Source organism: Erythranthe guttata, chromosome 4 (assembly GCF_056151865.1).
Source record: "Erythranthe guttata isolate IM_541 chromosome 4, IM_541, whole genome shotgun sequence".
NCBI classification, from domain to species: domain Eukaryota; kingdom Viridiplantae; phylum Streptophyta; class Magnoliopsida; order Lamiales; family Phrymaceae; genus Erythranthe; species Erythranthe guttata.
The window spans coordinates 6,669,506-6,725,501 of record NC_142536.1 but is presented as its reverse complement, the minus strand read 5'-3'; the positions used below and the strand labels follow the sequence as shown (position 1 = coordinate 6,725,501).

The window sequence follows — 55,996 nt, the reverse complement described above, 5'->3', positions numbered from 1 at the left end:
ATAAAATGTATTTCCATCCCAACTTTTGCTTAATAATAATAACAATAATTAAATTTGATAGAAATTGTCAACCAAATTTAAATATGCATATTTTTTTATATATATGTGCGTATGATCGTTATGACATCATTTTATTCGCAACATATGATTAAAGAATTCTTCCATGAAGATGGAGATCGACATCACTCACATTATATCACATTTTATATATGTATAACTTCTACATATATATTCGTCCTTGCATTTCGATATATCCATGAAATGATTTCTAGGGTTTTCTTGTTTTTCGAATTTTCCGTAATTCACGACAAAATTGGCACGAGCTTGAGTTCGCCAAGCCCAAACCAGGCATGAAAAACCCAATTCACTCCAAAGAAAAAAGTCATACGCCCAAAAAAAAGTATTACCCTAAAATATTCTTTGGTACGTAGGCGAGGAGACTGCTACTCATCCGTTATTTGTTTGCCGTTTTTGACTTTAATTGATTAAATAGTAGAGGTTAGTTAAATAATATATTCAGTTTGATTAAGCCTATATATTTTTTAAAACCAAATTTCGAACACTTTGAATAAAATTCTAGATTTGCCACAGGACCTCCGATATGCGTGCACAATTGCTGCCAACTCCAAGCTAACAAACACAAACCGCTAGTGTAAACCTATAGCAAAAACAAACGAACTCCTCTAAAAGTAAAATGATTAAAAAAAAAAAAAACAAAAAAGAAGAGATAACTCAAATTCAATAACCATAAAAACTAAGATTTCTTAGAACATACATTCATCACATGATGCACGATTGATATATATATATATATATGGCCTTAAAAGTGATTGATCTTGAGCAAGCGCGGCGGAGTGAGAAGGCCGTAACCAGTGCCGCCTTTACCGGATCGTCGGGCCGGGCTGAACGGGCTGCACCCGAAACCCAAAGTATCCGATTCTTGATCACCATAAATATTACTATCCATTTCAGCCAATATCCTGCAGAAAAGATCCACTTCGCAAGGAATACGCAAAGGCCCTTCGACTTTGAAACCGTACTCCGACTCGGCATCCTCGAGCAGCATCTTGAATAGAGGGTGGTTCGCGCATTCAGCCTTGATCACAAACCGCTGGTTCTCGGGGCCCACGTACACCGAGAAGCACCCGATCGGAGCCTTTTCTTTCGCCTTGTTCTTAGTGCTGCTGCTGCTGTGCCATGATCTGCTCTTGGTGAACATGCTATTGTTGGATGAATACGAAGGCGGCTTCTTTTGCCTATCGAACGACATAAATCTCTCGAGTTTTTTCAGCACGGAATTTTTTGCCTTCTTTTTCCGATCACCGTTGTCGACTTCCATGTGTATGTATATATGAATATATATATATATATATATATATGTGTATATGTATGTATAAACACGACTTTTTTTTTTTCTCAAGATTTTCAACCTCTGTCATAAGCCAAATCAGACATGGATCTCATTCTTGGCTTTGTTGAATTGCTCATTAATAATCAGCCAAAACAGAAAATTAAGACAGCTTAAAAGTTAATCGGTTCAGAAGAATTAGAACACAGTTATGTATAAGAAACAAAAAACATTAAACTTTACAAAACTGTTGAAGTTTTAAGGCAATATCTGGGCTAGGCAGCTGGTAATATTGTTATATATATATATAGTCACACACTAGGCTATATATATATATATATTATTGTTTTTGTCAACAGGCGGTTCAAACAAATGTATAATTAGAGGGCCTAACAGAGGTGGGTTTTTACCAGGGAATTCAACGCCTCAAAATAACGTGCACAAGCAGCTATTTAATTAATTAATTAATTTATATAATGTTTGTGGGGGGAAATTGACATTTTCTTCAACTCGAATTTCTGTTAATGGAAATAGAAATGTGGTGAAATAGTTTATAATTGGGTGATGTTTTTGGAAAGCTTTGACATTATTTTAATAATGGTGGACTTTATTTTATTTATTTATTTGTTTTTTGTTAGGTGGAGAGTTGGTGGAATATTGAAGCTCATGTATGAATGTGTTGCTCTCAAACATAATAGAGGCTCTTATTAGTTTATATGGTAACGTTGGGATGCAAAGATACCTAGAGCATAATTTCAATAATTTAATACTCGAGAAATTAATAATTTTGCTTAAATAATATTTTTTTTTGTTATAATTCGGGGGCAGCGTGCTATAAATTAATAAATTCATAAATTTATAAGATAACACACATTCGAAAATTTTAAGAAACCCCGTATAATATATAATAATAAATGAATAAAAATAATTTTTACATTATATAGAACTATGAAGGCTTGATAAAATATAATTTAATTGTCGTTTGTTTCTTATTGAAGTTCACATCACCGTCAATCCCGTCCTCACTTTTCTTAACATGGTTAAAATTTCTGATATAGTTTTCTCATAACTCAACACAAAATTGGTCAATACCATTGTTGCTTTAAAAGTTTCCGATCGAGAAACGGGCTCTATAGTACATTGGATTAATGGTACAATCAATAATATGTACGTAGTAAAATCTAAAAAATGCATTTATTGAAACTAATTTCATAAATTAATAAGTTTATTAATTAAGTATAAATTAACAATTATTAACTTATCAATAAGTTAATATTTTGCTAAATTAATAAAATTTTGATGGTCCTAACTGTATTAATTTATAGAGGTTTATATGCAAACTAAATATACTATTTGTTTGATGGTCGCTTAGAAGCGGGAATTAGTGAAGTTTGTTTTATGCTATACGCGATAAACTTTATCTGGTTTATATATATATATCCTACCATACGTGTTTCTATGTATAGATTCATACAAATTTTATACACATCGATATCAATACGTATAAGTGCATGAATGTGTGTAAATAATTTGGTAGCATAAAGTCCATTGAATTAGTGGTTATGATCAAGACCTAAACTTTGTTAATCGTAATTTCCAATTTTATATGTTTGAAATTTTATTATGTGTTCTAATATGTAATCTCGGTGGGAAGTGTGCAGAGCTTTGGGAAGCAAGTACTTCCTAGGCATACAACGAATAAGCAATTTTTAATCCTTCATGCCCATATTTTAACTTTCTTATTTGTATAATTCAATAAATTGCCTTGATGATATTTGGTAATATACTAGATGGGAAAATTAGTTGGAAGCTCGTGAAAAGTATTCTTTATAGCTTCAAGGACGGGGCAATTTTTTTTTTTTTTTGTGTTGTTTTAGAAAACAGTTTTCAAAATGGTGTTGTTTTGGGAGGAGTAAACGAATTGGGGTTGAGCGCCACCTCACGGCGGCACCGGCAGGAGGCGCCACCACCGACATCGGCACCGACAGGAGACGCCAGCTCCAACGGCGGCACGGTAGGAGACGCCACCACCAGTGGCGTCTTCTCTCTATTTTTTAAATATTAATAATTTAATATTTTAATATTTTAATATTTTAATAGTTTAATATTTTAAATATTTATATTTTAATATTTTAATATTTTCTGATTTTTAATTTTTTTTTACAAAATAAAACAATTCTAACTAAATTCATTAGTTTGATGTTAGTATTAAATTTATTACATTTTATATATTTTATCCATTAGTGTTAAATTAATCATTGCATATTTTTATCTAATTAACACAATAAAATAGTGTACAATCTTAAAAACATGTAGACAAAAACAAAAGGAGTTCTAGAAAATAAAAGAGTTATATAAAATAAATAGGTCCAAAATGAGTACAAGAAAATAAAATTGGCACTATGAACTCAGTGCCTATGTGAACAAGTGCCACATGCAGGTGCCCGTGTCCTACGCGGCCTACCATCTCGACGAATGTCAGGATCTGACGGTATATCATCAACAAACGGGGTGTCATTCGGTGGATATGGAACATGGGAAACATTATACTATGGTCGGATCCGCTCTTGGGGACTTGAGTATCCCAAATTGATCTCCAAATGTGGACCTCATGAAGAGAACTGAGTATCAATAGCAGGAGGATATGGGGTAGCTAGATAATCGGACCATGACATATCTGGAACGTAATCATTCGTAGATGGACCAACTAAATCTGTAAATGTGGGTACCTGAGACGGACCGAACATATCCATAAATCCCTGTGTACTAGGTAAATCGTCCATACCTCCATGCACAGAAACATCTGCATAAAATGGTGTATGAGAAGCAAATGGACCGGCAACATCTCCAGATGGAGGTACCCGAGATGTAGATGCATAATAGTTCCCCTCTCTCGTCTGTCTCACGTCATGCTCCAATTCAGTAGCTCTTTCGGCAACGCTGGACCTTCTTCTGGTACGTCTATCTCGATGCGGAGATGGTATATGAGGTATGGCAGGTATCGGATGTAAGTTGGACGGAGCACCATCTCTACGTAGAAGTTGAGTCCCAGCTGCATACATCTGTGTAGCGTTGTCCTGATACAGATCATATATCCGATCGTCATCTCGAGAAACTGCCATAGCAGCAAGACTCATGGATATAAGCTGATTACCCTGAAATAAAAGGCATTACAAGTTTAAGAACTTAAAAAACTGAAAAAACAAATTGAAAAACATCGAAAGTAATGGTTGTTTTGAGAAAAATACTAACCACAAGATACGGTAAAATCGGGTCTCCGACCTGAAAACCAATATCATCAAGATTATCAATCAGTGATATCAAACGACATGTTTGCCTCTCATACCACTCGTAGTATCTTGGATCTGTCTGAGACCCAATAAACTCAATAAATGGATAGTCAACGGAAGAATCAAGTCGGCCATGCCATCTATCAACATAGATACGGTGAAAACGAGCCCAATCTCTACCCCCTGCACCTCGGCGATCATAAGAATGCAACTTAATCTCAATATCGTGATCAGTAGGATGTGGTGGTATATGTTGTACCCTCCCAAACTGACGTAGCACCCTATACGGACGATGTATCTCAACTCTTTTGTAAAATATAAGGGGACAACTCGACAACCAAAGATGTGGATGCACTATCTCAGGATACTCAAGTAAAACACCAAACTCATGATCTAGTTCACTATAAGGCATCCATGTAAACTAGAAAAAAATATATTTTTTAATATATTGTTAAATAGACCACAAACATTAACGAAATTGCACTTGAAGATGTGTCCGGACACATAACCCCTCCACCCCAAGTAGCAATAACAGTAAACACGCTGCTCCGTGCTGTCATCAGTAATCGTGCAATGTCGTTAATGTAGGGCCAAATTAGTTGCAAAGAGCTGTCTCCCTTTGAAAGCTCCATCTGAAGGAGCATATCCCAACCACGTCTGACAATAATCCTGCCACTGCTCCTTCGACCATGAAATATCCTGTCCAGTAACAGGTAGTCCATCAACAGGCAAACCCCATAATCGTGTGACATCCTCAAGTGTCACTGTCGCCTCCCCTGTAAAATGAAACGTGTATGTCTCCGGGCGCCATCTCTCCACTAAAGCTGCAATAAGATGCAAATCGACTACGAGACAACCACATCGATATACTCCATAGAACCTAGTATCAATTAAGTACTGGATCACTCTAGGGTGTGGAACATCATCACCATCATCTCCATATAAACCCCAAATCCAACCATCACAGCGTCTCCCGCGCACAATATCATCCATGTGTACAGATGTAATCGATCTGGATACGTGCTCTGACTGGCGGTATAGCAATGAAGTGTCCCGCGGACCATAAACATACGTGACATCAATCCTGTATAATAATATACATAGAACACTCAGATATTAATAAGCACAAGTGTAATAATAAATACACACTAATAAATAGAACACTCTGATAATAAGCAGAAGTGTAATAACAAATACACAATAATACATACATAGACTCAGATAATAAGTACAAAGTGCAACAACAAATACAAAGTCAAGCACGATAATTAGAAAATGCAAAGTCCATAACAATAACTAGAAAAAACGAAGTCACCATGACAAATAGACATTACTTAGTCCGACGTGAAAACTAGAAAATAACAATATAAATAATACAGAGTGCAATGAACTACATAAATTATACTATCGGAGTCTTCTTGCTTGTTCCTCTCTTCTAGATTGTTGTCTCGCCCGTGTTTGTGGCACATCCATCTCATTAGGAATTGGACTGCGTCTTCGATCTTCTAGTAGTGTTGGATCATGAATTAGTTCAAAAGCAACATCCTCCCAATAGTGTTCACTCAACAGGGGTTGGAATATCCCAGAATAGGTGTTCACTAATCGATCAACAGTGTAGCAATCGTTCACATATACGGAGGCAGACAACATCCATTCACGGCACACGTGGAGGACATGACTGCAGGGGATTCCTGTTAGCTTCCATTTTCCACAAGTACAAGTTCGGTCCCTTAAACTCACGGTGTGTTTGTTATTTCCACCTCCACTTGGACGAGCTCTAGTCATCACCTTGGCAGAGAGCTGTTGTTGATTAAAACGAGTCGTGCAACATCTAACAGAGTTGGCTTCATGTGTCCGGTAAATGCCATAAGCATATATGGACCACAACTGTCCATTCTGAACCATCACATTGGCCTCGTGGAGACGAGTAAAAAAATACCTAACAATGCGGTTGAATGTGAGGTCAACAATTGTTGAGATGGGAAGTTTTCGAGTTCTCTTGAGAACACCATTATGAGCTTCTGACATGTTTGTAGTAAGTTGACCACAACGCTTGCCCCCATCATGTGCAAATGCCCCTTTTTCTTGATCAATATCCTTCAAATAGTTGTAAGCTTCAACATTCCGAGTTTTGATCACATTAAGAATGTGGTTAAACTTCCAAATTTGAGACTCCGCTCCCGCTGTGTAGCATAGATCCTTCAAATCAATACTCTTAAAGTGTTTGTTGAAATTGGAGCACACGTGTCTCAAGCAAAACCTGTGAAAAACATTAGGGGGAGCAAATTCGGGCAACTCCGCTAAAGCTCGTAAAATTCCCGGAGCTCGATCTGAAATTACACAAACGCTTTCTCCATCTGGAATTTGAGAAATTAGATGTCTGTGTAGCATTTGAAAAAACCACCTCCAAGCCCCCGTGGTTTCATTGTCAACAAGAGCAAATGCTAGTGGTAGCACTTGATTATTGGCGTCCAAACAAACGGCAATTAGTAACTTGTGCTTGTACTTAGTGTAGAGATGAGTTCCATCCACACTAATAACTTTTCGACAGAACTTGAATCCATCCAAGCATGGCTTGAAGGCCCAAACGAAGTACTTGATCATCTTCCGTGTTGGAATGTCCGTTGGTTCGAAAACCCACTCAATTGCCGTACCCGGGTTCGTTCTATGGAGTGCCTTCATAAACTTGGGCAATTTGTTCACTGAGGACTCCCAACTCCCGAACAAGTTATCTCTGCAACGCTTCAAACCATACCAAACTTGCATCTTCGAAAGTTGAAATCCTAATTGAGATCTCACAATATTCTGTGCTTGTGTTATTTTGCAAGCTGGGTCATCTCGAACGGACTGAACCAATAAGGAATCAATGTAGTTCATGTCCAAATTCTTGTGTTCATTCGACTGTTCATTCACTATGCAATTGCCGGGCCCACCATATCTCGTAATAAGGAAGAATCCTTTGCCTGATTTTTCAATTCCCCGCAACGACCATCTACAAGGCCTTTCAGGTGTGCTATGCTTGCACTTGACACTCCATAGCTTCGGCTTACTTTCGACAATTGTGAATTCCCGTTTGGCAAATCGAATAGAATGGTCTCTCACCGCGGCGCAAAGGCTTTTTTGTCCTCAAACACCATCCCGACCTCAAGAATACCTCGATCGCTATCGTAAAACTTATCATATCGGCCCCTTCCAACATCAACTGAATCTGCCGCCACTTCTGGAAACGACATCGAGAAAAATGGAATTGACTCATACAACGTCGGTTGTTCATCTGCTTCCGCCTCGTTGTGCTGCAACCACGTCTCCTGAACATCATCTTGTACGTCTTCATCTTCATTGTCGTCGTCTCCGTCATCGGATGGTTTGGAATTCACAGGACTGTTCGGCCCAAAGGAGTCACCTATAGGGTCATCATATTCGAAAATGCTCCGTCTCGGGGAACTCGACTCACCAACAAATCCCCCTAAATTACCATAGTTAATTGTATAGGGATCTCTGTGCACCTCTCTCGCTCCACTAGTCTCACAATAGTTAGGGATGCCTTGTGTCGCCGCCAGAAAATCCGGAGTTACCTGTGGTTGTGAGAAATATGGTTCATTCAAATCAAATGCCTCTACGCTCACTTGTGGTGGGGCACTATCAATGTACTTCGGTTCAATCTTAACAAATACTTCGATTGCCTCATTCCCTTCGCCCGGATCGATATACATTTGTAAATCTTCATCTGTTGTCATCTCGGTAATCATCTCTTTCATTCTTTCTCCATTATAAATGTAAGATTTGCAACACACTCTTAGCCCAAACTAATTAACATCGACATCTAGACGTTGATACAACTTTGACAGAAAATGTGCAAAGGAAGTCACGTTTAATTCGGAATGCTGTTTTGTGGGCAATACTATATTGCACTAGCCAATCATCAGGAATTATGTGAGCTCCAAAGTACATATACACTTTGACATTATTTTTAGCCGCCATCAATCTTCAAAAGATTAAGGAGATAATTAACTCATCAATCAAGATTAATTAATAATGAGGCACATTAGTTAAAAAATAATAATTTAATTAAGCACACCAAAAAATTAATTAGTTAATTTAATTTAATTGCCCTATGTTTTACAACACCATTTTAGTTACTGTTTTACAAAACAACACCAAATTTTTTTTTTGCCCATGCTTATAAAATATAAATAGTACTAATACCTAGTAGGGTTGTGCATGGATCGGTTTTAACCACCAACCAACCCATTTTCGACCCATAATTTGTGATGGATAATCAACCATCAACCGACCCATTTAAGTTGGGTCGATAATATCAACCAACCCATGTATAGTTGGGTCGATAATGGTTTCTAATATGCTAAAAAGTTGGTTAGTCGGGTAATATCGGCCAACCAACTTTATTTATTAATTTATTATTTATTAAATTTAATTAAAATATTTAATATTTTTAATTTCAAATTTTTATTTATATCACATTTATTAAATTGTCTAATATTGACCAAAATTCCAAAAGCAATAAATTTAACATAATTATCTAATGTGAACTATTTTAATTTTAAAACATAGCCTATAAATATTTGGACGATTATTATTTGTTGAAATATTTATGTTTAATTGCAATATATATGCCCGTAATGTTTTGAATCTTTTATTTGAATATTGTTGAACTAGTCACATTTAATTTATAAAAGATATAGCGTTGTAACAACTAATAAAATATTTAAAAAAACTAAAAAAATATTTAGATGGATGACCCATCAACCAAACCACCAACCGACCCACCAAATTGGTTTTCAACCATCACCCAACCCATGTAAAATGGGTCGATAACGGTTTTCAATATTTACCAAAGTTGGTTGGATGGGTTGGGTTGGTTTTCTGCCTGGTTTTTAACCAAACCAACCAACGCACAGCCCTAATACCTAGTATAAAATAAATAAACTACTAACTAACTAACTAACTACCCACATGCTTCCTAAAAAGTACTAATCACATCTATTTACCATAATTAATTAAAAATTTGGACCTAATAAAAAATTATAATAATTTTTTTTTCTAATTATTTACAATAATAATAAAAAATTACCTTGGTTGGGTGAAGAGCACCGGCGGCAGGACCATGGAGCACCGGCAGCGGGGGAGGCAGCGGCGGCGAGAATAGAGAGACCAGTCGGCGGCGGCACCAACGGAGGAGGTCGCCGGAGGTAATTATATATTTTATTTTGAATTTTAAAACTAAATTTTCTTTTTTGTGTTTTAAATTTAACAGAGAGAGAAGGAGTTGAGGTTCAGCTAGGGGAAGAAGAGGTGTGGGGAGGATAGAGAGTGAAGACGCCGGTGTTGGTGGCGTCTTCACGAGACGCCGTTGTCAGCGGCGTCTCCTGGTCAAAGCTCGGTCCCCGAGGCTTGGCTGTCTTGATCTGGACCGTCGGATCAAAGTTTCGATTGGGCAATCTAGACCGTTCAAAAATTAATATATTAAAATATAAATATTTATAAAATCCAGAGAAGACGCCGTTGGAGTTGGCGTCTCCTGTCGGTGCCGCCGTCGGTGGTGGCGCCTCCTGCCGGTGCCGCCGTGGGGGGTGGCGCTCAACCCCAATTCGTTTACTCCTCCCAAAACAACACCATTTTGAAAACTGTTTTCTAAAACAACACCAAAAAAAAATTGCCCCCTTCAAGGACTGACATATTTTACATCTTTACTAAAAGTTTTTGTGCGCTTTCTCACTTTGGATCTAACGCTAGATTTGAAGTCGTTCTAACGGAATTGCTTAGGAAAACTAACTGTAACTGTGAGGCGAGAATATGAACAGCTTAGTTATATTAATAATCAACAAATCAGTTATATTAATAAGCAACAGCGTAGTAAAAATAAATTGAAACAAAAATAAAAATAGAGGCATACCACAACACATGCACAACTTACACAAACATCTTAGAAAACCTACTTACAACGCTTAGTTACATTAGCGAGGAAAAGTTTAGCAAAAAAAATATGTATTTCATGTGATTTTACTATGAAGTTAGACAACTTAGAAAGCTTATTTGCATAGCCTAGTTAAAATAAGCTGAAGAAGAAAAAAAAAACTTACATCTCTGGTGCTTGTATCATCACCACATTACCATCACCATCACCATCACCGAACCATTCTTCATATTTTTCCTTTTGATTTCCATGATTATTAGGTTATAGCGGAGATAAATGAATGTAACCAAAATTGTATGTGTATGTGTGTGTGGTTGCGTACGTGTGTGGTTATGTATTTGTGCATGTGTGTGGTTAATTGGTAGTAAAACTTCGATGATTGCAACGACGAAGAGTGATGGTGGAACAAATTTGATGGGATATAACAGAGTTGGACGAAATTTGACGAAGAACAGTTACAATAGACGCAAGGCAAGGCGTGAAAAAAAGTTTTAGCAAATTACAAAAGTACACTATCATGATTTTGAAAAGAGAGGTGCTATTTCCACCCTTAAAATCTCCAATTTCACCACCTTATTTCTGAAACATCAAATAATTTTATATACAATTACCGAAATACCCTTAATATTTTTTATTCTTTTACACCACCATTTTTCGTTCACCACCACCATTCTAATTCTAATTCTACACTAGTTATATATTTTCCATCATCTACGTCTTCACAGAAACTCACAGGAAAAGAAAAAGAGAAAAAATAACAAAATCAAATCAATTAACAATTATAGCAATGCAAATCCTGTAAATGTTGCCTATTTTTTTATGAATTGCCGAGAAAGAAGTCAAGGGTTTCTGATTCACGCTCTTCCAAGTTTTCAAATTGGGGATTAATATATCGCAGTTTAGAGGTGAATAGCATTATCGGTATGAACAATTATTCGATTTCTAGATAAAATTAAAGATCCGAGTTTTTCCCAAACAAAAAAAAAACTGAGTTTTAGTGTAAGAATGGGGTACTGCTATCACTCTTGTGGCCGCCATATCTGTATGCGGATGAGAGAAAGCTTTGCAGACTGTGTTTGTCTGTTATATTGATTATTGACCGCATAATACAAATGGTGGTAGTGGGACCGCGGACAATTTTTTATTTCATCGTCAACGATAGATTGAAAAATGGAAACAAATAGGTATAGAGGTCATATAAATGCCATGGGATTTGGTGAAAATTGGAAGAAGATTAAACGAAGAAGACGGTGGTGAAGATGGACTGATTATAAAAATGATGGTGGTGGATTAGAAATTGTGTCCCAAAAATAATAGAAATTATTAAGGGTATTTTAGATATTTTATATAAATTTGTGGTGAAATGAGAAAATTTGAGTGTGGAAATAGCACCACTTCTTTTGAAAAACTATTAGCACTTAAGGGTGTTTAGCAAATTGCCCCATTTTATATATTATTATTTCCTCGTATTATCTTGGGGTTTACAATTCATAGTGCGGTTTTTTCCAGCTACAGTGCGAAATAATTCATTTGTCAAAAAACACTTTAACCTTTTACAAAATCCTCTCAACCTCCACATATTTCGACTTTCGTAGATAGTGATTTGTTTTCGTAGAAATCAGTTAAAACCCAACGATTATCAAGATGGCCAACATCGATCCGGTAAATGAGGTAAAAAATTACGTTTTAGTGTGATTTTTTTCGATTTTCAGTCGTTTCGTGTAGAATATCACGAAATTATTCAAGTCGTTTCGTGGTGTTTTGCACTAAATGAACACTTTATTCGTGTTTTCCAGTCATTTTGTGTACAATACTACGAAATGATACCTCTTATTTCGTGTACAGTTACACGAAATAGTAGTAAAACTGGTTTGTTATTCATTTCGTGCAGTACTACACGAAATGTATACATAAATTTCGTGTAATTTTACACGAAATACATAGTATTATTATTATTTTTTTTTTTCTGCAAGTATCTAACTTTTTTTTTTTATTTACGCAGCCATATGATGACAATTTGTATTTTGATCCCTCGGTTTTGGATCAAAATGAATATGAAGATTTCTCTCACTTCTTCCAAGTTGATATTGTGTTCGATAGTAGGGAAGAATTACTCAACTGGGCCAAAGCAACTGTAGTTAGTCATTGTCGCCGTTTGATTTGTCAGTCTAGAAGGGAGAATGCACAGTACTTGACGTGTGACAAATACGGACATGGCCGACAAACGAATATCGATATGGAAGATCCTAGAAACACTGGAACAAAAAAATGTGGTTGTCCGTTCAAATTGATTGGCAAAAAGTCAAGGTTTGATGAATTATGGCGGTTGACTGTCAGCGATGGCAGGCACACTCATCGCCCGGCTTTGTTTCCTCACGGACAAGGTACGACTAGTCGTATAACTCCACAACAGAAAGCAAGAATTAAAGAATTGCGAAATTCTCACGTGAAGCCAATGCTAATCATGGATAGATTGAGGAAAGATGATCCGACGATACAAACCTCTATGAAGCATGTTTACAATGAGTTGGCCAAGATTAAATCTGAGGAAATGGAGGGCATGACTGTTATTCAGTTTATGATGCATAACTTTCAACAAGGCGAGTATCGACATTGGCATCGCGTCGATAGTGAAACGAGCAACACGATTACAAATATTATGTTTGCATGTCCCGAATCTATTAAGTTACTACGGCTGTTCCCGTATGTTATATTGATGGACTGCACATACAAAACCAATAAGTAAGTAAAAATTACGATTGTTTAAATTATGATTATTGTGTTTTAATGTATTGTATTGTTTAAATATGTAAAAATAACATTGTTGTAGGTATGCTATGCCTCTTTTGGAAATAAATGAGATAACTCCAGTTGGGAGGAATTTTACAATTGCTGTTGCATTTATGTCGCATGAAGATGCAGACACTTACGAGTGGACTTTGAATTGTTTGAAAGAGTTGCTAGATGGTGTCGAACCTGATGCGATCTTGACAGACAGAGAGTTGGGTCTTTTGAAAGCACTACCAAATGTCTTCCCATTTTCGTATCATATGTTCTGTATATTCCATATAAACAGAAATGTTGAGGCAAATGCGACGAAATTTATGGGAGGTAACAAAGACCAAGGTCTAATATTTCGACGTGTGTTGTGGGCTAAGCTGGTGAAATCAGAAACCGAAGAAGAGTATCATTACAATTACAATGAAATTGTTGGACGGTACGCAGGGTATCCTAGATTGATACAGTATTTGAATGATACGTGGTTGATATACAAGGAGAAGTTTGTTCGAGCCTATACTCGCAATGTGTATCATTTTGGCAACACGAGCACCAACAGGTATTACATGTTTTAGTTATTTAAATGATCAAATATATTATATTAAAATAATATTTATTTTGTAATTTGACTGTCGTTGTATGCTTTGATTGTTGTTGTAATTGGATAGGGTGGAGAGTGCTCATTCTTCAGCGAAGGGTTGGTTAAATGCTTCGACCGGAGGTCTGGATAACGTGCAAGGCAAACTTCGAGACCAAGTTTATATCCAAATTAGTCAGCTGAAGTGCGATTTTTCATTATCATCCAAGATAAGGAAACATACTGCAGCATGGCCGTGTTTTCAGGGTTTGATTTGTTATGTTACGCATCTGGCATTAGAGAAATTGGATCAAGAGATGGAGTCCCCGGCGATGCAAGATCCGAGTATTTGCACACACTATCTTTGGAATACTCACGGGCTCCCATGTGCGTGCAAAATTGTGCAGAAAATGGAAGATAATGACACGTTCGTCATTTCAGACTTGCATCCATTCTGGAGTACCATGGCAGTTGAGCCTTCGGAGCTACCTGAGTATCAAGTAAACCGCGAGGAGATTGTGGATAGACAGATTGATGACCTGAATTGCTATTTGAAGAAGATGAATTATACAAGTAAGATAAATGCCGTGGCCTCATTGCGTGGCATCGTTTATCCGTCTACGTCGCATCTGTCCGAGCCATCATTTGTTAAGACCAAATGACGACCAAAGAATAACTCGACAAAGAGAGACCCTTCCGGATGGCAATATCATATTGATGAGGAGACAATTAAGTCGTCTTGTGGTTCCAAGGGTCGCCAAACCTCATCTGGTGCAAAGATTCCTAAAGCAAAGGTTGAGAGAAGCACCGATGGAACGCCTCAATCGAAGATGAAAGGTCGTGGTTCTCGTATTCCCACACAAGAATCTGCTGCCCCTACAATACCTGCACATGAAGGAATCGACTTTTATTCTTTCGTGCCCAGATTTATGGTCCGTCTTATTCAAGATTATGTTAACGTGATGGCGGATGGCAACTGTGGGTACCGGTGCGTTGCTCAAGCCGTGTACGGGGATCAAGAAAGATGGCCGCAAGTGAGAGGGGAGTTGCTTATTGAGTTATACGAGCATGCTAATGTGTATACGGCGATGTTTGGCAGTACCGGATACGTTGAGGTCAAACGCAAGTGTGACTGGACCTCAGGGCCTTGTCCACAAGCTTATTGGATGGACATGAATGAAATGGGATTGGCCATTGCTACCAGATACAGTGCATTAGTGGTACTTTTGACTCAAGTAGGGAGTATGACTTACCTTCCTATGTTTGGCAGTGGTCACTTATCATGTATGATTGTTGTGACATTGCACAACAATCATTTCATGTTTGTTAATTTGGTCGCGAATAGTCCTCTACCACCAATCCATCCGGCATGGGTACACCATAGAGCTAAAAACCTGAGGCACTTACTCAAAATGTACAAACCCCGACTACTCTTGTATGAACAATTAAAGTCTGGTCGGTAGTTCAATTTGTAGTTGTATTTGAATTCTAGTTCAATTTGTATTTATATTTGAATTTTAGATCAATTTGTAGTTGTATCTGAAATCTAGTTGAATTTGTATTTGTATTTGAAATTTAGATCAATTTGTAGTTGTATTTGAATTCTAGTTCAATTTGTATTTGTATTTGAATTTTTAGGTCAATTTGAGTGTCTGAAATAAATTGGTTAATTAAAAAACAAATCAATTAGTGATTTCGTACTGAATTTCACGAAATAGTACATTATATTTCGTGGAACAATCTACGAATTGTAAGGTACAATTTCGTGGAAAACTCCACGAAATATGTCGTACAATTTTGTGGGTTTTGTCACGAAATACACGATTTTTTTCAATCCAACAGTTTCGTCCCTCGTGTTTTATATCGATAAATACTTATATTTCGTGTAAAAATACACGAATTTATTGAGTGTATTTCGTGTAATAATATACGAAATAGCGGGCGAATTTGTTTTTTTTAGGAAAGTTACAAATGAAATAAATTGCACTGCAAAGCGTTAAAAGTTGCACTATAAATAGCATTTCAGATTATCTTTAGAGGAACCATCAATATCAAGATTAAATCATTGAAATTAAAAAGGTGGAGGAGTCGGAGTTAATTAAATATTCAAATATATGGAGTTTTAGGACCAACTAACTTCACAAAACTATATTTTTTTAGCATTATCCATATGCAATTTAGATATATTTCTTTATTATTAACTTTAGGAACCAACTTGTAATTTCCTAATCGACTACCAAGAAATCGATGATTGAATAGATAACCATTCAATCATAATAGCCAATTATAATATAATCACACTATATATACACAAAGGTCCCACATAAATTGACCTAGTTGATAAAATAATATAGTGCAATATCAACTATTAACAACAATTTTAGATTGAAGTGGTCGTATATAATTATTTTAATGTGATTTACATCTCCTTATAGTTAGTTAACGAATTATTGCATAAGGGTGGAACTGGCAATACATTTTGAGTGGTTGTGAATTTTCTTGTCACTATAAGTTTATATATATTTATCATGCATTATAAAATTAATTTGACTTATAGGTATAATAAGAGGGGTTTTTTTATATAATTTTCTTTTATGTTCATTTTGTAATCCACAAGACTTGCATTTTATTTAATTCAAATAATGTGAAATGTTAATAAATAAAATGTCTGATATGTTGAGTCTTTGACTCGTATTATTTGGCACATATAGGTATGGCAGCGGAGCGGGTACCCTCGAAAAAGTGCAACACCAGAACCATTACCATTTAATATAGATCAAACCATGACCATACCAAACTCTTTTAAAAAATTAATGGAAATACCAGAACCATTACCACGAATATCAGAGTATCTACGAGTACCCATTTACCATTTAAATTATGGTAATAAAAAATAACTTTAGGTCCGATAACCTTAAGTAACTCTCAGAAAATAGGAAGAAAAATAGATAAGAAAAAAAAGGGTAAATTATACAAATATATCCTCCCTAAACAATTTAATATTTTATTTAAAATTTTGTCAAATATTTTTTTTTATTCATATTGTAGAATTATATATATATATATATATATATATATATATATATATATATATATATATATTAAATGGTCGGATACTCATGACCGTGAAGGTAAAACCAGAACCATACCAAAACCATGACGATTTTTTTTTCTTTTACCAAACCCATTACGAAATCCTAATGGTTTCGATAACGGATTTTAAACGGAGCGGATACCCGCGGATAGCTAGCGGTTCGGGTTTTTTTGCCATCCCTAGGCACATATATGATTAATGACATAACTAATAATTATCATAATTAAACGCTTTGACAACGTCGCGTTAACTAAATGGGGTTTTTGTGCATAAGTCCCCAACCAAGCATCTTTATTATTCTAGGTTTAGGGGTTATATCTCTTTCATCAATAAGCTCATTCCTTTAATATTAATTATAAATAAATGAAACATTCATGTATATGGCAATATTACCATCAACCCTTTATACCCAATTCTTAATTGTAACCCCAATTTAATCAATTTTGTCTACAAAAATCCAATTTTGACCACAAAAATTCAATTTTGACTACTTTTTTCAAAAACTTTTTTTTTTTCAATTTTTTTTTTATGTTGCCGGATTCCGGCGTTGACCGGCGGTCAATGCCGGTCTCCGGCATTGACTTTTCAAAATTGGAGCATACTTTAATATGCTTCAATTTCATCATTAACTTAATTTAACCTCAATTTGACCCCAAATTTCACAAATTATTCAATTTTGACCCAATTTTTTTTTTCAAATTTTTTTTTTTTGCCGTCGGATTCCGGCGTTGACTTTTCAAATTTTTTTTTTCTTTCGGATTTTTGCGCCGGTCTCCGGCGTTGACTTTTTTTAGTTTTTTTTTTTTTTTTTTTACGTCCGCGCGCTAAACGTTGACCGTAATTGTGCTGTCACTGACAGTAAATTAACGTAATTATACTGTCAATGACAGTTAATTAACGTAATTATACTGCCGTTGACAATACATTTATGTAGTTGTTCTGCTGTTGACAGTAAATTAACGTAATATTATTGTTTTTTATTTTTTGTTATTTTTTTTATTTTGTTTGATTTGTTGACAAGTCAACATAATTATATTACTGTCGTTGACTGTAAAATAACTGTAAACACAATAATATTACTGTCAACAACATCAATAATATTATTTTTTTGGGTTTTTTGTTTTGTTTGAGTTATTCACGGAGTAACGTAATAATATTACTGTCTATTATTGTAATATTACTGTAAACACAATAATAGTAATATTACTGTGGTTGACGGTAATATTACTGTTGTTATAGTAATATTGCTGTCAACCACATCAATATTATTATTTTGTTTGGATTTTTTTGTTTGTTTGAGTTATTCACGGAGTAACGTAATAATATTACTGTCTATTATTGTAATATTACTGTGGTTGACGGTAATATTCTGTTGTTATAGTAATATTACTGTCACTCACAGTAACATTAATTCTTTTGGCTTTTTATTATGTTTACATTTGTTGAACGGTCAACATAGTAATATTACTCTATTACACAATAATAATGAGTTTTGTTGTGTTAATATTACTGTGCTAGAGATTAATATAGCAATATTACTGTGTTAAACTGTAGTTTAGTTAATTTTATTGTGTTTAACAGTAATATAGTTAATATTACTGTCAATCACAGCAATATTATTGTTTAAAAGAAAAATAAAAGTTACAGAAAGAAAGAAAAAAAATCCGAAAAAGTTAACGTCGGAAACCGGCAAAAAAATCCGGAAGAAAAAAAAATGAAAAGTCAACGCCGGAATCCGGCGGGGAAAAGAAAATTTTGAAAAAAAAATTATTTTTTGAAAAAAAAAAGTTTTGGGTCAAAATTGAATAATTTGTGAAATTTGAGGTCAAATTGAGGTTAAATTAAGTTAATGATGAAATTGGAGCATATTAAAGTATGAGGGGTTATTTTAGTCATTTACAAAAATCTGGACCATGTATGGACTTATTGGTAAATGAGTGTTCTGTCGGGATCTCTTTATGAATAAGTACCCATTGATGGACTTATTTGTTATGACCCCATTATTTAATAGTTATTAGGGCGAATTTGATATACCCCTCGGTGACAAATAAAATAAGGATAAACTAAAGTTAGGAAAATCCTTTGACATATCCCTGGTGAGGTAAAAGTATTATTGTGCCCTTGCATACAATTTTCGCCCAACTGCATTTAGCATTTTTGGACCTGCATTTATCATTTTCGCTGATTTTTTTTTTTATTTCTTTTTAAAACCGATATGTTTATTGTACTGAAAATGACTACATATAACAGTAGTAAACTATAGTCATTCGTACTAATATTCTTTCTTTTTACCCCAAATTTTTAGCCGACCAATTATGTACACACACAAATACCACTGCTTATTAAAAAAAAATTCATAACACCAACAACTAAAAAACACAATTTAAATACTTATATTATAAATCAACTCATAACCAACAAATACAAATCGAGGTACACAATTACATGCATATGTTACTACATGTTACTAGTAATGCGTATTAATGCATACAGTTTGTAGCAATGTTTTGAAAACCGGATCGAACATCGAACCGGTTAGCCAACTGGGTCACGATTAGACCGGTTGAATCGAGGTCCAGCCAAGTTTTTTAGTATTTATTTTAAATTATTTACATATAATTTAATATAACGTACTGTAAAAAAAAAAAAAAAAAAAAAAAAAAAGTAAAAAAAACCCCTACTAATAATTATAAATCAACCTAAAATGGCTTAATCTAACTTTGCATCCTTAAAATGGAGCCTTTTGGTACTTTGCACCCGTGAAAAATAATAATAGCACTTTGCACCCTCAAAACACAATAAATCATTAACAATGCTCTCTTTAATTGAATAATAAAGGATAATTCATTTTTTATTGATTTTTCTTTTGGTGCAAAATAACAAATTAAATTGTTATTTTCTTCAACTTGCAACCTAATTTCGAGTGCACAAACTGCGAAAAAAAAATAAAAATCCCCCTGGATAACTGATTTTTAGTTTTTTTTATTTTTATTTTATTTTCTTACAAAATAAAATCAAATAAACTTTTATCACTAAATTATTCGATTAATAAATCTTTTATTGTAATTGGTGGAAATATTAGGTATAAATATTTGGAAGAAAATATGATTTTGAGATAACTTGATAACGAAATAGCTGAAAGATTATTTTTTTCGTAAAATGTTTTTTTTTATGATAAAATATATATAGTTTTTAAATACCACTAAAAATATTAAATTTTATTAGCTTTGAAAACTCATGTGAGGTTGCTTTATGCATGATGTATTGTATTTCGAGGGTACAAACTGCTATTAATCTGTTTTGATGATGTAAAATGCCAAAAATTGTCTATTTCAAGGGTTGCAACTTGCAAGTGGAATTAAGCCACCTAAAATCTTCAATTCAACTACTTATCCATCAATAAAATTTAAAAACAAAAGATTAAGAGAACCGGTTCGACCAACCGGTCCGGTCTGATTTTAAAAAACATTAGTTAGTACCCAAGCAAATAAACACTTGAAAAATAGAGAAGAGGGATGAAGCGGAAGAGAAACGAAGCAGGCGAAACCATGGAGATTGTGTGGCAAACTCCGGCCAATCCTCCACAGCGCCAAGATTACATTTTTCGAGACGGTAATCAATTAATATATTGAATTCTCAATTTCGTTTTTTTTTATTCTGTTAATTAAATGTGAAAAATAATTTCCGCAGGCATAAGATACGTTAAACCTTACTATTTCGAGTTCATCTCACATGTAAGTCTGCCCCATTTACTGTGTGCCTGCTTCTTTACCTTTCACCAATTATTGTTTAATTTAATTTTTATTTATTTATTTATTTAATAATTCTGTGTGCAGGCTAAGAATCGCTGGGCAGGGAAGACGATTGTCGATTTATTTGCCGATGAATTTAAGGGCCGGCCTCGCGATTATTATGTATGAATTTTTTATTTTATTTTTCGATATGTTTCGCCCGATTTTCCCTATTTCCATTGTAGAAGCAATGTGTGAGTTAAGTTGGGGAGATTAACCATTATTAACTGAAATGGAAATAATTTCGACGCCTAAGGCCGCGTTTGGTTGGGGAGATTAACCGTTATTAACTAAATAATTGGACTTCGTTTGATGTTTTGTATCCCCAATGAGTTATCAGGTCGACCCGCAAATATTACGTTATCATGGTTTATCCCGGGGTCCAGTAAAATTAATTGAGTTTTCATTAGATTATTTATTCTTATATTGGGTAATCTTATCTTGGCAACCAAACGAGGGCTAATAGTTTGGTCGAATTTTGATGCCTTGACAAGTTGATACATTACAAAGGGAAAGAACTAACTCGTAGTGAAACAACATCGATTTCTACTCTTAAACTATGTTAATCCTGAGGTTATTATTTTTTTTTTTTTTGATAAACGAAGGGAAATGAACGGTTTTACAAGAAGTATTATGTGAGCTATTAACGATGAATGGTTCCACATTATAATCGAGAACTTCTGCTTTATAAGTCGTGCCTCCGTTCCTCTTGAGTGAAAATAGCAATCATTTGATGCTTTACAAGTCGTGTCTTTTCTTTATTTCATATCAAAAGTGTGAAATTGGTCTTCGTTGATCGAAGTAATTAATTTATTATAAATATGCGAATATTTGTAAGCGGGACTCAATTTACAGGTGTCGGCAGTGAAATCTGGACGCATACAAGTTGACGGGCAGATGGTACCTGTATCGTACATAGTTCGTTCGTCACAAAAAATCAGCCATTTCTTGCACAGGTTTGTGTTCTTCATGCAATATTTTTTCGTTCTTATTTATTCTGGGGTATATTCTGTTATATTTTTAATCGTCGATCCTTTTTTTTTTCCTTCACTTAAAAAAAACGAAAGAAAGAAAGAAATTGGTTACGATGTTGTTGTAATTAGAGTAATTGACATGCTGAAGGGTGTAGGCACGAACCACCAGTTATGGCTATGGATGTACAGATTCTCCATACCGAACCCGATGTCTTGACTGTTTATAAGCCTGCTTCCGTCCCCGTAAGTTTTAATTATTTTTTGCTTTTTCAAAAAATCGATATAATTATTAATTTGCTATCTCGAACGAAGACTTTAAGACCACTAATTTCCCTTAGCAGTTTATTCTCTGGTTGTTTAGCTGGGAAAGAACCAAATATGTTTTATTTGTTCGTTTCAATAGCAAAATACATAATACGCAAAACTTCGTTTTTGAAAGTTGTGCAGCAATTCACTTGAGGTCCTGTCCAAACACCCGAAATAAATGGACGAGGGATATTTTATCGTTTAGACATCGTAAAATATTATCGCCATAGATTTATCAAAACGCATCCAATTTCAACAATTTAAGGATTTCTCGACGAGCAATGTCTGAACATGGAACTATCTTTTTATCCTATCTTTAATGCTTTTAACTGCATCCATTCACGAGAATTTCCTTTAATTCCTTTCAAATAAGAATTTTAGCAAAAAAAATCAATACGAAATGTCGTTCCATTTTAATAGTATCTCCTAGAAAATATATGTATTTGAAAGAATTTTACTTTTTAGCAGAAATAATATTACTTTGAGGTGATTGTTCAAATAATATGTTTACTTTGAGTTACCGCTTTAATATTTCTCAATTTGATTGACCTCGTAAAAGAAATTGATCTAAAAATATTTTATATTCAGGTTCATCCATGTGGGCAATACAGAAAGAACACAGTCGTCGGTATACTTGAAGCAGAGCATGACTTGGCACCAATATTCCGTATCCTTCTTTGCTGGACGAGTAACTAGCAGCTTCTTTCATTATCAGCATTCATTCGTAAATCGATAAATAAATTTTTTAAACCCGTCTTATATTCTCATCTTCACAAAGTGTTGCAAAAATCGGCTTTTATCATATATATTCCTTGACATTTAAAAAAAATCAGCAATTCATCGATTAGATCGTTTGGTTTCCGGACTTCTTATCCTTGCCAGAAGTGCATCTAAGGCCGACATTTTCCGTCAACAGGTAATCATTAAAACCGTAAAAGGTTTAAGCTTACCAGTCGTATGTAAAGCATGTGCAAACACTCTAGCCGTTAACGGAAGTTGTCTTTTAGTTAATGATCGTATTATTGATTATTCGATATTGTTAATGACTGTTTTCTTCTAGATTGAATCGGGAGAGATCAAGAAACAGTATATTGCGAAGGTGGTAGGAGTATTTCCCGAGAATGAGGTACTTGATCGTTTTTTTTTTCTTTTGAGTAACCTTTGCCTTGTGATCCCACTTATTTCAATATTCGATTTTTTTGTAATTACAGCAAGTTGCTAATGTAAACATCAACTACAACGCTCGAGAAGGAAAGAGCACGGTTGAGGTATGAATTTTGACGGCTTAATCCCACTTTGCACCCTTGAAATATACCACTTTGGCACTTTGGGCTCTCGAAACAAATTTATAGCACTTTGCACCCTCGAAACACAATATATCATGCATAATGCACCCCACGTGAGTTTTTAAAGCTAATAAAGGTAGTTTAATATTTTTAGTGGAATTTAAAAATTATATTTTTTTATTACAAAAAAATAGTTTACGAAAAAAAATCCTTAAGCTATTCCGTTATCAAGCTATCTGAAAATCATATTTTCTTCCAAATATTTCTACCTAATATTTCCACCAATTACAATAAAAGATCTATCAATCGAATAATTTAACGATAAAAGTTTATTTGATTTTATTTTGTAAGAAAATATAATTTTTTTCAATTAGCCAGTGTGATTTTTATTAAGGGTGCATTTAGAATGATTTATTGTGTTTTTAGGGTGCAAAGTGCCAAAAGGCTCCATTTCACGGGTGCAAAGTGGGATTAAGCCGAATTTTGACTCATCATTTCTTTTTTATGGTTCAAAGTTTAATGCATAAAAATTAAAGTGAACCTCATTATTAAATTCGGTTATTTTTCGTGAACTATTTAAATCCACCCTCGATTTTGATGTCTTGTATTTTTTTTTTTTTTCACGACACTACACACGACTGTGTCTATGATTGGTCACGATTTTCAGTTGCCTATTATAATGATTTGGTACATGCGCAGATCGAAAACGGTTCCAAAGGCAAAGTTGCTTGTACGAAATTCACTAGAATCAGTACTAACGGAACGCAAAGCATCGTTTTGTGTGAACCAATCACCGGCAGGACACATCAGGTAATTATTTTTTATATAATTCTTTAGAGAAATTCCGTTAATTTCTCAATTCTGTTCGACATACAACAGCTCTTAGAACCAAATATAGCTTTTACTGAAAACGTGTGTTTGTTTCAGATACGTGTACATTTGCAGTTTCTGGGGCATCCGATAGCAAATGACCTGCTTTACCTATCGGAATGCGTTCCCAATCGTTCGATTGAAGGTTTTAGTGCTGATAGAGCTGCAGCAGCTAATTCAGGACTTCACATAAAACCCGATAATTCTACAGATGATTCTGCTGAAGATTTTGACATCGATCCTATGTGTACCAACTGTCCCGATTTGCCACCTAAAGGGTGAGAATTTTATTTTGTTTTGTATAATGTTTCGTACTTTTTATTATTATTATTATTATTATTAATTTTGATTTTAACCATTATTTTGAATGCAGATATGATGGACGCGAAGAGGGTTTATGGCTGCACTGTGTTCGATATTCAGGGCCCGACTGGACTTACGAGTGCCCATATCCCAACTGGGCTTCTCTTTCCTAATGTTCGTTGCCTGTTTGCTATGTTTTCCATCAACTATTGTCGATTTTCTTCTCTCTTTTTTTTTTTTTTTTTTTTTTTTTTAAATATATGTAGTATATGTTGAATCAATTACGATATGGAGTGAAAGCCGATTTTTTTTATTAAGCTCGCTTTTAAGCAATCAAAATGATTGTTATTCATTCTGCATATGAAAGTTGATTTCAAACTAAACACTGTTGGTGAATCTAAATATATGATTATAATGTTGGGATTTAGTGTATGCATTAGTTTAATCATTAATTAATTGTTTGTTTAAATTTATTACAGGTTTGCCATACAAGGTGAAACAAAACACCCTTTCGTCGTAAACTAATTATAAACTTACTACTAAGTTTATCGATCTAATTCGTACAGACGATCATAATGCCTATACTGGCTCCACTTCTAGGAGAGGAAACACAAACACTACTACTTTGCATCGGACTTTTTGCCGGATTCTTAAATGTACGAGAAAACTCACACCTTTACTATATAATTATTAAATCATCTTTTCGATTTAATTAGATTTAACTTTTACCGTTTAACAAATAATAGTAAACGAGAATAGGATGATTTGATTTGATTTCTATATTTTTGTTTTAATTAAATTTGCAGATGTTATTAGACAGCATAGCATGGTTCACCTTGGGTACCTTTTGCCTCTGCTTTGCTTGGGGTCTTCCTTTTCCTAGCAAGTACTAGTGTGAGTATTTGTTATATATATATATATATATATATATATATATATATATATATATATATATATATATATATATAGATAGATATTATACAGATTGATGGCTAATTAGTCACTTTGTCTTGTGCCGTTGATAGCTTGTATTCTAAGTATTGTGATTAATATTCAACCACTTTGGTCGAGAGACGGATCTCGCAATCAACCATGCTAGCTAGTCGCCCTTAATCAACCCCTTAAGTGATTTTTTTTTAGTGATCCAAAGCGAGCAAATGCGCGGATACCGTCGAGGTGGATATATGTGACTCTTTGAAAACGTATGTTCGTTACCAAATGGAAATTTGGTGTTTCTTTTATCGGGATATGTCTGTATTTGATTGGTCATTTTTGTTGTTTCTTTTCGCAACATGCAAGAAAATCAAATAGTTATACATAACTTAATTATGATACCCAAAAATATTTAATTGGACGGAACAACACACGCATCCATATTCGTGTGTAAATCATCATTAAATATGCCCGTGTAATTTGTAAACTTCGATTCGACCCATCAACCCATTGCTATGAATATGGGTTACCGTTTGCCCTCTCTTGGGTTAAATCAATACTACTTGAGCCATGGCCCATCCAAAAGGCGCATTTCAACACATTGTTTGTACACTAGATTATACACTACGTCTAAAAGCTAGACATCAAGGGGTGGTGGCGCAGTTGGCTAGCGCGTAGGTCTCATAGCTTGCTGAGTAATCCTGAGGTCGAGAGTTCGAGCCTCTCTCACCCCAAACATTTTTTTTTACTAAAATGCTATTCATAGAATAACTTTTACCGGCTTGCAGTGCGACTTTATTTCATTTCCCTTCGAATTCCTGCGGATTAAACGAGCAATTCAACAACGATTTAAGGTAAATCTTGAAATCGTTAATCCAATGTTTTATAGTAGTATATTAAAAAATGCGTTTCGTGAAAAAAATCACAAAAATTAAAGGGCTAATTTCGTGATTTTTCCACGAAATTAGGAGGATTGTTTCTCTTACGTTTCGTGCAAAATCTTACGAAACAAAAACTTACATTTCGTGAACACAAACACGAAATGTAAGCATTAATTCGTGTGTTTTTCAACGAAATAACTGCAAAATTTCAGTTTTTTTTTCAAGATTTGTTTTATTTATTATTATTATTTAAACTGACGTTAATAGTGTCTTATTTAACAGATTGCAGGCAAAGGCAAATCAAAGGCAATTATGCGAGCAGTTCGTGAAGAGGCTGAGCATCAAGAGCGCGAGCGTATGACTATGTCTACAGGACGTAGGCGAGAGGCTGAGAGAGCTGGTGAAGTCAGATCATCGGTTGCACATCCCGATGTTGGGTCTTCTCGTGCTATGGAGGAGGAGGAGGATGGTGTGGACCCCGTTCACGAGACTGAGGTTGTAGCTTGTGGAGGTTGTGGAGGCCGAGCACGGGGCCGTGGAGGTCGTGGTGGTCGAAGTCATACTCGAGTCAATCCGGATGTGCTAGATGGTCCATTTCCCGGTGGCCCGCGGGATCCGTCATTGATTCCGAGTTTCATGTCGCACGTAGCGGCATATATTTGGAGTGGAGAAGTAAGTTAATTACTTATTTTAATTTTAATATTATAATTTTTCTATCTTATATTAAAATATTTTTATAGTTGATTAATTAATATTTTCTAAATAAATGATTGCAGGAACGTCCAGTTGGACGAGTGGAGTCCCGTATCAACTCCCTGAACCATTTCAACTACGAGAAGATATCAGCAGCCCTAGAAGACATAAATGTCTCCGCAGACAAGCATTTTCTGCGGATGACCGGTTTGTATCTCCTAGTCCCATGTTATTTACCGCGCCTAGATGCTCCGTTGTTGTTTACATTCGTGGAGTGGTGGCAGCCGGACGAACAACTTCCATATGCCGTGGGGAGAGATGACTATCACTCTCCACGATGTCCAGATGATTCTAGGTGCCAATGTGGAGGGACGAGTTGTGCGCCTAGATACGACAAGGTCATCGAGCGGACAAACTGCGTGTATTTGCTGTCCGAGGTATTAAACCTCGATTTGAGGAGATTGATGAAGCATGGGGGCCCCACATGGAGGATGATACATGGATAGTTGTTGATGCCCGACACGCCCATGAGACGCCGAGTTCAGATATATCTGGTGTTTCTCCTCGGATCGATTTTATTCCCCGACAAGACATGTGATCGGGTGAAGCCGTGGTGTATGCACGTGCTCGAGGATTCAGTGCTTGATCAGGTTGGCACGTATTCGTGGGGTTCGGCCTGTTTGGCCAATCTATACAGAGAGTTGGGTATATGCAGCCGAGCACAATCGAGGAGCTTAGTGGGTTGCACCACCATTCTTCAGGTAAATTTTAATATATTTTTGTACTTATTTTGTTCATGATGTTTTTAAATTTATATATTCCCTATTGTTTATTTCCCTAAATATCTTTAAATAAAATATTGCAGTGCTGTATATACGAGTATTTCCCGAGATTCCAGCCGTCGGAGGAGAGCGAGCGGTACCGCAAGTTTCAGCCTCGATGCAAGAGGTGGAACGCGCCACAAAAAGCGGGCACGCTCGAGCATATTCGAGGTTTACTCGACAATATGACAGCGGATGATGTAAGTTTTTTATATTTATGTATTTATATTTATGTATTTATATTTATGTAATTGTAGTTTGTCTAAACATGATTTTTTCGGTTAATGTTTGTAGTTTGTTTAAATATGATTTTTTTGATTTATGTATTTATATTGTTTTCTGTTTAGGTCGAGTGGCTACCATATGGTCGGGATATACACGAGAGTATCCCTCGTACGTTGTATCATGGCACGATCCAGTACATGTGGGTCGTAGAGCCGTATATGCCTGATCGTTGCGTCCGACAGTTCGAGTGGGCTCAGGATATTCCGCGCGGCTTGATTCCATCGATGGAGCCATGTTCACGAGGTCCCAAAGGAGGTACATCGTACAAAGTCAACTACCCATTTCCGGATGGTATGTGGGACATGGTCCAGGCTCATTTCATTCGTGCCAATGTATACAAGACGGCACGACAATGGGGGGAAGTCGACGAGCACTACATGGAGTGGTACACCGATCGGACTCATCTGAAGATCAACAACCCCGACGTAGGCCCGACTCCACTGCATCGAGAGAATGTGAGGCCACCAGATCAGTCGGCTTATTACCAGATAGTACGTGCATCGTACCCTATCACCAGGAGCACTAGACTGGACTGGATGCAGCAGCTTGTCGATCTACGTGCCGACCTTGGAGATATTATGTAGCCCGCCGCCCGATATATTGGCATCGATCAGGACGACGACAATAAAGACGACGACGACGACGATCATGAGGTGCAACCGCCGAGGAGAGCGAGGCAGTAGTTTATCGATTTTTTTTGCCAGTTATGTATTTTTATTAACTATTTAAATTTAAAGTTTATTTTTATTATTATTATTAGGACAATGCATTTTTATTATTGTTAGAAACTATTTAATTTAACAATTTATTTTTATTATTATTATGAACTAATTATTTTACTAATTTTTTTTATTATTATTACGAACTATTTAATTTACTAGTTTGTTGTTTTGTATTTTAATTCACTAGTTTTATGATTTGAATTAAGAAACTACGTACAACTGAAGCAATTAAAGTACGCATTTAAACATTCCAAAACAACCTTACAAATTTAATTATTCCAAAAACATAGGTTAAACATAAAAAATGCACACAACGCTACAAATTTAAATATTCCAAAACATAAATTAAACATTAAAATGCAAAATTAAAACAAATACAAATTTAAACATAAGTTAAACTTTCAAATACAAGGCAGATGGTTATGATTACCATTACTCACACTCAATCGCCATAATCCATCCTCGGCAGATGGTTATGATTACCATTACTCACACTCAATCGCCATAATCCATCCTCGGCAGATGGTTATGATTACCATTACTCACACTCAATAGCCATGATCCATCCTCCGTTGATTTTTTGCCAATTAACCTGAACGGACAAGAACGTTTCTTCAATAGTATGTGTCGTCCAGATTGATATCTTGCACACGTTAAAACATGATATTTTTCTGATTTACAATAATTAATCAGTCGATGATTATGACTAATTGTTGTGTCTTTTGCCCACGTAATTAACGCTTCTCTACTATCACACATAATACCACGTTCAAAGAAGTGACTATGATTGTTGCCAACTGCACGCCCAACTTGGGCGTGCACTGCTTAATTGGGCGCTCGAGTTGGGCGTTTGCACAATTTTCCCAGTTTTTTCGATCGAGAAGACGGAATTTTTATCTCGTTAGATCCGCTATCACAATCTTCATCCGATGAGCTCACATGTGTTCGTATATCACGCCAACAAGAATGATTTTTAAGCAAATTCCCTACAAAAACTTCTTTTTTCTAGAGAAAGGGAATATTTTAATAAAAAACCGCAAATAGCAATTTTACAACCGCAAAAAGCAAGTCCCACAATAAATTAGGCTCGGAAAGAAAGAAAAAAAACCCAACATAAATATAAAAATAATATAAGTTAAGATATTAGCGGAAACAAAACATCGGAGAAAGATCAAGTTGGAATCTTATAAAATAAAGGAGTTTTTGTGAATAAATCCCCAACCAAGCATGTTTATTATTCTAGGTTTAGGGGCTATATATCTTTCACCAATAAGCTCATCCCTTTAATATTTATTATAAATAAAGGAAACATTCATGTATAACCCAATATTACCCTCCACCATTTATACCAAATTCTTAATTGTAACCCCAATTTATCAATTTTGTCCACAAAAATCCAATTTTGACGACAAAAAATCAATTTTGACTTTGTTTTGGAGCATAATTTAATATGCTCCAATTTCATCATTAACTTAATTTAATCTCATTTTGACCCCAAATTTCACAAATTATTCAATTTTGACCCAATGTTTTTTTTTTCAAAAAAAAGTTTTTTGCCGCCGGATTTCGGCGTTGACTTTTCAAATTCTTTTTTTTTTTGGATTTTTTCGCCGGTTTTTGGCGTTGACCGACTTTTGTTTTTTTGTTTTTTTGCTTTTTTCTTTTTTCTTTTCTTTCCTTCCGGATTTTTTCGCCGGTTTCCAGCGGTCTCCGGCGTTGATTTTTTTTTTTTTTTTTTTTTTTGTTTGGTTTATTTTTGTTTTTTACGTCCGCCGCTAAACGTTGACCGTAATTGTGCTGTCACTGACAGTAATTATACTGTCAGTGACAGTTAATTAACGTAATTGTACTGCCGTTGACAATACATTTATGTAATTGTGCTGCCGTTGACAGTAAATTAATGTAATATTATTAATTTTTTTTTTTATTTTGTTTGATTAGTTGACAAGTCAACGTAATTATATTACTATCGTTGACAGTAAAATAACTGTAAACACAATAATATTACTGTCAACAACATCAATATTATTATTTTTTTGGGTTTTTTATTTTGTTTGAGTTATTCATAAAGTAACGTAATAATATTACTGTATATTATTGTAAACACAATAATATTATTGTGGCTGACGGTAATATTACTGTTGTTATAGTAATATTGCTGTCAACTACATCAATATTATTATTTTGTTTGGATTTTTTGTTTGTTTGAGTTATTCACAGAGTAACGTAATATTATTGTCTATTATTATAATATTATTGTGGTTGACGGTAATATTACTGTTGTTATAGTAATATTACTGTCACTCACAGTAATATTAATTCTTTTGGTTTTTTTATTATGTTTACATTTGTTGAACGGTCAACATAGTAATATTACTCCATTACACAATAATAATGAGTTTTGTTGTGTTAATATTATTGTGCTAGAGATTAATATAGCAATATTACTGTGTTAAACTGTAGTTTACTTAATTTTACTGTGTTTAACAGTAAGATAGTTAGTATTACTGTCAATCACAATAATATTGTTGTTTAAACGAAAAAAAAAGTTACAGAAAGAAAGAAAGAAGAAGAAAATAAATTCGAAAAATTCAACGCCGGAGACCGGCGTTGACCGCCAGAAACCGGCGAAATAATCCGGAAGAAAAAAAAAACAAAAAAAAAATTTGAAAAGTCAACGCCGGAATCCGGCGGAAAATAAAGTTAAGGATGAAATTGGAGCATATTAAAGTATGATGCGTTATTTTAGTCCTTTACAAAAATCTGGAGCATGTGTGGACTTATTGTTAAATGAGTTTTTTGTCTAGATCTCTTTATGAATAAATATCCATTGATGGGCTTATTTGTAAAGACCCCTAAAACAAATGCTTAGCATAATTCGTTCAACATGTCTTTCACACAAAATGCTACAACTAACTAAAATTAATGAAATCAAATGCACTACACTATTTTGTACTACATAAATCAAACAATACCGAGTAGTTAACCTGCAAGGTTTTCGTATTTTGCATCAATTCAGTGCAATACATACATTACTGAAACAATAATCACCTAAATGTATAAATAAAGAATATTTACATTATAGTACATTCCAAAAGCGACTGCATCGGATTTGCTAGTCTCAACGGGCCGATAAGGTGGCATTTGAGGGGTATTCGGAGGGAGTGGCCCTTTTTTGGCTGCGACGACGTCCATCTTTGTCTGCAGATTCCTCGCGATTATATTGAGCTCTCTCCTTCCATTCTTCACGCCTTAGATTAGTTCCGGTCGTTTTGTGCAAGAAAACTTTGACAAACAAATTTTCTTTCCCACATATAGCGTCAATGATCGTTTCGTTCGTCAGTTTTGATATATGACGTAAGCGTGATGTTAGCCTTAATCTTCTCTCGTCATTTGAAATGCCACCAGAATCACGATCGGCCTTCGTTCCTGCAACACCGGGAGGGGTTTTACAGGGTCGAAACTCCAACGATCAAGTTAAATATTTGTGTGTATTGTGACTTCTCGTAAAAAAACATTAGGTAGTAAAAGTTTGAGTGAACCCCCTATTTGTGGGTATTTCCTTTTTTGAGAGATGCAAGATTCATCAGGGTTTTTGACCTAATTAGGCCTTATTATTTGGGCATGCCGCATTTAATAGGCTTTTAGCTTAAACAAGTTTCAGCTTCCTTTAAAAATCCCAACCCGATGTCACACCGTAACACATATGGCTTTACTTCGTGCAGTTGTATGGCGTAAGGGCGAAAAACACTCCCTTCTTGCTAAGGTTTCGTAGTTTTGAGCCTCTCTTCTTGGGCAATTTATTTCATTTGTGTGGGCGAGGGCTGACATTGGCGATATAGTCCATATCAATATCTTTAAACGTTTAATATGTTGATCGAATCTTTTATGAAAATATTAAAATATCATCAATATATATAATAAAAATCTCATGTTTTATAAGGTGTGAAAATTTTCGGTCTTTCTTGTTTCAGAATTAAAATAAGGCGACGGTTATATGCAAACCCATTTTTTTATTAGTTCAAACTCACATAAAGGAGTTTATTAGTTCAAGCCCGTAAATTAATCTAATTTTATTACATCAAGACCAAAGATGACAAATATACCCTTATCCACAAATAATATTCAAATACAAATAAATCATATTTTTAATTTGTTCAAGACCAAAAATAAAAAAATAAAAAAATAGGAAAACAAAAAGAAAATATCACGACTGCCACCGCCAAACCGCCGCGATGCCGACCAGCGAGACTTCCACCACACCAGCGATGACCAGCGACGCACCCACCGTACCACCACCAACAAGTAAGTCTTTTTTACTAAACTTTTATTTGTAAATTCAAAAACATTAATCGAGCATCGATTCTTGATAAATATGTACGAATGAACATTAATCTATGCTTATTTCTTGTTGGGTTGCAATGCTTTGGCCAATTTTGGAAAAAACATTGAGATTGAAATTGATTTTTTTTTCGTTGGTTTCTCAGACCAATTTTGTACACGAAAATCGGTGTCATAATGCCGATTAATCATATTATCTAAAATATATCTAAAATATATCATATTATCTAAAATATATCTACTTCATAAATCATAAATCATAATACATTACTAATCTACAGATAAAAAATCGAATCCATGATCGATGTCGGTCAAATCAGTCGATAAATCTAGAAATAAATTATACCCCACAAGAATCAAAAGAAACTAGATTGTTTTGTCATATGTGAGCTGTAAATATAAAATAATAGTGATTTTAGTATGAAGATACTACTTAAGTGCACCTAGATTTGAATCTCGTCCAACCCCACTTGTTACATGAATAAGTTACAAACAAACATTCAAATGGGCTCCATCAATTTTTCTTTCATGAATCATCTATAATTCAGCCGACTTGTAGCTGGGAGTTAATCGAGATGAGCCGACTCGTAAGCTCGATGAGCAGGTTCGAAAAAAGCTCGAACTCGGACTCAAGTTTTTCGAGTTCAAGCTTTCTGACGAGTCGAGGTCGAGCATTTTCTAAGATGTTCGTGAATTCACGAGTCGGCCCGCGATCCTTCTTTCTATTTCTATTTCTTTAATTTTTATATATTATTTTTTATTTAAATAATAAATAATAATATAAAATACTATAATAATAGTATAAAAAGATCACATATATATATATATATATATATATATATATATATATATATATATATATATATATATATATATATATATATATATATATATAATTACAAATCATTTCTTTATTTTATAATATTTTTATTATAATATAAATACTTTTTAATTTGAAAAAAAAAAAAGAAAACCAAAATGAGATTGGCTCGAGCTAGAAAAAAAAATACTCATAAAGCTCGAGTTCGAACTCGACAAAATGGACTCAAGCCAGAACTTGCCAAAACAGCTGAGCTCGCCTCGTTCAGATCCCTTCAATCTTGAATGAGCAATATATTTCCATCCCAAGGCAGAATCTCTATGCCAAAAAACAATTATTACCACTTAGTAAGAAATGCACAAAACATTTAGATTATTCTTTTTGTGGTGTTGAATGACTAGAAAGTAGAAATAATTGAAGTTGAAGACTGGCCCACCTCTCAATTTTTCTTGACATATGTTAGGGATAGATTTTATTTTGAAATGATTAAGACAACCTTTTTTGAGTTGAATATTTCCTCTCTGAAGAAGCAGCCTGCACTAAAAAATGAAACTTTATAATAACTAAAGAGAAAAAACACCTGTAAATGTAATGGTAGCTAGTTCAATGTTTGTGGCAGGCGAATAACACGAAAATACATCGGAAACTTCTGGCTAAGGATCGAAAAGGGAAAATAAAGTGCATGCATAAGAACAAACAATTCAAATTTTGAAAAAATATGAAAAATAGACAAGAAGGAATATTCGAATATACTCTTATGTATCCTTGCAAATTAGTGTGGAATATTGTACATTGTCGTGATGAAAAGGGTGATGAGCAGACCTGTTTGTCATCCATTAGCTTTTTTGTTTCACCTTCTATGGCAAACCTGTAATAAAGTTAAACAAAAAATTCATTAATGACTAAATTATTAATACAGACATTAAATCCTAACATTATTTTAAGGCGGCGGTTATATGCAAGCCCGTTTTTTTATTAGTTCTAGACCTTCAATATAAAAATACTAATTTACCCTTAATGAAATTTAAAATCAAATAAAAAACACAAAACATTAAAAAATAAAAAAAAATCATTTCGTTTGTGCAAGACCAAATAAAATACATAAATTCAGAAACCCCTCTTCTTTATTTCACGACTTAAAAATCTTCTCCTTCTTCTTCACAAACCAACCAAGAAATCCTACACACTAAAATTATCAAATACATATCAAACATTCAATGATATGGTGGTTTACGAGGGGGAGAACACAATGAAATATGTTTTAACCGTTTATTTTTTATTTTTGGTCGTTTTTTTTTTTTTGTTGGGAAAAAAATTCGACGACACCAAAAATTGGTCTGCAAATACCGTTTTTTTGTTACTAAAGTCGGTAACCACATTCCAATTATTTTAATAAAAATCGGTACTTAAAAACTGATTTTTGTAGTACAAATCGGCATGACAACACTGATTTGTTTTTGTATTATCGCTATTGTCATGCCGACTTATACTACAAAAATCGGTTTTTAAGTACCGATTTTATTATCTGTGTTTCTTAAAGACCGTTTTCTCATACTTTCGTACAACAACCTAGGGAATTGATGGAGGATTATTCAAATGAATTATCTAACGGATAAATATTTGACACACGGAAAACTCTACTTGATTGGGTTAAAGGAGTTGGTAAACACCACCGACTGGTGATAAACATTTTTTGTTTCAAATATATGAAAAATATCAATTAACCAAATATATAATGTATTATTTAAAAAAAAATCCGAAAAAATATCGGTATCCGAAAACCGATTTTGTACTCGATAATCGACATTAGAACACCGATTTTGACTTGTAAAGTCGACGTTGTGTCGCCGATTTGGTTAACAAAAATCGGCATTATGACACCGATTTTCGTGTACAAAATTGGTCTGAGAAACCAACGAAAAAAAAATCAATTTCAATCTCAATGTTTTTTCCAAAATTGGCCAAAGCATTGCAACCCAACAAGAAATAAGCATAGATTAATGTTCATTCGTACATATTTATCAAGAATCGATGCTCGATTAATGTTTTTGAATTTACAAATAAAAGTTTAGTAAAAAGGACTTACTTGTTGGTGGTGGTACGGTGGGTGCGTCGCTGGTCATCGCTGGTGTGGTGGAAGTCTCGCTGGTCGGCATCGCGGCGGTTTGGCGGTGGCAGTCGTGATATTTTCTTTTTGTTTTCCTATTTTTTTATTTTTTTATTTTTGGTCTTGAACAAATTAAAAATATGATTTATTTGTATTTGAATATTATTTGTGGATAAGGGTATATTTGTCATCTTTGGTCTTGATGTAATAAAATTAGATTAATTTACGGGCTTGAACTAATAAACTCCTTTATGTGAGTTTGAACTAATAAAAAAATGGGTTTGCATATAACCGTCGCCGTAACATTATTTTTCTCTCGAGAAAAACATTATACAAATAGTCAAATAGTGGTGAAAAGTGCAGTTTACAAAAGGTGGGATCCCAAAATTAGAAAAGCGTGCTTGGGGCTTTTATATTTCTTGCAGCATCTGCAAAAGAAAAAATGATTAATCCATATATTGATAAATAAATAAAAATAAAAATAAAATTCATACAAAAGTCTCTCTTGATAAATAAATAAAAATAAAAATAAAATTTATACAAAAGTCTCTTTTGATAAATAAATAAAAATAAAAATAAAATTCATACAAAAGTCTCTCATTTATATTTTGTTAACATTTGATTGATGAAACTTGCATTGTTCGTTACCTAAGTATTTGTTAATGTTAAGGCAAAATTGGCTTAATCCCACTTTGCACTCTTGAATTATATCATTTTGGCATTTTGCACTCTTGAAACAAATTAATAGCACTTTGCACCCTCGAACACAATTTATCATGCATAATGCACCCCACATGAGTTTTTAAAGCTAATAAAGGTAATTTAATATTTTTATAAGTGGTATTTAAAAATTATATTTTTTATCACCAAAAAGATATTTACGAAGAAAAAAAAATCAATCAGCTATTTTGTTATTAAGTTATCTGAAATTCATATTTTCTTCCAAATATTTCTACCTAATATTTTCATCAAGTACAATAAAATATCTACCAATAGAATAATTTAGTGATAAAAGTTTATTTGATTTGATTTTATAAGAAAATATATATGTTTTCAAATATTCGGTGTGATTTTTATTTTTCGCACTTGTGCGCTCGAAATTAGATTGGAGGTTGAAAAAAATAACAATTTAATTTGTTCTTTTGCATCCCGGAAAAAAACCCCAATACAAAATGAATTATCCTTTATTATTCAATTAAATGTGCGTTGTGAATGATTTATTGTGTTCTGAAGGTACAAAATGTTATTATTGTTTTTCAAGGGTGCAAAGTGCCAAATGCTCTATTTCAAGTGTGCAAAACGGTATTAAGCCCGGCAAAATCCAATTAAACTTAACTATTTTTACAATAAATACTCTTTAAAGTGACAATATATCGATCTTTTGTTAAGAGTCGTGCTATTTCCACCACCAAATTATCTCAGTTCACCACCAAAGATTGTAAAATGTCATAAATACCCCTAAAATTTATAATCCACCATCCTTCCTTATATTAACTTAATTCTCATGTGTTCTAACTTATTTTTATTTTTTTAATTTTTTAATTTAAAAAAAAATTATTATGTTTTCGATTTTTTACAATGAAATATTTATTACAAGATATTTAAACTTTCATATCAGATGACAAACAGATTATGTAATTTTTTTTTTAGGAAATAAAATTATATTAAGCCAAATTGGCTAATTCTTGGATAAGTTCAGGATTCTATGCAATCAATCTTAATTTATTTCTAAAAAAAAGTGAATTCCTGCTATTTTTGACCTTCGAAAATGTTTTTCTCTCGTAAAAGTATTATTCACTTACGCTGGACAGGGTGAGATTTCCCGTGAAAAGGGTGAGATTTGTTTTATAAATATTTTAATTAGTTTAGTGGTAGATGGTTTATAAATATTGAAAAATATAGGTGAAAGAAGAAGAAAGGGGTAAAATTGGAAAAATATTTAATTTGGTGGTGAAATAATATATTTTGAGGGTGGAAATAGCACGTCTCTTTGTTAATTTTGTTATCATTAATTCAAACGGTGAAAGAATTAATGGAAAAAAAAACACAAAATATTGTAATTGTTTAGAGGGAGAACATGTATGCCTATTTCTTATATTGATAAGTTTTTATATTGCCGTCATGTAAGGGATGATCTAGCGGTTGAAACAAGTGAATTTGTGTCAATTGACCCAAGTTTGAATCCCATAGGATTAACTTAGTATAATTTACGTCTCTCGTATGATTTGCAAGCTATTATACGAGAGTGTAGGTTTACCCAGTGCACTTATACGGTTGGTTGTAGGTTCCTTTATTAAATATATTTTTTTTTTTTTTATATTGTCACCATATATTTAAAATTTTATTCTCAGTAATGCTTTTTATTTATTTTTAGAGATTATTTTGTAGACCCTCTCATTTCCAAATTATATAGAACTAACTACCAAGTTGATTACACTCTAAGGGAAACCCCCCTCATTTCGAAAATATTTTGACATACCCCCTGGCCACCCTGAAGTACCTATAATACCCTTTTAAAATCAGTTTTAAACCCTACCCACTCACATTTCGGTCTCTCTCTTCTCCCAGATTCAAAATCCCGCCTCCACAAACCTCCCACCGGCGAAATTGCTTCCCGGAGTCATAACTCTCTCTACGGTGGTCGGAATTCGATTGTTTAACTACCGTTGGATTCCTCTCGTCGAGCTCTTTCTTTTGGTGGTGATTTCATTCAGTTTTGAGCGCAGATCTGTTTCTGCAATTTTTTTTCATTCGACGACGGTGGTCTTGACGGAGGTGTATTTTGTGTTCCACCGGTCGAAATTTGACGGGCTACCCACCGTTGGATTCCTCTCGTCGAGATCTATGTTTTGATGGTAATTTCGTTGTTTTTATGTTTACAGATTTATTTCTATATTTTTTTGCATTTGTGGGTGCGCGAAACTGTGTGTGGTTATTAGCGGTGCCTAGGTTTTTGGTAGGAGGCGGGGGGGTGAGGATTCAGTGTCTGTTTGATTTAAAATTTGTAGCATTTCCCAGCAATAACCTCTCTCTCTCTCTATCTCTCGATTTCTTAGTCTTTGTTGATTTTTGAGTGTTTTGATGTTCCTTCAAATTTTGTTGATTTGCACTAAAGTAATTTTTTTTGTTTCGATTTTGTTATTGCAGCTTAATGAAAGCCATTGTTCCTCTCCTTGAATGTGTCAAAAATTTGGTTGAAGTCACATGTGATGCAGTGTTCAACAAACTGTATACATTACTATACATTACTATAGTAACATGTAGTTACATATGCGTATATTTGTGTATTTTTTATTTGTATTTTATTGATTTTGAGGTGATTTATAATATAAATATTGAAATTTATAAATTTTTGTTGTTTGGGTTTATGAATTTCTTTTTGTATTAGCCAGTATTCGTGTGTGTATATAATTGATCGACTAAAAATATGGGCTAAAAAAAAGAATATAACTACGCATTACTGTAGTTACTACAGTTACATGTAGTTATTTTCAGTAAAGTAAACATATTGATTCGAAAATTAAAATAATTAGAAACTAAAGAAATAAAAAAAAAATTAAATTAATTTTTTTTTTAAATTAAAAAAATAAAAAATAAAATATACATACATATATATATATATATATATATATATATATATATATATATATATATATATATATATAATATATATATATATATATATATATATATATATATATATATATATATATATATATATATATATATAAATTTAACAAACAGGTTTATTAAAAAAAAAAAAAAAAGAAATAATAATAAATAAATCAGCGAAAATGATAAATGCGGGACCAGAAATGCTGAATGCAGTTTGGGCGAAAATTGCATATAAGGGTAGTATAGTACTTTCTCTTCTCCAGGGGGGTATGTCAAAGGATGATTTGGGCTTGGATTTATCCCTAATTTATTTGGTGGCTAGGGGGTTATGTAAAATAACCCCTTATTTTTAATAGTCTATAAGGGAAAATTATAATTTTAGTATCATATTCTTCCTTAATAAGAACATAAATAATTTTCTTACATATTAGTTTATCTTTTTAGGACATACATTGTTACTTAAGTATCACACCATGCACTTCCTTTTAAGAAAAATAATAACAAAAGTTCATAATAAACACATTAATTAATTGTTACCAATAACATTATCATTAGCTCATACCATATTTGTGATGCATGAGCTTTCCCAAACTCATGGAATTTTCTTTTTCACTCTTTGGTATTTTCCTATTCATGTTCATATATATATATATATATATATATATATATATATATATATATATATATATATATATATATATGTGTGTGTGTGTGTGTGTATAATAGGAACCATAATAATTAAAAACAATAACAGTTAATTAACACATAATATTAATATATATCACACTTGCACTTGAATCATAATACAAACAACATAATAACATAAAGTAATTAATCAAAGGCATCAACATACATCAAATATTCAAGACAACTAATTAATAGTAGCTTCCAAATTCCTGCAGAATTATTTTCTTCATTACTGGGATTTAATTAGAACAATTATTACACCGGGCTGCAGGTTTTCTCGGCTCCAAGAATAACGTTGTCGATTCGGACCGGAATAATTCCGACAGCTGCTCCACCAAGCTTCACGACATCAATAATCTGTTCTCTTAACTCTGGTAATTTATTTTCATCGATCACAATTATTTGTGTTTCGATTTCTGGAAGCTTCTGTTTCTTTTCTTGCACAACTTTTTTAGGGTTTTTGTACATCACATAAAGCACCATTTGTATCACACCAAACAAAAACCCCAGAACATTAGGAATCTGTTCATGCAAAAAAAGAATAAGTTAATTATATGCAAATAGTTTAAGTACTAGGAATACATGAAAATTTAAAGACTGTGTTCGATCTTACAGCGATGTTGTAATCTTTACGGAGTAGGCCGTAGAAGAACCACATGACAGCGCTTAGGGTTAGGAAAAACGAGAGAAGAAACGGCATGTATTCCACACTTTTTGTACGTATCACTTGTCTCTGCATTAACAAAGTTCAATTTTTAATAAATTAGTTTTTACGAAAAATGACGTCTATAATTTCTCAAAATTAGGTCATAAATTTATATTAATATCACAAAAAAATTATGTATATAAGCTTACCACAACGCCTAAAGGTGCGACGAACACACACAAAGAAAAGACAAGGCAAATCCATCCCACAATATCGTCTCGGTTTGAGTCGTTTGCCCAGAAATGAGTTAGTACAATTATCAAACCGAAGCCAACCACGTTTAGCAATAGAATCAGCTTCACAGTTTGGATCTATAATAATTAAGATAACGTTGATTAATTATTATAAATATGAGCACCACTTATAATATATTGATTAACTAATTTTAAAGGGGTATAATTAACTTTGATTTAATAAATTATTTACCCTAGCATTTTTGGTGGCGAAAAAGAGGTAGAAGCAAATATATGCGGACTGAACGAAACAGCCAACTGTGTTGATAGTGATGAGAAGGGTCGTCTCGGGCTTGAGAAACGCATAGTATATCCATAGCTGGGCGCTGAATAATCCGACCACGTAAGGCACCGATTGAAACCCTTCCGTTGATTTTTTCTTGAATATTGTGTAAAATGTTGGGCTGCAATTCAAAGAAAATTTTCAGCTTATAATTCAATTTCAATAAATGATTATAAGTGTGTTCCGAAAGAGGGACAATGACGGAAAAAAAAATGAATCGGATTCTCACATCGGAGCAAGAAAAACCATGAATGAGATAACGTTGCCTGCAAAAACATTGAAAGAAAACGAGTACGTCAGAACTGCACGATATACATATTTTCATGGAAAAATTGAACAATTTACACGATTTTGATCATTTAATCAAGAGCGATCATACGATCACATATGCATGCATTTGCATGGTACTTTACGTATAAAATTGTATTTTATATGCATATATATAACATAACCTCTTTCTCTCTCTCTCTAGACAAACATAAATAGTATATATCAATCATCACTAGAAACAAAATGTTGTGCAAATGAAAAAAATTGTACCTAGAAGGCCAAACACAAAAGCCAACTGATTCATCTCTCGAAGTTGGTTTCTAAGGTAAAAAAAGATCGAGAAGAAGATTATTATTCTTGATTCTTTTTCAATACGAGTAAATAATTCTTGTGCAAGTGTCCGTTTATATAGACAAGGTTTCGTGTAAAAAGGTTACGCGCGATCAAATTGAGCATTCGGTGGGAGGGTATGAATTTCCTCTTGCTTTCCTCTTTACAGTTGTTCAAGACTCAAACAACAAGTTGCAAATTTTATCACCATATCTCAAACTAAACCCTAATGCTCTCCATTTAACCTAATTTGGGTATTTTTTGAAATTATGTAAGAACCCATTATGAATTATTAGATTGTTAAGGTTGTAATAGAGGAAAGATGTGCAGATAAAAGTGGGGCCCACATGGGATCTTTCTGATGTGTCACCCACCAATGGAATTAAATTGGGATATTATAAGGGTTACAACTCATACTTTGTATTTCTGGTAGTGTTTGATGCTTCCATTTTTCAACCCTAGATGTGCTCCTATTCAGCAAAACCAAATGGAGTACTACAACCCCTTGAACCAATCAGTTCTTGCCATGTCATCCCACCACTTGTACATTTGGCATCTATTTTACTGCTTGGATGTCTAAAAAATGTATTTTATTTTATTTATTTTATTGAGAGATGTAAGTGAGTAGAAAATTGAAAATTTAGATATGTTTGGTGCATCTTTGTGTTATATATTTTTTTTTAATGTTAATGAAGTAACGCGCAACCAACTATATAGGTGCACTGGGTAAATCTACACTTTCATATAATAGGTTGCAACTCATACGAGAGATGTAAACCACACTATAGACTAACCATGTCTGAAAAGTTCGATCTACCGACCGTTGGCACGGGGATTCAAAATTGGGTCAATTGACACATGCATACTTGCTTTAACCGCTAGATCATCCCTTGCAGGACAATATCTTTGTGTTGTTATTGTTCTTAGAAGTTGTGGCTTTTTAAAGTTAGAGTTGTGCATTACACTCCTTTGGTCCTTAAGACTTTATTGAACTTATGGTTTAACTATCAGCACTTTAGAAAAAAATCGGTATTAATTACTTAGGTGGTGTCTGCAAAAGCTTTTAGAAATAACTTCCGAGCGTTTTTTTTTTTCTTTTTCATAATATGTTTTTAGGTGTTTGCAAAAGCATCAGCTTTTGCTTCTGTAAGTTGATTTAATTAAGTTGTATTTTTAAAAGCATCGCTGCTTTTTCTATTTAAGTTAACTTTCCAACATATTTGCAAACACCGCCGACTTTTTTAAATAAGCATAGAATACTCATTTAACATACAATCACTAACTTATACTTTTGAATAAACTTTTGGTAACACCACCTTAATTTGAATCAATATGAAATAGTGTCGCAATAAGTTATATAATTTTTTTGAAAAATATTAACGTTATTATGATGCATGTAGTATGTGTACATAAATGTTTTTGAACTCTAATTTTTGGGGTGAGAACTAAGAGGGTGTTTGGCTAAGCTTATAAGATGTTAAAAGGAGCTTATAAGATGTTTTAGAGCTTATAAGCTCTTCCAAAGTGTTTGGTAAAATTTTAAAAGAAGATCTTAATTTTTTTTTAAATAAGCTGTTGGAGACCAAATAAGATCTTTTTAAATAAATACCTCTACCCCACCTTTTTATTTAAGATTTTATAATGAGAAAAAAGGGAAATAAACTCATTATCCAAACACTCTAAAAATTAATCCTAAAAATAAGATGTAACAACTTATCAGCTCTAAAAATATCTTATAAGACGTAAGAGCTTATCAGCTGTTTAAAATAAGCTTAGCCAAACACCCTCTAAGACATAAATGATAAAACTATTGCCTAGTTAAAACAAGTGATGAGAGAGGATGAAAACTAGAAGATGAGAAAGGGTTGAGGGACCTATGTGTAATTTCTATCTTACCAAATTAAGGAAAAAGGTCCAAAAATAATTCAAAGTTGACCGCTGGCCGCCTTACCGAAAATTCTGATATCCCACCCTGAATGTTAACTTTTCCCAAATCCACCCCAAACAAAAATGCTTAGTTTTGATTTATCTATCATATAAATAAACTTTATTTATTTATTATGTTTTTTTAAGTATGGTAAAAAAAAAAAAAGTTTTTACAAGCATACCCTATATATATTTATTAAATCATAATATTCAATATATGACCACGGCCCAAAAGTGCCGTAGGCAAAAGACAATCATCCTAGCCAAAAAACCCAACAAAAGTTCGAGAAGCGGTCGAGAAAAGTTAGGTGGTTGTTCAACAATTTTCAAATTTACTAGTAATGGTTAGAATATGTATAACGACTGCAAAATATATGACCATATAACTAAAAGTACTAGTGCGATCTTACTGATCACGATACAAGTTATAAGGAGAGAGTCGTGTTTTTAAATTTTAGGAATAGGCCACTCATAGTCTATATACGTTGCACGAACACGGTAACTTTTTAAAATTTTCGGAATTTATTTTTTGACATGAAACTCATTTATACCGAACCTTAAAGTTTGCGCCGTCTTTAAAAAATTAAAGACACGTTTTAATGGAAATTCCCTAGTAATTTTGTTGCTTCCCTCTTTTAAATGTTTCAAAAATCGAACTTAAATTAATAGTCAACATTAATATTTATTTGAATATATTTATTCAAACTTTTTTACTTAATAACTAGATGAAATATTTTTTTGAATATTTTTTACATATACCATTATTTTAGTATTTACACGTTTTTCCATGCTACGATATCCTAAAATTTAGTTTTTGCAGCACATTTCTCTGCCCATTTCCACATTTAACCGCTCTGTGTTCTCGTATATGTAGGTTTATACTATGCTACATCGAGTGAAATACATCAGGTAGACTAGAGCCGGCCCTAGGGTTTCCGGGGCCTTAGGCGAGATAAAATATCGAGGCCTCTATCTTATAAATTTTTGTTTGCAATATTATTTTCTATTAGAAAAATGTATCTACATATATATATAGTAGGATTTTTTTAATTAACTTTCGGGGGCCCAGATTAAAATGGGGCCCTAAGCGGTGGCATCTCTGGCTTCCCCTCAGGACCGGCTCTGGTAGACCAACGGTAAAAATTCATCCGGTATAAGTTTCACTAGGTAGCATAGCAATAACCTATATGCGGGTTGGGTAAACAACTTAATTACTGTACTTAAAACAATATTTTATATATCTTTATACTTTATGGTTAAAAAAATAATGATGTTCTTATAGAAAAATAATTGTAATAGAGTTTAGTAATTTCCCTATTTTAAATGTTAAAACAATATAAAATGAAAAAAAAAAATGGGTAAAAGTCGTCCTCCATTCCAAATGTATATTGTTATTTATAAGGACAACCATCTGTTTTTTTTTACTTGTTCTTTCAATTATCATAACTATATATATTATTTGACATAGTTGATACATGTATTGGATAATTTTTATACTTACTGTTGCATTTGACGTGAATTATTAGTTAGAAACTGATTTCATTTATCAAATTTTGATCCACTTCAAGATTTTAATTTTTTTTTTCCATCACTTGTGCATTATTTAATACATCTACATTGTCTATCTCTTAACTTTAATTATTTCAAAATATTTAAATAAATCTTACAAAGTTACAAATATTTACATGTTTAACGTTGTTTCTAAAAGTACTTCCAAAAGAAAAAAAATCAGGTGTCCTGCTTCATAACCTCGTAAACTTACTTCATCAATATTTTTGTCATATTAACTGTAATGTTTACATTATATATTACATTTTTAAATCTAATACAAACACTCAGAATATGCATAATTATTATAAAAACAGTAATAATAATAATTAAAAGCAAAATTAGTTAACTAAAAAAATAATTATGAAACAATAATATTATGTTACATTACACACGAACTTAATTAATAATGATCAGAAAACATAACTTCATCCAACCAATCCAACCTTAAATTTCAGGACTAACAACATCATAACAATAATAATAGTAAAATAAATTGGAATATTGAAACCAAATTAAACCAAGAAAACAGCTTAATTAATATATTACACTGAGCAGCTTATAGCTTTTCCGACTCCAAGAATATGGTTGTCCACGTTGACCGGAACCAATGGAATAATTCCGACAGATGCTCCACCAAGCTTCATTACATCAATAATCTGTTCTTTTAATTCTGGTAATTTATTTTCATCAATCACAATTATTTGTGTTTCGATTTCTGGAAGCTTCTGTTTCTTTTCTTGCACAACTTTTTTCGAGTTTTTGTACATCACATAAAGCACCATTTGTATCACACCAAACATGAATCCAAGAACATTAGGGATCTGTTCATGCAGAAGAAATTAAAACGAAGTTAATTATATAATTAATTAATCTAAGTACTAAATTAATTATAGCACATGCAAAATTATATTAAAGACTACATGTGTTACGTTCTTACAGCGATGTTGTAATCTTTACGGAGTAAGCCGTAGAAGAACCACATGACAGCGCTTAGGGTTAGGAAAAACGAGAGAAGAAACGGCATGTATTCCACACTTTTTGTACGTATCACTTGTCTCTGCATCACCAAAATTCAATTTTAATAAATTAGTTTAATTTTTACGAAAAGTTCGTCTTAGAAAAATGGCGTCTATAATTTCTAAAAAAAAATCAAGAAATTTAAATATATACATATGCTTACCACAACGCCTAAAGGTGCAACGAACACACACAAAGAAAAGACAAGGCAAATCCACCCCACAACATCATCTCGGTTTGAGTCGTTTGCCCAGAAACGAGTTAGTACAATTATCAAACCGAAGCCAACCACGTTTAGCAATAGAATCAGCTTCACAGTTTGAATCTATAATTAAGATAATATCGTAAATCAGAACACCATTATAAGATATTAATTTAATTTGTAATAGGGTAATTAATTAAGTACTTTGATGTAATTAATAATTTACCCTAGCATTTTTGGTGGCGAAAAAGAGGTAGAAGCAAATATAAGCCGACTGAATGAAACAACCAACTGAGTTGATAGTGATGAGAAGGGTCGTCTCGGGCTTGAGAAACGCATAGTATATCCACAGCATCGCGCTGAATAACCCGACCACGTAAGGCACCGATTGAAACCCTTCCGTTGATTTTTTCTTGAATATTTGGTAAAATGTTGGGCTGCAATTTAATTATAGATAATAAATATATAAATTCATATTGTATATACTGTCAATAAATGATTATAAGAAACTGAACCGGGCGAGCTTACATTGGAGCAAGGAAAACCATGAACGAGACGACATTGCCCGCAAAAGTCGTAAAACAAAAACAGTAATTTGCATTGTAATTCTTGACCAAGAATATATAGCTAATTTGATCAATAGCCATTAATACGGTCGACAACAACATACATGCTTTTGCATGATATATATTTGTTTACGTGCAAAATCTACGAAGACCAAGCCTATGTAAAGACGACAAATTTATATATACGTACCTAGAAGGCCAAACACAAAAGCCAACTGATTCATCTCTCAAAGATTCTAAGGCAAAAAAGATCGAGATGAAGATGATTATTCTTGATTCTTTTTCGATACGAGTAAATAATTCTTGAGCATGTGTCCGTTTATATAGAGAAGGTTTCGTGTAAAAAAGTTGCACGCGTTCAAATTGAGCGTTCGGTGGGAGGGTGTGAATTTCCTCTCGTTTTCCTCTTTACAGTTGTTCAAGACTCAATCAAACAAGTTGTATGTAAATTTTATCACCATATCTCAAATTAAACCCTAATGCATGCTCCAATTTAACCTAATTTGGGTATTTTCTGAAATTATGTAAGAACCCATTATGAATTATTAGATTGTTAAAGTTGTAATAAAGGAAAGATGTGCAGATACAAGTGGGTCCCACATGGTATTTTTCTGATGTGTCACCCACCCATAAAATTAAGATTAAGGGTTACAACTCATACTTTGTGTTTCTGGTAGTGTTTGATTCTTCCATGGTGGAACCCTAGATGTGCTCCTAGTCAGCAAAACCAAATGGAGTACTACAACCTTTTGAACCAATCAGTTCTTGCCATGTCATCACCACTTGTACATTTGGCATCTATTTTATTGGTTTGATGTCCAATGAATTTTTTTTTCATCGAGGAGATGTAATATAAAAAAATGCAGATATTTTTTAGCGTATACAGTTAAACCTCTATTAATTAATACAGTTGGGACCATCTAAATTCTATTAATTTAACGAAATATTCTTTTAGCATGTTGTGCTCGAGTCGAGACCGAAAAAATATATTATTTAAACAAAGTTATTAATTTATCAAAATTCTACTGTAGTCTGTATATGTCTGTCCTATTGTTCTTAGAAGTTGTGGCTTTCCAAATTAAAGGCCGTACACTCCTTTGGCGTACTTAGACAGTTAGATGTGTCTCATTTCGTTGTTATCATAAAGATTGTGAGTTTTTTTTTTTTTTGAGTAAATTCGAGTCCATTCCAGGGGAAGTAGGGGAGGGGGGGACTCGAACCCTAGACCTTTACCTTATTGATAAAGGCTAGGTACCAACTCTGCTAATGAGGGTTGGTATAAAGATTGTGAGTTTAATTAGTGATGTTTTTTCAAAAAAAAAAAAAAAATTAGTGATGTTTTCTTTTTTCGCCTTTATTTAACTTATTGTTTAATTATTGGCACTTCAGACATTGGAATTAATTATTTAATTTGAATTAATCAACATTAAATAATTTCATAACTTATATATATTGTTTGAAAAATATTAACTTTACAAATGGCCATTATTGATAACTGTAAAATGAATAAAGGATTAGTATTTTGAGGGATGGACATAGAAAGATGCATGTATTATGTATATATGTAAATGTTTTAGAATTCTAAATAAGTGAGCCCAAATTTTTGGGGTGAATATACTAAAAAAAATTAACTTAGTTTTTATGTAGCACGGAAACTTCAACGTATCCGCGTTCCAAAAACGTTTCGTTCCGACTGTCGATGGCACATGCCAAACACCTTATGGGCTATTTTGCAATTTCTGAAAAAGTTAGAAACATGTTTGAATAGAGAACTAACAAATATTTTTGTTGCTTCCCTAATTATTTACATGATTTAATGATCAATTATAATTAATTAATAGTTGATAATAATGTTTATTTTTTAATATATACATATATATATATATATATATATATATATATATATATATATATATATATATATATATATATATATATATATATATATATATATATATATATATATATATATATATATATATATATTTGTATATATACCCCTATATTTTTAATATTTACATGTATTCTCTAAGTTCCCGTATCTCGATTTCTGAGACATTCTGTTTCTTGTATCCGTTTTCTCCTTTTCCGTATCGCTATGTCCGTGTCCATGCTACATAGGTCGGTTTTCAAGAGTAAAATTAATTGGCTAAAACAAGTGATGAGAAAGGATTAAAACTAGAAGATGAGAAAGAGGGTTGAGCGGCCTATTTGTAGTTTTTATGTTTCCACATTAAGGAAAAAGTTCCAAAAATAATTCAAAGTTGACCCCTGGCCGCCTTACCCAAATCAAATATCCCACCCTAAATTTTTAAATCTTCCCCAATCCCACTCAAAACAAAAATGTTTAATTTTGATTTATTGATAAAATATATATATATTTTTTTATTTTAAAAAACATGTTGTCAATTCGTATATGAACTCAAAATCATAATATTCAACTTATGAAAAAGGCTAAAAAAATGCCGTAGTCAAAAGAGAACATACCATTGATCGAAGAAAATGAGGTGGTCATTCAACAATTTACAAATACCTTAAAAATCGGTAGAACATGTATAACGACTGCAAAATATATGGTCATATAGCTAAAAATCCATCTGTAGGGTATCCAACTGCCAAGCTCCATTCACAACCAACTGAAAACAATATGTATTCCCCTTGTGCAGTATTAATTACTGCCAAGGAGGATAGATATATATAGAGGTATGAAAGTATAAAAGAAAGAAAGAAATACAAGGTATGAATAGATTGGAAAAACAAATAGATTGAGATTTTCAGCTCAGTCTTCCAATTTCACACCAGAGATTCACACTTCCTAATATACACCACCAGAGTACCTCAAGGAGAACAAATCTCCTTTCTCTCTCAAAACACTCAAACCCTAAATTACCCAGAAACCACGAAGGAAGAACATATCAAGCACTCAAGCTAACCCACTCACCAAAACCCCAATTTCTGAACTCACAAAGAAGAAAACGAAGGGATTTAGGTCGGTTTAGGGTTTTATCTGTATCTTATCCTTTTCCAGCCTTCATGCCAACATATATAGGGACTGAAGTCAAAGAGAGCCGGTGAAGGCTGTACCGGAGGGTCAAAGTCAGCACTGTACCGTGCACTTTGACCTCCAGCCATAACTCAGTCAAGGCAGTACAAGGGAGGAAGAAGACAGAAGCAGGAGCGGCGGAGAAGAAAGGGTGAGAGTTAGGGTTTCAGAGTGAGAGAAACGAAGAGAGAGAAAATGCTATTTAAGTGAGATACTGAACGGTCCAGATTAAGCCTGAGATCCAACGGATGGATCTGGCTCTGAAATGGACTGGGCTCACTTATAATAACTTGGGCTTAACTCAGTATGGTGGTGTATATTAAATGATGGCAATTGGGCTTTATGGCCCAGAACATATTTGGGCCAAAATCCTACACCATCCTATATATGATGATCAACAAAAAAAATTTATGTTGCGCCAACACGGTAACTTCCTAATTTTTTTTTTTTTTATTTCTTAGAATAATTTTATTGACATGCAAACTCATTTGTACCGTTGCTTTTTCGACGTTTTTGCAACATTAAAGACACGTTTTAATTTAATGAAAACTGGTAATTTTATCTCCAAATTTAAGGAATTTTAGTAGTTTTTTAAAATATTTAAACAAATGTCACAAATAATCACTTGTATAATTTTTATGCATGCACGAGTACTTCTAAAAAATCTTCAGGGGCTTAAGCTTTTAATTTACTTTGCTAACTTTATCAGAATGTTGTTCATATTAAACGTACAATTATTATCTCCTAATTAAGAAAATCTGGTTCGTAAGAGCGAATTAATTAGTTATGCGTACATTATACAATGAGTCCCAATTTTCGACAATTTCTCAGGAAAGTATATAGTACATACTATATATTACCCACATTATTACTACTAGTGGAGTCAAAACTTTAAGTCCGCAGGAACCGAATGCGTTAAAAATTTCTAATGAAGCTGTTAATACTATTATACACAAGTTTATTTTACTTTATATTTTTATATAAATAATTAGAATTTGAGAAATATTAGGGGCCATGCCCCCATTTGAACCTGTGTTGGCTACTATTATCATTAATATATTTTATTTTTGTCATTGTCATTTTTAATCAAACCATTATACTATATTATATTTTCAATTTTTATTTTAGCAAACCTCCAATACAATAATACAAACACTCAGAATATGCACAGAAACAGTAGTAATTAAAAGCAAAAGTTTAACTAAGCAAAAATACACTTGACCTTAGTTAATCATGATCATCAGACAACATAAACTCAACCAAACTAACCTTAAATTTCAGTACAATACTTAATTATAACAACATCGTAACTATATTAAAAACAAATTGCATTACAACAAAATTAACTGAACATAAAAGCTTAATTAGTTCCCAATTATTGGGAAGTTTTCTTGGCTTAATTAATAATATATAGCTTAATAGTACATAATATATAATTATGTATATATGTGCATAATTAATCATTATTAATACACTGAGTTCCAACTCCAAGAATTTGGTTGTCCACGTGGACTGGAACCAGAGGAATAATTCCCAGAACAGCTGCACCACCAAGCTTCATCACATCAATTATCTGCTCTTTTAACTCTGGTAATTTATTTTCATGATCTATCACAATTATTTTTGTTTCTATTTCTGAAATCTCTTTCTTTTCTTTCACCACTTTCTTCGGATTCGTGTTTTTGTACATCACGTAAAGCACCATTTGTACCACACCGAACAAGAATCCGAGAACATTAGGAATCTGTTCATGCAAAACAAGAATAAGAAGTTAATTATATACAATTAATTTAAGTACTACATGCAAAATTATAGAATGTGTTACTTTCTTACAGCGATGTTGTAATCTTTACGGAGTAAGCCGTAGAAGAACCACATGACAGCACTTAGGGTTAGGAAAAACGAGAGAAGAAATGGCATGTACTCCACACTTTTTGTACGTATCACTTGTCTCTGCATTAACAAAATTATACACTTAACGGAACAGTAACCAAAAACTGGATCTGACACAAATATATAATATTTGCACGAAATAAAACTAAACATTTATTATGAAAAAATCTTGAAAAAATGGTGACTATGTCTATAATTTCTCAAAAATAGGTCATAAATTTGTATTAGAATCACAAGAAATTTATGTATATAAGCTTACCACAACGCCTAAAGGTGCGACGAACACACACAATGAAAAGACAAGGCAAATCCATCCCACAATATCGTCTCGATTTGAGTCGTTTGCCCAGAAATGAGTTAATACAATTATCAAACCGAAGCCAACCACGTTTAGCAATAGAATCAGCTTCACAGTTTGGATCTATAATAATTAAGATAGAGTTGATTATTATAAATGAGAGAACCATTTTATAACATATTATTAATATAATTATTAGAAGGATGTAATTAACTTCGATTTAATAAATAAATAATATACCCTAGCATTTTTCGAGGCGAAAAAGAGGTAGAAGCAAATATATGTAGACTGAACAAAACAACCAACTGTGTTGATGGTGATGAGAAGGGTCGTCTCGGGCTTGAGAAACGCATAGTATATCCACAGCATCGCGCTGAATAACCCGACCACGTAAGGCACCGATTGAAACCCTTGCGTTGATTTTTTCTTGAATATTGTGTAAAATGTTGGGCTGCGATTCAAAGATAATATATATATCATCATGTAAATAAATCGTTATAAATGTTATTAGAATTATGTCGAAACTAAATTGAAAGCTTACATTGGGGCAAGGAAAACCATGAACGAGACGACGTTGCCTGACAAAATTTGTTAAACAAAAGAAAAGTATATATGTTAGCTAGTATTGTAACACATATAATATACTCAACTTCATAATTAAATGATAATCCTTGACATGATATATTGTGACCAAGATTAATTTGATCAAGATCGATTTATAAGGAAATAACTATACGCAGGGTTATGCATGATATATACTTTACATGCAAAAATATATACTATCAAGACTATGTATAGATCGACGATGAAAGATATATACGTACCTAGAAGGCCAAACACAAAAGCCAACTGATTCATTTCTCAAGATTTCTTGTAAAAAAAGATCGAGAAGAAGTTGAGGTTCTTGATTCTTTTTCGATACGAGTAAATAATTCTTGTGCAAGTGTTCGTTTATATAGACAATGTTTCGTGTAAAAAAGTTGCACGCGTTCAAATTGAGTGTTCGGTGGGAGGGTGAATTTCCTATCAGTTTCCTCTTTACAGTTGTTCAAGACTCAAACAATAAGTTGTAAATTTTACAAATTATTCCAAACCCTAATGCTCCAATTTAACCTAATTTGGGTATTTCTTGAAATTCACTAAGAACCCATTATGAATTATTAGATTGTTAAGGTTGTAATAGAGGAAATATGTGCAAATAAAAATGGGGCCCACATGGAATCTTTCTGATGTGTCACCCACCCATGAAATTAAATTGGAATTTATAAGGTTTTACAACTCATACTTGGAGTTTTTGGTGGTGTTTGATTCTTCCATGGGTGAACCCTAGATGTGCTCCTATTCAGCAAAACTCAATGGAGAGAAAGAACCAATCAGTAGTTGACACGTCATCATCACTTGCACATTTGGCAGCTACTTATCGAAGATGTATATAATAATTAATTAATGTGATGTTTGTTTTCTACTTATTGAAGATATATATAATAAAGTATAATTTTTCATAATGTTCAAGACATAAGTAAGAAACAATTCACATCATTAACAGCTTTAAACTTTTATATGAGATGATCATTCAATATGATATTATTAAAGTCATACCAAATAAAAGTTGTGTTCGAATCAAACCATCACTCACTTTAAAATTCCACGTGTAAGACTTCTAAAATGTAACATGTCTCTCTGCATGCAAATTAGGGACTTGTTCGAGATATAAATATTAAATGATTCATCTCCTTACCAACTTAACCTAAAAGGGGGTCATTAACACGGTATAAGTCAGATGAAATGAAAGATTTGTTCGAATCCCACTACCACCAATTTCAAAAAATTCATGGCAAAGCTTTTAAAATGTAACCTAGGCACCTGCACGTACGTGAAGGTTCGTATTAAAAATATAAATTTTAAATATCAAATGATTAACCTTACTAAAATTAAACTTATACATATAGATGAGGTGATCATTTGACACATCTATGTTAACCATGTACGCTCCCTCCATCCAAATATTTTGAATCATTCAAAACATTCGCGTGCAATGCTTTTAAAATGTAACCTACTAACCTGCACGTATGTGAAGGGGCATATTGGAAATATAAATATTAAATAATTAATCTTAGTAAAATTAAACTTTTAGATGAGATGATAATTCGAAAAAATTATGTAAATTAAATCATGTACACTCCCTCATCCAAATTTTAGCTTGCATTTGATGGTTGAAATTTAAAAAAAACAAAAATGGCTATCTTTATTAGTTGTTCATAAAAGTTATGTCTTCGAGTTGTGCAAGGTGTATATACTCCTTAGTCCTTACACTTTTTGGGTTTGTCCTACGCTACACTCACCGAAATTCACGGGATTATATTTTGCCATATATAAACGTGTATAGTAAAAAAATAAAAAATAATAAAAAATCAAAAAAGTCAAAGTCGGAGACCTGCGTTTACCGGCGAAAAAAAAAGCCGGGGAGCAGCGACGGGCGAAATTGTACTCAAAATTAAGTTTTGGGTCAAAATTGAATAATTTGTGAAATTTTGGGTCAAATTGAGGTTAAATTAAATTAAATGGTGAATCGAAGCATATTAAAATGTGAGGGGCTATTTTAGTCTTTTACACACCTTTGAACAATGTGTGGACTTTTTTGTAGAAGATTTTTTTGTTTGAACCTCTTTATAAATTAGTGTTCCATGATGTGCTTATTTGTAATGTGCCCGTATATATATATATATATATATATATATATATATATATATATATATATATATATATATATATATATATATATATATATATATATATATCACTAATATAGCATCTACAAGACCCTTTTTGTGTTTAATTTCATTAACCCAATTACCATAAAAATCATAATTTTATTTGTTACATTATTCGTTACATAATTTTCAAGAATAGGATTTTTTAATTAAAAATAAACACAAAATTGTTGCCTAGAATTAGTGATTAGACAATTGTTTCCCATATGACCATATTAAGAAAAAGGTCAAAAATAATTCTAAAGTTGACCCCGAGCTGTCTTACCCAATTCAGAGATCGCACTGTGATTTGAATTTTTTTAACCACCCAGCCGACCTCCAAAATAATTAAATTGATAAAATAAAAGAAAACGAGCCCATATATTGAATTTTCAATTCCTCCTTGTTAATTAACTGAGCTTAAAACACTTTTAAAACACTTTTAAATATCTTGGCCGGGCCAAGATATTA

The 55,996-nt window shown here is 33.2% G+C and overlaps 6 protein-coding genes and 1 non-coding gene across 7 annotated transcripts; 3 read left to right on the top strand and 4 right to left on the bottom strand.

Moving 5' to 3' along the window:
- Window positions 1-553: 553 nt before the first annotated feature.
- Window positions 554-1,639, bottom strand: LOC105951646 (SAUR-like auxin-responsive protein family). Its single transcript, XM_012975096.2, has one exon. The coding sequence runs from the start codon at window positions 1,337-1,339 to the stop codon at window positions 821-823; it is 519 nt and encodes a 172-aa protein (XP_012830550.2). The 5' UTR covers window positions 1,340-1,639; the 3' UTR covers window positions 554-820.
- A 10,578-nt stretch (window positions 1,640-12,217) lies between these two features.
- Window positions 12,218-15,391, top strand: LOC105951628 (PKS-NRPS hybrid synthetase cheA-like). The gene is made up of 5 exons (XM_088817444.1): window positions 12,218-12,244; window positions 12,576-13,315; window positions 13,404-13,910; window positions 14,020-14,575; window positions 14,681-15,391. Exons 1-5 carry the CDS (start codon window positions 12,218-12,220, stop codon window positions 15,389-15,391), a joined length of 2,541 nt encoding a protein of 846 aa, XP_088673570.1.
- Window positions 15,392-20,508: 5,117 nt separating this feature from the next.
- LOC105951645 (Pseudouridine synthase family protein) lies at window positions 20,509-24,891 on the top strand. Its single transcript, XM_012975095.2, has 12 exons — window positions 20,509-20,634; window positions 20,713-20,756; window positions 20,859-20,936; window positions 21,669-21,769; window positions 21,943-22,030; window positions 22,682-22,760; window positions 22,927-23,009; window positions 23,154-23,219; window positions 23,305-23,361; window positions 24,079-24,189; window positions 24,307-24,527; window positions 24,623-24,891. The coding sequence occupies exons 1-12, from the start codon at window positions 20,538-20,540 to the stop codon at window positions 24,723-24,725; spliced, it is 1,128 nt and encodes a 375-aa protein (XP_012830549.2). The 5' UTR covers window positions 20,509-20,537; the 3' UTR covers window positions 24,726-24,891.
- A 1,242-nt stretch (window positions 24,892-26,133) lies between these two features.
- TRNAM-CAU (transfer RNA methionine (anticodon CAU)) lies at window positions 26,134-26,219 on the top strand. Its single transcript is given in 2 exon segments — window positions 26,134-26,171; window positions 26,184-26,219. It is a non-coding gene; the product is annotated as a tRNA-Met (tRNA).
- Window positions 26,220-40,508: 14,289 nt separating this feature from the next.
- LOC105951644 (bidirectional sugar transporter SWEET9) lies at window positions 40,509-42,465 on the bottom strand. The gene is made up of 6 exons (XM_012975094.2): window positions 42,220-42,465; window positions 41,909-41,945; window positions 41,590-41,800; window positions 41,313-41,474; window positions 41,071-41,190; window positions 40,509-40,979 (listed from the first exon to the last, which is right to left on the bottom strand). The coding sequence occupies exons 1-6, from the start codon at window positions 42,251-42,253 to the stop codon at window positions 40,713-40,715; spliced, it is 831 nt and encodes a 276-aa protein (XP_012830548.1). The 5' UTR covers window positions 42,254-42,465; the 3' UTR covers window positions 40,509-40,712.
- A 3,610-nt stretch (window positions 42,466-46,075) lies between these two features.
- On the bottom strand, window positions 46,076-47,853 carry LOC105951626 (bidirectional sugar transporter SWEET9). Its single transcript, XM_088816736.1, has 6 exons — window positions 47,733-47,853; window positions 47,504-47,541; window positions 47,202-47,412; window positions 46,937-47,098; window positions 46,694-46,813; window positions 46,076-46,577 (listed from the first exon to the last, which is right to left on the bottom strand). The coding sequence occupies exons 1-6, from the start codon at window positions 47,763-47,765 to the stop codon at window positions 46,299-46,301; spliced, it is 843 nt and encodes a 280-aa protein (XP_088672862.1). The 5' UTR covers window positions 47,766-47,853; the 3' UTR covers window positions 46,076-46,298.
- A 3,927-nt stretch (window positions 47,854-51,780) lies between these two features.
- Window positions 51,781-53,725, bottom strand: LOC105951664 (bidirectional sugar transporter SWEET14). The gene is made up of 6 exons (XM_012975115.2): window positions 53,600-53,725; window positions 53,317-53,353; window positions 53,016-53,226; window positions 52,737-52,898; window positions 52,418-52,537; window positions 51,781-52,328 (listed from the first exon to the last, which is right to left on the bottom strand). The coding sequence occupies exons 1-6, from the start codon at window positions 53,631-53,633 to the stop codon at window positions 52,041-52,043; spliced, it is 852 nt and encodes a 283-aa protein (XP_012830569.2). The 5' UTR covers window positions 53,634-53,725; the 3' UTR covers window positions 51,781-52,040.
- Between the last annotated feature and the right edge of the window lie 2,271 nt (window positions 53,726-55,996).

Excerpts from the sequence above, each read along its gene's own strand:
- LOC105951644 (XM_012975094.2), bottom strand. The coding sequence starts at position 42,253 with ATGAATCAGTTGGCTTTTGTGTTTGGCCTTCTAG. Across the intron at positions 41,946-42,219 it reads TTTTGTGTTTGGCCTTCTAG|GCAACGTTATCTCATTCATG; the intron begins GTACAATTTTTT and ends ATGTTTTTGCAG. Across the intron at positions 40,980-41,070 it reads GTAAAGATTACAACATCGCT|ATTCCTAATGTTCTGGGGTT; the intron begins GTAAGATCGAAC and ends TTGCATGAACAG.
- LOC105951628 (XM_088817444.1), top strand. The coding sequence starts at position 12,218 with ATGGCCAACATCGATCCGGTAAATGAG. Across the intron at positions 13,316-13,403 it reads TGCACATACAAAACCAATAA|GTATGCTATGCCTCTTTTGG; the intron begins GTAAGTAAAAAT and ends ACATTGTTGTAG. Across the intron at positions 14,576-14,680 it reads ATCTGTCCGAGCCATCATTT|GGTCGCCAAACCTCATCTGG; the intron begins GTTAAGACCAAA and ends TGTGGTTCCAAG.
- LOC105951626 (XM_088816736.1), bottom strand. The coding sequence starts at position 47,765 with ATGAATCAGTTGGCTTTTGTGTTTGGCCTTCTA. Across the intron at positions 47,413-47,503 it reads ATGGTTTTCCTTGCTCCAAT|CCCAACATTTTACCAAATAT; the intron begins GTAAGCTCGCCC and ends ATTAAATTGCAG. Across the intron at positions 46,814-46,936 it reads TTGCACCTTTAGGCGTTGTG|AGACAAGTGATACGTACAAA; the intron begins GTAAGCATATGT and ends TTGGTGATGCAG.
- LOC105951646 (XM_012975096.2), bottom strand. The coding sequence starts at position 1,339 with ATGGAAGTCGACAACGGTGATCGGAAAAAGAAGGCAAAAAATTCCGTG.
- LOC105951664 (XM_012975115.2), bottom strand. The coding sequence starts at position 53,633 with ATGAATCAGTTGGCTTTTGTGTTTGGCCTTCTAG. Across the intron at positions 53,227-53,316 it reads ATGGTTTTCCTTGCCCCAAT|CCCAACATTTTACACAATAT; the intron begins GTAAGCTTTCAA and ends TTTGAATCGCAG. Across the intron at positions 52,329-52,417 it reads GTAAAGATTACAACATCGCT|ATTCCTAATGTTCTCGGATT; the intron begins GTAAGAAAGTAA and ends TTGCATGAACAG.
- LOC105951645 (XM_012975095.2), top strand. The coding sequence starts at position 20,538 with ATGAAGCGGAAGAGAAACGAAGCAGGCGAAACCATGGAGATTGTGTGG. Across the intron at positions 21,770-21,942 it reads ATCAGCCATTTCTTGCACAG|GCACGAACCACCAGTTATGG; the intron begins GTTTGTGTTCTT and ends TGAAGGGTGTAG. Across the intron at positions 24,190-24,306 it reads TCACCGGCAGGACACATCAG|ATACGTGTACATTTGCAGTT; the intron begins GTAATTATTTTT and ends TGTTTGTTTCAG.